The sequence below is a fragment of the Balaenoptera physalus genome (assembly GCF_965194825.1).
Source record: "Balaenoptera physalus genome assembly, contig: HAP1_SCAFFOLD_2161, whole genome shotgun sequence".
Lineage (NCBI taxonomy): Eukaryota > Metazoa > Chordata > Mammalia > Artiodactyla > Balaenopteridae > Balaenoptera > Balaenoptera physalus.
The window spans coordinates 243-72,331 of record NW_028124645.1 but is presented as its reverse complement, the minus strand read 5'-3'; the positions used below and the strand labels follow the sequence as shown (position 1 = coordinate 72,331).

At 43.1% G+C, this 72,089-nt stretch overlaps 1 long non-coding RNA gene across 1 annotated transcript; it reads right to left on the bottom strand.

Moving 5' to 3' along the window:
* Positions 1-37,124: 37,124 nt before the first annotated feature.
* LOC309654173 lies at positions 37,125-60,011 on the bottom strand. Its single transcript, XR_014259960.1, has 3 exons — positions 59,642-60,011; positions 47,822-47,994; positions 37,125-37,638 (listed from the first exon to the last, which is right to left on the bottom strand). It is a non-coding gene; the product is annotated as an uncharacterized lncRNA (long non-coding RNA).
* Between the last annotated feature and the right edge of the window lie 12,078 nt (positions 60,012-72,089).

Here is a 72,089-nt window from a genome sequence, read left to right as displayed (position 1 = left end):
CTTCAGCAGGCAGCAGCTCTGGCACTGTACCTATGGACACCACACCTCCTTCCCAGGCTGTCATTTTCCAGTCTGCCCCTGTCTCCAGGCAGAACCAATAGGCATTTCACAGGGCTGTTCCTAGTTCTGGGAACACACCTCCCAGTAGTAGCAATGCCTCAGCCCATGCCTCGACGCATTTACCTGCAACGTGGTCAACAGATAGACCAACACTTCAAGCTTCCTTAGACCCAGGTCTCCCGTCTCAGGCCACATTGGGGGCCAACGATGGGCAGAGGCCTAACGATAATTTTCTGTTGGGAAACCCAGCAGCCTCAGCACAAGATAAAGTCCTAGTCGCCCCTGCAGCCTAGCCACCGCAAGTCAGCATCATGCCGGCAGCTTCGCCAGCTTCCCTATTCGCCACCACCAGCAACACGCAGCCGGCCTTTGGCGACAAGCCAGGCATTCTCCCCAGGGCTGTGTCCATTGCTACTGGCTTCGGACTTGCCACCAGGATGCCTAGTACTGGGGACAGTAGCTCGCTCTCTGCCGACACCACACCGGGACCACTGTTCATGGGACCTGCAGCCCCTACGGCCGGTGGGAGCCTTGGGGTCGGTGTGTCAGCCCCAGGCCTCACTCACTCACAGGCATCCAGACCACTTAACTTCGGGGCAGGACTAAGTGGGGCACCCAGCACCGCTTCTGTTCCTACTTTGGGCCAGACAACCTGCCATCTACCTGAACACGGCAAGGCTGCTGCACTAGGAGGGGCGGGCACCATCCCAGCATTTGGGAACATACCTGATTCCACCTTAAATCCAAACACATGAGGCCCACCTGGGCGGAGTACAGGTGGTACGGTGATGGCAGGGGACAACACCATCCCCACGATGGGAGGCCCTAGGGTTCCCACTTTCCGTCACTGCACACAGGGCCCATCTGGACGGAGAAAATCTACATGTAAAAGTTCCATCACCAAGGAGAAGAAATCTGTGTCAAGGGACATGTCACTTTCCACCTTCTAACAGAGCACACCACATCTGTTGCAGTTGCAAGTGTGGTCATCACCCGTGGGTTTCAACACACTTCTAGTTCTACCTTATTGCCAAGCACAAGGGGCCCACCTGCCCACAATCTAGGTGGTGGTCGTCTAGGAGGGAACAACATCATGCCCATGATTGGAGGACCTGCTATTCCCGCTTACAACTGGGACCCACCTGGCCAACACACAGGTGGTGCGGATGGAGGGCACAACATCTCACCGGTGCTGGGAGGCCCTGTGTCAATAACTGCCATCAGACTTGGAACCCATCTGTGCAGAGAACCGGGGGGGGGGCATGGGGGACAGCACCACACCTGCTGTGACTGGATACACTTCTGGTGCCACATTCATACAAAGCACCTGAGGCCCCCCCTGGTCAAAACCCAGGTGGTACCATGGGGGATAGCAGCATCCATACTTAGAGAGGAAGCTCCACTCTCAGGAAGAACACTGGGGTCCCCGAGTCAGGACACCCCTCTGACTTAGACGAGCCAGCATTGTGTTTGCAGGCCCCTGGTCAGGGCAGCTGTGCCTGTGCTCATAGGAGTCTGGCAGCCTCATAACCTGCCCAGGGCTTCATAGGAGCCACCAGCGAATTCCTTTCTTCTATGAAGAAACTCAACAAATGAAGAGCAGATCTTATTCTGCAAACTGTGTGTCACCATGAATGGACTTTGCCTCACTGGAAAGTGGCTCAGCCCCTTGAAGTGAAACTTCACCTCCTCTCTTCCTACAGCAAGCCGGAGGACCACACCTCAGGGGTGTGCTAGTGTGTGTGTGTGTGTGTTTGTGTGTGCGTGTGCGTGTGCGTGTGTGCTGGAGGGTGAGGAGCATATGAGCCCACTTCAGAACTACACCAGACTTGAGAAGCTCCAGTTAGGAGAATGGAAGACAGCTGGCTGTATCATCCACTGTGCCATCCCTGGCTTGACTGTTAACTTGGCGGACCCAAGTTTTCCCTAGACTTGGAGCTGGCAGGATGCCCACTGCTGTTTTCAGATGCTTCCTCTCGCCCTATGCATTTGCCTCAATGGGCCTTTCTCTTTCCCAGCTTTATGTACATATATATATGTCAATAAAACCTTGTTCGTATTAATCTGCTTCTGTTTATGTGTCTTTACTCACTGACTCAGCTGTAGAGGAAGAACTGACACATGTGAGTGGTGATGTGGGAGCCAGACTTAAGACACCAAAATTCTGTGTCCCAGTGACTGGGATGTGGAATTAGGCACACATTATGGCTGCACGTGCTGACTCCTGAAATCTGTTTTCAGTGTAACGAGTGACAATCAGGAGGAACTAAGGTCCAGAGGAGGGAGAGTTGGGGTGACTCACCCTGACTGATTAAGTGTGCTGATGTGTCCAATCCCTGCCGACCCGTGGAGCAGTGCATTGAGTGGGCCGCACGTATCTCAGAAGAATGTTTTTCTCAGACTGATGAAGAGAAGCGACAGGACTTGCCTGTGGTGATGCCAGTTTTTGACAGAAATACCTGCAGCATCCCCAAATCCCAAATCTCTTTCATTGTTCATCACAGACATGTTTGCTGCTTGGGACGCCTTTGTAGACCTGCCTGAGTTAACCCAGCATCTTGACAATAATTTTAAATACTGGAAGGGACGGGACGAAATGAAGCTGCGGAGCCTCCGCCCGCCTCCGGAACAGTGGGCGACACTGCCTGGGGCCCTGACGCGGTGTCCCTCCAGTCACTTGGGATTCCCGAGGGCGGTCAGAGTTCCTTGGTCCTTTCGTCCCCCGGTCTGCAGAGCCTGTCAGAGCACACAGGGACGTCGGCAACCTTCTGTAGCCACCATCTGATGCCACTGCCATAAAGTGAGACTTAGTCCACTCAAGGTACCTGGGCCTGCTGCGGGGGCTCTTCAGAAAGTCACGTGAGAACCACGGTTTGCATTCGCGTCCGTTAAAACATGAGCTCGGGACTGCCCCCGCAAAGGACGGAGATGGATTTCCTGCCAGTGACAGAGAGTGTCTTGTTACAATTTCTCTCAGTTATGTTCAGCACTTAAGAACAGCTAAAGGCAATCGGATCTTTTTTCAAATCATAGAAGGTGCAATCACTCACTTTGGAACACTACTGAAAGTGAATTCTCTTTTAAAATTGAACAGAAAATGCAGACAAAGAAATTTTGAAGTTGATTATTAATATCAATTATTACAATGTTTTATTTATTTTATTAGAAGTTCAATATTTTCTATGAATTTAAAAATACTTCAAAGCCAAAGCCAACTTTAAATACCATGACCAAATTGACATGATTCATATTCATTAGATATGTATTACTTCGTGTACAGACTTATTTTCATAATGCAAATTTAAAATATAAAATGACACATTTTTACTGCAAAAAACAAAAACCACACTGGAGGCTAGATAATCCCTGATGTGTGATAAGGAACCACACTTTATGACTGAACTTTTTGAAAATGCTGAAATGTCTTTTGGGGCATCTTTTTATTCAATTGAGACTTAGGCCAGTCATCTTCATACATTCCCACTACACCCAGAGAGGATGGATTTGGCATCCGGGTTCATGTGTCTGGAGAAACAAAGGAAGAGTTCATACCTGCTCTGTAATTACTGAAAATTTAAGTTGACCTCAAATGTACCATGCTGCTTAAAACAGCAGAAAAGATCCTCTTTAATAACTGGCTTGGCTCTGAGCTAACCCACTAAAATATCAAATCACGAGAGTTATAATTGTGCCCAGTTCTGGCTGACCCTAGAGTTCTGCTGGGCCTCCACTAGGTTTAATAATGGCAAAATTCCTGAGTCTGTGCAGCCTATCTTCCAGTTGGAGGGGAGAACAGAAACCCATGTACATTCTCTGGTAGGTTCGCCAGGAATAAATGCTATGGAGATTAAGCAGTATATGGTGAGGTGAGATTGTGGGCAGAGAGGAGCAAGGCTTTCAACTTCAACGGTAGACAGGATAAGTTTTACTGGGAAGGTGGAATTTGAACAGTCTAGAGGGAGGCAGATGAGTCAGACATCTGAGGGAAAAGCATTCCAGATCATGGGAATAACCTCTGCAAGGCCCAGAGGAAGGATGCCAGTGTCCTCAGGGAAGAATCAGTAAATAATGTGGCTGGAATAGAGTCAGCAAGTAGGAGGGAGGGAAGGAGGAAAGGAGGACAGAGAAGATGTGTGTGGAATTCCCTGCATCACCATTTACTGATTGAGTGATCACAAACAGTTAATTCAACCTTCAAGTGTTCCAGTGAACTCAGTGCTTTTCCTATGGCCTACTGACCTCTCAAGAGTTTTGGAAGGATAAAATAATGTAGGGAAGTGACTTATAAGCCATTGTTACTGTTCTATACATAAGGATAGATGGGTAGACAGGTAGATATAGATAGATAGATACATAGATAGATAGATACATAGAGAGATGATAGATAGATAGACAGATAGATGATAGAGAGATAGAGATATATAGACAGACAGATAGATAGACAGATACATAGAGAGACAGATAGAGACAGAGAGATAGAGAGAGACAGAGAGATAGGCAGATAGATAGACAGAGAAGAGAGAGAGACATAGATAGATAGAAAGAGACATAGATAGATAGATAGAGATAGACAGAGAGATAGAGATAGAGAGATAGATAGACACACAGATAGATAGACAGATAGACAGAGAGATAGATAGATAGATGGATAGATAGACAGATAGAGAGATAGATGGATAGATAGACAGATAGAGAGATAGATAGATAGATAGATAGCTAGATAGACAGATAGATACATAATAGGTAAGGACTGAATTTCTGTAAAATCATAATTTTAAATAATAGTTTCATTGAGATATAATTTACTTTCCATATTATTTAAAGTGTACAATTTAATGTGTTATGCATCTACCACCACAATCAATTGTAAAACTTTCATCCACCCCCCCCCCCCAAAAATAATCTACTATAAGTCACTCACTCTCCCACTTCTCCGAACCCTAGGCAGCCACTAATATACTTTGTCTCTACAGATTTGCCTAGTCTGGACATTGCATACAAATGGAAACATACAATTACTTAGCATGTTTTCAAGGTTCATCTATGTTGTAGCATGTATCAGTACTTGATTTCTTTTTATGGCTGAATAATATTCCATGGTGTGGTTATTACTGTGTTTCATTGATCATTCACAGTAAATGGCCATTTGGGTTATTTCCTCTTTGGGGCTCTTATGAATAATGCTGCTGTGGTTGGATTTACGTGCAAGTTTTGTATGCAGGTCTACATTTGTTTTTTAAATTAACAGACTATTTTGGAGCTGTTTCTGGCTTACAGAAAAATTAAGCAGAAAGGACAGAGTTCTCATACTTCCTTACCTCTCAACCCAGTTTCCCCTATTATTAACATCTTACATTAGCATAATATATTTGTTATAGTTAATGAACCAATATCGACACATTATTACTAACTAATGTCCATGCTTTACTTTACACTTCACTCTTTGTTTTGTACATTATATGATTTTTGACAAATGTGCAATAACCTGTATCCACCATTACAGAACCATACACAGGAGTTTCTCTGCCTTTACAATTCCGGGCTTCACCCATCCTTTTCTCCCTCCCCACAACCTCTGGCAACCACTGATCTTTTGATTGTCTCCACACTTTTGCCTTTTCCTAAATTTCATATAGCTCCAATCATATAATATGCATGTAGCCTTTGCAGATTGGCTTTTTTTCACTTAGCAATATGCATTTAAGCTTCTTCCATGCCTTTTCATGGCTTCATAGCCTTTTCTTTTTATTGCTGAATGCTATTCCTTTGTACGGATACACAACAGCTTGTTTATCCATTCACCTATTGAAAAACATCTTGGTTGATTTCAAGTTTTGGCAATTATGAAAGAAACTGTTATAAACATCCATGTGCAGTTTTTATGTGGACATAACTTTTCAGTTCCTATGGGTAAATACCAAAGAGCATGATTACTAGATCACTGTATGGTAAAAGTATGTTTAGTTCTGTAAGAAACTGCCAAGTATCCTGCTAGCAACAAATGAGAATTCGAGTTGTTCTGCATCGTCAACAACTTTGGTATTTCAGTATTTGGATTTTAGCCATTTGAATAGGTGTGTAGTGGTATCTCATTATTGTTCTAATTTAAAATTCCCTGATGACATGGAATGTGTAGCATCTTTTCATATGCTTATTTGCCATGTGTCTATTTTCTTTGTTTAATCATAGTTGTTTTGGTTTTTTTTAACCAATGCCTGGTAACTCTTGTCCTCCTTTGTCTATTTATATTGTCTTCTTTCTTTCTTTCTTTCTTTCTTGTTCTGTTTTTTTTTTTTTTTTTGAGCTTTGGATCATTTAGTCTTTTTCCTGGTATATCAAATTATTTTTTATATTAAAATTGGGCTTAACTTATTTTAGGAAACTATAAAGATACCTCCACATTCTGGATGTCGTTATCGTTCTCTTGAAAAGATTTCCTTTTGCCCATGGCAGACAGTTACTCTAGGGACTGGAAACCTTAGTCCATTCTCAGTTTGAGCTCATTCAAAGCTGTTTTTCAGTCTGTGTGAAGGTTGCTCTATTTCTGTCTTGTCCTTCCTCTACGGGTGTTGCCCTTTGGGATTACCATATGAGCGTTTGGATTCTCCCTATTCCCAACTACCCATGTATTTGTTAGGCTTTAAATGTAATGGTTTCCGCAGCCCTGTGAGACTAAAGATACACTTAGCTTGTCATTCCATTAGTTGTTGCCTTTAGCTTGAGCTCTTGCCGTTTGGCTTCTGTGGTTAGAGTCTTTTGAACTCCTTGGCTTTTCAGCTCCTAGTCTGTAAGATTTGAATCAGCAAATGCCCCAAGGAGAAAAGCTGCACCAAATGTCAAGCTTGCGTCTGTGTTTCCCTTCTCTCCAGAACTTGGCCCACATGTCTTGGTGTCTCTCTAACATTCAGATGCCAGCGAACAGATGTTTTCTTACTTTATCCAGCTTTTCTAAAATGTCTTTGGACTTCACCTGATCTTATGTTATTATTCAACTATCATCTCAATTACCCCTAGGAAGAAAATCTACAATTTCATGTTTTATTTTCTTATTTTCTATATTACCTCCGTTTCTGTAGAGACCTTTGACCTGACTGTTCAGTCTAGTTCCTGTGTTACCAGTAAGATGGAGATAAGGTGGAGGCTAAGAATATTGGGGGGAAACCACTGATGAATGATAGGTCTCGTTCGTTTTGTTTTTCCTCTCCTTATTTACTCCGGCAGCCTACATTTGCCTTTCTTCATTTGACCCAGTTGCCCAAATAAGGAACCCACTCTGGCAAAGACCTGACTTTACTCTCATAAATGTCTGCATGTTAGGATTAGCGAGATGATGAACACCATGCCAAAGCTCTTGGTGCGAGACTTTTGCAGACTTTTGTTATCCCTTTAGTTTGCCTCTTGCCATCACTGCTCAGATTGTTGAGGTTTTCTAAGATTCTGTAGGTCAAACCTCTCTACCTGCATACCAGATGAGCCCTTCTCTCTTTCCTGAGCTCACCTGCGGGAGGTTAGCCCTCGGTTTTTCTTTTTCCCCATCCAATCATAATTGTTCATGAATTCCAAAAAGCCCTCAAAGTACCTGTCATCCCTTTCTCTCCTCTCTTTTTTATCAACACTGTTAAATGTTAAGCATATATTTGCATACCTCTTTCTTACTTACAATGGAATACTGGAAGGCGCGATCATGCAGTGTGAGCCCCACCAAACTAGGACTCATACAACACTCTCCCCCAGGCCTAAACTTGTGACATCCACTGGTTTTCTTATAATATCTTATATGTATCTAAATTTGTAATGATTTAGTTAATTCCTGAGTTATGTGACAATAAGAAATCAGTCAAATTAGCACTACAGAAGCACAGCTTAGACCTAGGGACCAGAACCAAGGACCACAAAAACCTGTTAACCAATAAGTTTCACTTGTACTTTGTGTTTAACAAGTGGGTGAATGGGAAGTGAGGGAAAAGGAGTTTAACTTCATGTCACAGAAACTTGCACTAAAATGAAGAGGAAAATGACCCAGTTCCTGGTTCAAGTCACTATAATCTGCTTCAATAAATAATAACAGCACATAAGAAAAACAAACACTATATGATAGGAACAATGGATAATTAATTACCAGATCAGGGAGGACAGATGACACTTGCTATGGGATTTCATTAAAGAAGGATTCCAAAAAGCACTGGCTTCTTCTGAGAAGACTTCTTAGAACAGGCAGCATTTAAACTGAGTCTTGAACAAGTATATAGAGGGTAGGGAACAGGCCTTCCGGGCAGGGCACAGGCACAGTGTCAGCAATGGCACAAAGGGCTTATGGAATAGGGAACAAAACTGGCTGAACACAGGAGTGCTACGTGTTGGGGAATATGGGGGAAAGGCTGACTGAGGTTGGTTAAATGAAACATCATTAGACGGAAGAGAAAGTAGGTGGAAAGACAGATGGAAGACTGTGGAAAGCCTCTGAAGATGGAGGTCAGCATAATAATATTAAGAAATCAGTGGTACTTTGACACTGTATGAATGTCTAGGTTTAAAAAATCAAGAAAACACAATAAAAGAATAAACTACTGATATAATGATATGTAACCAAAGGCCAGATACCAAAGAATACACACTGTGTGATGCCCTGTATGTCATATATGGTGAAAGAGGTCAGCTTGGGTGTTGCCCTGGGGGAGTATGGAACAGAAAGAAGTAACAGAGAACCTTGTAGGGTGTTACAAATATTTTATAATACCTTGACCTGGTGTTGGATACATGGGTGCCTAGAGATGTAAAAATTCAGTTATTAGCAATGCAACTGGTGTTTATGGTTTGTATGCATACATTAAAAAAAACTCTAGTAGGTTAATTAGGCTGTCAGCTGTATGAAGTAAATTTTGGTCAAGGAATAGCCAAGGTAGTAATACAGTAATAAGTTATACATGTGCTCACTGTGCTCTAGAACGTCACGACTGGAATACAAGAAATATGTGTAACAAAAAAGACAAATGTTCAATATTGATGGTTGGATGAGCTGAATAAATTAGATCACTCTACTTTCAATTTAAGAACTTGGCCAGTGTTTGGATACCTTTGAACAAAGAAAAATAGGAAATACAATTGTTATTGAGCATATGCTATGTATCAATCCCTGACTTATATTTTGACACACATAAACGTGGGAAATATTGCACCTTGTATCTGAGACAATGAACATGAGCGACGTGGCTGGTTTTGACACTAGAGGCTGAGAAAACAATCAGCTCAGAATCGTAAGAAGTTTGAAGTCGGAGGAAAAGAATCAAGAGGAAATACTGGTAAGTGCCAGGAGCTTCTGGAAACTACATAAGAGATGAAGACCGCAGAATTGTTGAGCTTTCTAAGAGGCCCAATGACTCAGGTAAAAACAGAAGGCTTAAAACTGAAACCTGGGGATATATGTATACATACAGCTGATACACTTTGTTATACAGCAGAAACTAACACAACACTGTAAAGCAATTATACTCCAATAAAGATGTAAAAAACAAAACAAAACTAAACAAAACCCTGCAAAGTAACAACTGTTAGGACAAACAGTAAAGAATTATAAGAAAAATAATCACATGCCTGTCCCCACACAGAAATATCTTAAGCTCCATCTCAGCATTTCTCGATTGGCCTTTCACAAAATACAGTCCCATCAGCTGAATATAGGTTTCTCAAGTAACTGTGAGTAAGACTGAATTAAAAAAATGAAATCACTTCCTTCCTCCAAAACTTTTCAGAGTACGTAATGTAACAAAGTGAAACCTGAATTTCATGCCGGGATGTAGAGTACGGCTCTTCCCATATGCTTCTGTCTTGTAACTACATCAACATCATCTAAAACCAGTGTTGTGCAGGACAGACATTGTGAAACGCTGCTCTCATCATGTAAGATATCAGGTCCTTCTCAAAATCCATTCTTCCTTCTGCCCTTTCTCATGTTGTCCCTGCCACCTGATGGGTCTCTCCTAAGCTCCACCTGCCAAAACCCTCCCCATTTTTAGGATCCAAGAGATAATAAAGGCTTACATTACTAAAAAGCAGAGAAAGAAATCCCTTCCCAGGGATCTACATTTCCTTCCTAGGGAAAAGAAAAACTGTAAAGTATACCACAGTGACCTTAAGTCTATGAATGTAACTATGTTGTGTTACTTTGAGTTCTGTAAAAGTCAATGTGCTACAGTATATATGGATATGAATATTTGATCTCTTGCATGCAGATCTTGCTGATAACTTTCATCGTGAGCGAGGTTAATGATTCAGGAGCCACTGTATTTGGCTCAGCCCTTAGAACCAGGGAATGTTAAAATTGGAAAGGTCCCTAGATATTAGCAAATCTATCCACCTCATATTCTAAGTAAGGAAACTGAGACGTTCACAGATTGGATATTTATACTAACAAAGGATAAGGATATAAGATATTGGCAGATATATCTTTTAGATTAAGAATTTAGAGATTTTTGTAGAATACTAAGACATTATGTCCACTGATACTGAGACAATGTGGTTTTGTTTTTGTTTTTGTTTTTTTTATTAATTAATTAATTTATTTTTGGCTGCGTAGGGTCTTCGTTTCTGTGCGAGGGCTTTCTCTAGTTGTGGCAAGCGGGGACCACTCTTCATCGTGGTGCGCGGGCCTCTCACTATAGTGGCCTCTCTCGCTGCGGAGCACAGGGTCCAGACGCGCAGGCTCAGCAGTTGTGGCTCACGGGCCCAGTTGCTCCCCGGCATGTGGGATCTTCCCACACCAGGGCTTGAACCCGTGTCCCCTGCATTAGCAGGCAGATTCTCAACCACTGCGCCACCAGGGAAGCCCAGAGACAACGTGTTTCTTAGTCATCATTTTCTATTGCCGTGACGAAGCGAGGTGGTAGTCAGTAGTTGTACAAAGGGAAAAAGATAACTTTACAAACTCCCAATTTATATACACAGGGAAATTCATCATTCATGTTATTTAAGCTAACTGGATGCAGTTTATCAGCTACATTGAGGAATGGTGAAGTGTCTATACAATTAACATGTTAGTTTCTGTCACGAGCTGCCGGTTGTTCAAGTGAGTTAATGGTCAGCACTCAACTAGGCACTTAGAGTCCATTATAAATCTGGACTAAACGTTTATCTGTGGCATCTTTATTCTTCTTTGGTGCCCTTAGGCAGAATTAGCTCTCTTATGTTTTGATAAATTCAAGTATTAAACAGGGCTAAGGTTTCACAAGTTCTTTGGCCTAAACATGGGGGTAAGGAGGACCAATGAGCTGGAGTACTTCTAGATTGGAGAATGGTCAGATTGAGGAAGAAGAGTCTTATACCAGAGGTGAAAGAAGACTGATTAGAATTACCTATTTTTAAACATTCCGACCCTTTTCAATGTTCTAAAGTGATCATGAAGTACATGGGTATGCTAGGAAGTAAGGGAGTCAACCAAGAATATTCTGTAAGAGTTTGTGGATGGCAATAAAGAGGCAAGGAAGATAGAGAACAGACTAGAAAAGGCTTCGGTTGGCCATAATGAAGTCAGAAGGAGAAGGAGAAGAAGAATGACAGATGCAATGGGAAAGAGAAAGCAAGAATAGAGAAGCAAAAGGGAAAGTAGAAAAATGAGACAAATTTGGAGAAGGAAATGAGGAAGAAAACTGGGTGAAAGAGGGAAGCACTGATGGTAGACCACATGACACTCAAAACTTAACACGATGGGGCTTCCCTGGTGGCGCAGTGGTTGAGAATCTGCCTGCCAATGCAGGGGACACGGGTTCGAGCCCTGGTCCGGGAAGATCCCGCATGCCACGGAGCAAATGGGCCCGTGAGCCACAATTACTGAGCCTGCGCGTCTGGACCCTGTGCTCCGCAGAGAGAGAGGCCGCGATAGTGAGAGGCCCGCGCACCGCGATGAAGAGTGGCCCCCGCTTGCCACAACTAGAGAAAGCCCTCGCAGAGAAACGAAGATCCAACACAGCCATAAATAAATAAATAAATAAATAAATAAAATTAAAAAAAAAAAAACTTAACACGATGCACATTTAAGATGTGCCACCAATGGCCATGGTCATTACCCTCAAATAGTTTACAATATGTGTTTCAAAGACATTTATAAATTGAAAATGCCATTAAAATAAGTGCCAGGGTAAAAGTATTCATGGAATTGTATGGGAGAATAAAAAGTCTCCCGTCAAAGAGCCTTCTGAGACATAGGAAAAAAAAAGAAAAACCTAAAAAGCATAAGACTCTTCCTATTTTCATTTCCAATGATACATCCCAATCTTGATGATCAATCAGCGATTTAAATGTCAACTATAAACCCAGTATTTTATTAGCTGCTATGCGGTATACTGGAGCAATAGAAGAGAGAGGACCTCAAACCCTCTGTTCCCTCAAACTGAAAGGCAGGCTTCCTGACCCCTCCAGACCACTACTGGACACAGGGAACACACACTAATGTTTCAGGACCCCAACCAACAGTCACCTGCTTTGTGATTACTTCCGTGACACACCCCCACTAACACCACTGACTCTGCTGCTCCTACGGGACATTACATATATTTCCTATTTTAACACATACCACAGTGCATTATAATTATGATTGCAGATACATGTTCTAACAATTTAAAGAGAATGATGACTTTTTTGCTCTTTACATCTTGCTATTTCCCTTCTCATAATATTTCTTGAAGAGAAACCATAAAAATATAAACAAACACAAAAAACAGAAATTATACAAAATGTGTGCTTTGCGGCTTAACACAAACTTAAGTAAAATTCGTTCTGACAGCATCCAGCATGACAAACTTCCATGGTACAAATGAGAATGGACCAAGGTTTGAGCAGGTACAGGAGACAATCCAGGCATGAACACCACCAACAAAAGGTAGACAGGAAGTAACATGGCGTGTAGGAAATCACGAGACCAGTCTGATGGGAAGAGACTTAAACAAGACTGAAACTCACTTTCTAAACCTCCATCTCCAATTGGACAATTCGCAAGACACAGGTGCACCAAAGTGGCCTATTTATTCAATCCCTTTAATGGGGAGAACAGTTTAAAATTTTACCCGTTTAGTTTGCCCCAAAAGCAACTATCAAATGTTGGCAGGACACAATGAAGGCTTACCTTTGTTAACATAGTTAAGTCTCTCTCTCTCAGAACTAGCCCATTTAGCTCCAGGTTCCTTATTGCACCCGACGCACTTACACAGCATTCGTGAGCTTTACACAACTGGAAGGTCACATCTTTATTTCTTATTGCAGGAACACAACTTCTGGAAACTTTATTTCTGTCACAACCGAAAGCAAAATTATTGTAAAATGAGTGATTTAAACCGTACATTTTATCATCATTAAAAAGCATCTAAAAAGAAAAAAAAGCATCTGCTCTGTGCTAAGGATTAGAAACGACTCCTGCCCTTAAAGCCTCGTTAAGGAGGGACATGTATAAACTCAAAATTTCAATCACATGAGATAAAGAACCAAAATTAAGCAACCAATAAAAGCCAAGACATTGTGGAAGTCATCAACCACAGAAAGATTGCAACACATTTTGAGAAGGCAAACAATGAAATGGAGGAGCCATGAATAAAATAATTAAGAAAAGACTACCCTAAGTAGGGTCTGCACAAAGCCAGTCAGCTTTTGCTGAGCTCTGGTTATAGTAAAGGGCAGAGGAAAGAAGAGGGGCTGAAAACAAGGAGACAAACATCATTTGAGGAACAAAAGTTCATTTAATGAGCTCCAGGGAACACCCAGCCTGCTGCCATACTAACTCATGAATTACAATGGATTGTTGGTAAGTAAGACAAGAAAACAGGGAACAAACAAAACAAACAAAAATCAAGACATCCTTTCTTACAGAACTCTTCTCAAATGAGATCAAGGAACTATGGTTCAATGCCACAGCTGTAAATCATTTCTGCTCCTGGAGAGGTTAGAAAGGGCTTATAATACTTAGCCCTTTTTTTCAGACAGAATTTAGGTCTGAGCAAAACCTTTTGTGTCCTCAAACCTCAAAGTTTATTGGGGATGGAAGTCCAAATTAGCTGTCACATATCATAAAAAGAATCTCATGGGCAGAGGGTCAAACTAATTTTGGAATATATGAATTATGCCCAGTGTTATTTTCAATAGATTTTAAACTAAAATATATAAATACATTTTTATTGATCTATATGACTCTGGGTTCTGAAACTTCTACATGTCACATGCGTGATACATAACACACAATGTCAGCCCCAGGAGAGAGAAAACACTCCAATGAAGCAAGCCAAAGAAACAAGTTTCAAACAAGGTAAAGTCATGTGTAGACCAGGATTTTTCAATTCTTTCCTGTCATGCTGAAGCTTCCAGCTCCTGAATAACAACACATGTTTCCCTTGCCCTAGACACCCAAGAGTATGTCTCCTCTCTTGGGCGTAAGAATCGCTAGAGTTACATATGTGTAGTAAACAGTGGACCCAGCTGGCATACTCACAATGACCAAATTGTGTTGATCGTACTTTAAACCAATACATCACTCCACGATGAAGTTGCAATAAACGATATATTTGCTTGCCAGACATGAATGAGATGCCTTACTGGATATACTCCAGGAAGGCCAGAGAAACTGGAATAATTTACTGGTGAATTTCTTTCCGGATAGCCCATGATTTGTCTAGAATATAAGCTTTACATATCTGGATCCTTCACACTAGACCAAAGGGAAAATCTGGGCTGCAAGCCTCAATTAGAAATGTGGGGCGCTGCTATGCTGACAGCTGGTGCTCCCTGACCTGTATCTTCTGAGACTAGAACCCCGTGTGGTGGATGACCAATTCATGCGTTGAACAAAAGAAGACCTCCTACAGGGCAGTGTACGTGTTCATCACACGTATGGCACTTAGGGCTAAGTACCATAAGGGCCACAAGAAAAAAAAACAAAAGTAACACATGAAGCATATATGATAAGGAGGCGCCACAGTCCAGAGCACGAGCTCTGGAATCACACAGCCTTGCTTCGAATCCTAGCTAAGCCACTACCATCTGTATAACCTGAAGAACAGTCGAAGGTTTAAATGTTGTTTTACCAAATTTCGAAAAGGAAGTGAAGAAAGAACCTATCTGCCAGGAAGGGACATCGTGGGCTGCAGCACCCAGGCGGGTCAGGGCTCTGCATCCCCTGCTCAGAAACCTTCGCCACCTGGCTCATGGTGATGCTGGCAGCTGAGCAGCCCTGGAGAAGGTGATCCCGTCATCAGGCCTCGCAGAGAAGCTGGGGAGGTCCCTGGAGGAGGCGGGCCACAGCCTGGCAAGCTCTGGGTGCCTCCTGCACTCAGCTCTGAACAGGCTCTGGTCCCTGGGCCCCTTGGGGGGGGAAGGGCTGGCCGATACATACGCAGGGCTGAGGGGCCTGCAGAGCCGGTGCCCAGGCAGGGTGAGCTCTGGAGGAGAAGGCTTCCACAGTCCCCAACAGTCTCCGCATGGTGGTCCATCCGGTGCCAAACACCTGCCACCCACAGCGAGAAGTCCCAGCCACTAGAAAGTCCAGAAGGGGTCGGGCTCTGGGGCCCCGCCCTTTGCCTTTGGGCCGGGGTTTCTCCAGGGGCTGGGCTTGCATGCGCCCCCCGCCCTGCCCCGCCCGCCCTTTCTCTGTGACGAGTACAATGGACATGTCACAAGCGCCAGGCTGAGCCATCCAGTGTCCAGTGCGTGCTAGACCTTGAGAGGAGGTGAAGCTAAGGAGAAGCTCTCCCAGTTTCACTCTGTTCTCGGATCGCTTGGCGCACAACCGGTCCTACATGGGCAATTTACTATGCAAATTTCGTACCTGGCTCCGCCACGGCCGCCGGCCCCGCCGCCCGCCCCGCCGTGGGGCCCCGGTGGGCTGTCACCCGCTGGTTTTGCCCTCCTGGGAGGCTGCCACATCTGACCGGGACCACCCTGCTGCTCCAGCGCCTGCCTTCTGCCCTGAGCAGGGAGTCAACGTCAGGAAGCCGGTACCATCCAGTCACCTCCCACTGAGGAGACGGGGGCTGGGGAAAACAGGGGCACAATGGAAAATGACAGCCCCGGAAGGAGGTGAGAAGAGGGAGGTGAAGGCCCCATCCCATGCCGTGCTGTCCTCTGCCCCAACCGCATGCTGCTCCCTGCTGCTGGAGAGGCCAACAAAAAAAGTGCTGGGTGAAGACCACCGGCCCAAATCACCAGGTTCACTGACGTCTGGGAAGGAGCTGCAGCCTGAAGAGTCTTCACGCATCCCAACAAGTAGCTCCTCTTCCCTGCTATCTACCAGCAGTAGGCCCTGGAAGCGGAAGATTCCCCTGCCGCTTTTTCTGCCGCTGCCAGGGCTGAGGTCGCCCCCGTCGGGGAACGAGGCACTGACGTGGGATCGAGGTGAGCTGCCCCCTCCTCCTAAGCTTCCGTGCTTAGCTGCTGCCAAACACCCAGGCACCTTGGAGAAGAACATTCAGTGTCGCTGGAAAAAGATCCCCAAGAACGTAAGGAAGGTCCAGCCACCGTCGCATGAAAAAGAACCCCCAACACCCATCTGTGTAGCTCCTACCCCTCCTTTAAACTCACCTACCCCTCTTCCAGCCCCTACCAGCGATCCCCCTATTGTAACTGGGCAGCCCAGGACTTCTGTGGCAATCCCTTCCACCAGCATGGTCACGGCATCTGGAAGTGTGACCCTGCAGCCTAGCGTCTACATGGACACTGCTGCCCCTTCCGGAGCTGTCAGTTTCCATTCGGCTCCTGTTTTCCCCAGCCCCCCATTTACAGCTCCGGCCAGCATCGGTGCTTCAGCAGGCAGCACCTCTGACACTGTACCTATGGACACCACACCTCCTTCCCAGGCTGTCATTTTCCATTCGGTTCCTGCTTTCCCCAGCCCCCCAGTTACGACTTCGACCGTCACCAATGCTTCAGCAGGCAGCAGCTCTGACACTGTACCTATGGACACCACACCTCCTTCCCAGGCTGTCATTTTCCATTCGGCTCCTGTTTTCCCCAGCCCCCCAGTTACGGCTTCGGCCGTCACCGGTGCTTCAGCAGGCAGCAGCTCTGACACTGTACCTATGGACACCACACCTCCTTCCCAGGCTGTCATTTTCCATTCGGCTCCTGTTTTCCCCAGCCCCCCAGTTACGACTTCGGCCGTCACCGGTGCTTCAGCAGGCAGCAGCTCTGACACTGTACCTATGGACACCACACCTCCTTCCCAGACTGTCATTTTACATTCGGCTCCTGTTTTCCCCAGCCCCCCAGTTACGACTTCGGCCGTCACCGTAGGGAGAAAAAGAAAAAGAAGCATAAAACCACCACACTGAGCAAATTACTAAAGCTTTTGTACTTTTAACAGGATTTTCCATCTGGTAGATTTATTGTCATATCCCCTTCAAAACAGACAAGATGCTCACCATATATTAAAGATTATAGGTTGCCACTGAAAGAAAAATTTTACACAGTCACTTCGGCCGTCACCAGCCTTCGGCCTGTCTCCAGGCAGAACCAACAGGCATTTCACAGGGCTGTTCCTAGTTCTGGGAACACACCTCCCAGTAGTAGCAATGCCTCAGCCCATGCCTCGACGCATTTACCTGCAACGTGGTCAACAGATAAGACCAACACTTCAAGCTTCCTTGGACCCAGGTCTCCCGTCTCAGGCCACACTGGGGGCCAACGATGGGCAGAGGCCTAACGATAATTTTCTATTGGGAAACCCAGCAGCCTCAGCACAAGATAAAGTCCTAGTCGCCCCTGCAGCCTAGCCACCGCGAGTCAGCATCATGCCGGCAGCTTCGCCAGCTTCCCTATTCGCCACAACCGGCAACACGCAGCCGGCCTTTGGCGACAAGCCAGGCATTCTCCCCAGGGCTGTGTCCATTGCTACTGGCTTCGGACTTGCCACCAGGATGCCCAGTACTGGGGACAGTAGCTCGCTCTCTGCCGACAGCACACCGGGACCACTGTTCATGGGACCTGCAGCCCCTACGGCCGGTGGGAGCCTTGGGGTCGGTGTGTCAGCCCCAGGCCTCACTCACTCACAGGCATCCAGACCACTTAACTTCGGGGCAGGACTAAGTGGGGCACCCAGCACCGCTTCTGTTCCTACTTTGGGCCAGACAACCTGCCATCTACCTGACCACGGCAAGGCTGCTGCACTAGGAGGGGCAGGCACCATCCCAGCATTTGGGAACATACCTGATTCCACCTTAAATCCAAACACCCGGGGCCCACCTGGGCGGAGTACAGGTGGTACGGTGATGGCAGGGGACAACACCATCCCCACGATGGGAGGCCCTAGGGTTCCCACTTTCCGTCACTGCACACAGGGCCCATCTGGATGGAGAAAATCTACATGTAAAAGTTCCATCACCAAGGAGAAGAAATCTGTCAAGGGACATGTCACTTTCCACCTTCTAACAGAGCACACCACATCTGTTGCAGTTGCAAGTGTGGTCATCACCCGTGGGTTTCAACACACTTCTAGTTCTACCTTATTGCCAAGCGCAAGAGGCCCACCTGCCCACAATCCAGGTGGTGGTCGTCTAGGAGGGAACAACATCATGCCCATGATTGGAGGACCTGCTATTCCCGCTTACAACTGGGACCCACCTGGCCAACACACAGGTGGTGCGGATGGAGGGCACAACATCTCACCGGTGCTGGGTGAGCACCACACCTGCTGTGACTGGATACACTTCTGGTGCCACATTCATACAAAGCACCTGAGGCCCCCCCTGGTCAAAACCCAGGTGGTACCACGGGGGATAGCAGCATCCATACTTAGAGAGGAAGCTCCACCCTCAGGAAGAACACTGGGGTCCCCGAGTCAGGACACCCCTCTGACTTAGACGAGCCAGCATTGTGTTTGCAGGCCCCTGGTCAGGGCAGCTGTGCCTGTGCTCATAGGAGTCTGGCAGCCTCATAACCTGCCCAGGGCTTCATAGGAGCCACCAGCGAATTCCTTTCTTCTATGAAGAAACTCAACAAATGAAGAGCAGATCTTATTCTGCAAACTGTGTGTCACCATGAATGGACTTTGCCTCACTGGAAAGTGGCTCAGCCCCTTGAAGTGAAACTTCACCTCCTCTCTTCCTACAGCAAGCCGGAGGACCACACCTCAGGGGTGTGCTAGTGTGTGTGTGTGTGTGTGTTTGTGTGTGCGTGTGCGTGTGTGTGTGTGTGTGTGTGTGTGCTGGAGGGTGAGGAGCATATGAGCCCACTTCAGAACTACACCAGACTTGAGAAGCTCCAGTTAGGAGAATGGAAGACAGCTGGCTGTATCATCCACTGTGCCATCCCTGGCTTGACTGTTAACTTGGCGGACCCAAGTTTTCCCTAGACTTGGAACTGGCAGGATGCCCACTGCTGTTTTCAGATGCTTCCTCTCCCCCTATGCATTTGCCTCAATGGGCCTTTCTCTTTCCCAGCTTTATGTACATATATATATGTCAATAAAACCTTGTTCGTATTAATCTGCTTCTGTTTATGTGTCTTTACTCACTGACTCAGCTGTAGAGGAAGAACTGACACATGTGAGTGGTGATGTGGGAGCCAGACTTAAGACACCAAAATTCTGTGTCCCAGTGACTGGGATGTGGAATTAGGCACACATTATGGCTGCACGTGCTGACTCCTGAAATCTGTTTTCAGTGTAACGAGTGACAATCAGGAGGAACTAAGGTCCAGAGGAGGGAGAGTTGGGGTGACTCACCCTGACTGATTAAGTGTGCTGATGTGTCCAATCCCTGCCGACCCGTGGAGCAGTGCATTGAGTGGGCCGCACGTATCTCAGAAGAATGTTTTTCTCAGACTGATGAAGAGAAGCAACAGGACTTGCCTGTGGTGATGCCAGTTTTTGACAGAAATACCTGCAGCATCCCCAAATCCCAAATCTCTTTCATTGTTCATCACAGACATGTTTGCTGCTTGGGACGCCTTTGTAGACCTGCCTGAGTTAACCCAGCATCTTGACAATAATTTTAAATACTGGAAGGGACGGGACGAAATGAAGCTGCGGAGCCTCCGCCCGCCTCCGGAACAGTGGGCGACACTGCCTGGGGCCCTGACGCGGTGTCCCTCCAGTCACTTGGGATTCCCGAGGGCGGTCAGAGTTCCTTGGTCCTTTCGTCCCCCGGTCTGCAGAGCCTGTCAGAGCACACAGGGACGTCGGCAACCTTCTGTAGCCACCATCTGATGCCACTGCCATAAAGTGAGACTTAGTCCACTCAAGGTACCTGGGCCTGCTGCGGGGGCTCTTCAGAAAGTCACGTGAGAACCACGGTTTGCATTCGCGTCCGTTAAAACATGAGCTCGGGACTGCCCCCGCAAAGGACGGAGATGGATTTCCTGCCAGTGACAGAGAGTGTCTTGTTACAATTTCTCTCAGTTATGTTCAGCACTTAAGAACAGCTAATGGCAATCGGATCTTTTTTCAAATCATAGAAGGTGCAATCACTCACTTGGGAACACTACTGAAAGTGACTTCTCTTTTAAAATTGAACAGAAAATGCAGACAAAGAAATTTTGAAGTTGATTATTAATATCAATTATTACAATGTTTTATTTATTTTATTAGAAGTTCAATATTTTCTATGAATTTAAAAATACTTCAAAGCCAAAGCCAACTTTAAATACCATGACCAAATTGACATGATTCATATTCATTAGATATGTATTAATTACTTCGTGTACAGACTTATTTTCATAATGCAAATTTAAAATATAAAATGACACATTTTTACTGCAAAAAACAAAAACCACACTGGAGGCTAGATACTCCCTGATGTGTGATAAGGAACCACACTTTATGACTGAACTTTTTGAAAATGCTGAAATGTCTTTTGGGGCATCTTTTTATTCAATTGAGACTTAGGCCAGTCATCTTCATACATTCCCACTACACCCAGAGAGGATGGATTTGGCATCCGGGTTCATGTGTCTGGAGAAACAAAGGAAAAGTTCATACCTGCTCTGTAATTACTGAAAATTTAAGTTGACCTCAAATGTACCATGCTGCTTAAAACAGCAGAAAAGATCCTCTTTAATAACTGGCTTGGCTCTGAGCTAACCCACTAAAATATCAAATCACGAGAGTTATAATTGTGCCCAGTTCTGGCTGACCCTAGAGTTCTGCTGGGCCTCCACTAGGTTTAATAATGGCAAAATTCCTGAGTCTGTGCAGCCTATCTTCCAGTTGGAGGGGAGAACAGAAACCCATGTACATTCTCTGGTAGGTTCGACAGGAATAAATGCTATGGAGATTAAGCAGTATATGGTGAGGTGAGATTGTGGGCAGAGAGGAGCAAGGCTTTCAACTTCAACGGTAGACAGGATAAGTTTTACTGGGAAGGTGGAATTTGAACAGTCTAGAGGGAGGCAGATGAGTCAGACATCTGAGGGAAAAGCATTCCAGATCATGGGAATAACCTCTGCAAGGCCCAGAGGAAGGATGCCAGTGTCCTCAGGGAAGAATCAGTAAATAATGTGGCTGGAATAGAGTCAGCAAGTAGGAGGGAGGGAAGGAGGAAAGGAGGACAGAGAAGATGTGTGTGGAATTCCCTGCATCACCATTTACTGATTGAGTGATCACAAACAGTTAATTCAACCTTCAAGTGTTCCAGTGAACTCAGTGCTTTTCCTATGGCCTACTGACCTCTCAAGAGTTTTGGAAGGATAAAATAATGTAGGGAAGTGACTTATAAGCCATTGTTACTGTTCTATACATAAGGATAGATGGGTAGACAGGTAGATATAGATAGATAGATACATAGATAGATAGATACATAGAGAGATGATAGATAGATAGACAGATAGATGATAGAGAGATAGAGATATATAGACAGACAGATAGATAGACAGATACATAGAGAGACAGATAGAGACAGAGAGATAGAGAGAGACAGAGAGATAGGCAGATAGATAGACAGAGAAGAGAGAGAGACATAGACAGATAGATAGAAAGAGACATAGATAGATAGATAGAGATAGACAGAGAGATAGAGATAGATAGATAGACACACAGATAGATAGATAGACAGACAGATAGACAGAGAGATAGATAGATAGATAGATAGATGGATAGATAGACAGATAGAGAGATAGATGGATAGATAGACAGATAGAGAGATAGATAGATTGATAGATAGCTAGATAGATACATAATAGTTAAGGACTGAATTTCTGTAAAATCATAATTTTAAATAATAGTTTCATTGACATATAATTTACTTTCCATATTATTTAAAGTGTACAATTTAATGTGTTATGCATCTACCACCACAATCAATTGTAAAACTTTCATCCATCCCCCCCCCCCAAAATAATCTACTATAAGTCACTCACTCCCCCACTTCTCCGAACCCTAGGCAGCCACTAATATACTTTGTCTCTACAGATTTGCCTAGTCTGGACATTGCATACAAATGGAATCATACAATTACTTAGCATGTTTTCAAGGTTCATCTATGTTGTAGCATGTATCAGTACTTGATTTCTTTTTATGGCTGAATAATATTCCATGGTGTGGATATTACTGTGTTTCATTGATCATTCACAGTAAATGGCCATTTGGGTTATTTCCTCTTTGGGGCTTTTATGAATAATGCTGCTGTGGTTGGATTTACGTGCAAGTTTTGTATGCAGGTCTACATTTGTTTTTTAAATTAACAGACTATTTTGGAGCTGTTTCTGGCTTACAGAAAAATTAAGCAGAAAGGACAGAGTTCTCATACTTCCTTACCTCTCAACCCAGTTTCCCCTATTATTAACATCTTACATTAGCATAATATATTTGTTATAGTTAATGAACCAATATTGATACATTATTACTAACTAATGTCCATGCTTTACTTTACACTTCACTCTTTGTTTTGTACATTATATGATTTTTGACAAATGTGCAATAACCTGTATCCACCATTACAGAACCATACACAGGAGTTTCTCTGCCTTTACAATTCCGGGCTTCACCCATCCTTTTCTCCCTCCCCACAACCTCTGGCAACCACTGATCTTTTGATTGTCTCCACACTTTTGCCTTTTCCTAAATTTCATATAGCTCCAATCATATAATATGCATGTAGCCTTTGCAGATTGGCTTTTTTTCACTTAGCAATATGCATTTAAGCTTCTTCCATGCCTTTTCATGGCTTCATAGCCTTTTCTTTTTATTGCTGAATGCTATTCCTTTGTACGGATACACAATAGCTTGTTTATCCATTCACCTATTGAAAAACATCTTGGTTGATTTCAAGTTTTGGCAATTATGAAAGAAACTGTTATAAACATCCACGTGCAGGATTTTATGTGGACATAACTTTTCAGTTCCTATGGGTAAATACCAAAGAGCATGATTACTAGATCACTGTATGGTAAAAGTATGTTTAGTTCTGTAAGAAACTGCCAAGTATCCTGCTAGCAACAAATGAGAATTCGAGTTGTTCTGCATCGTCAACAACTTTGGTATTTCAGTATTTGGATTTTAGCCATTTGAATAGGTGTGTAGTGGTATCTCATTATTGTTCTAATTTAAAATTCCCTGATGACATGGAATGTGTAGCATCTTTTCATATGCTTATTTGCCATGTGTCTATTTTCTTTGTTTAATCATAGTTGTTTTGGTTTTTTTTTAACCAATGCCTGGTAACTCTTGTCCTCCTTTGTCTATTTATATTGTCTTCTTTCTTTCTTTCTTGTTCTGTTTTTTTTTTTTTTTTTGAGCTTTGGATCATTTAGTCTTTTTCTTGGTATATCAAATTATTTTTTTATATTAAAATTGGGCTTAACTTATTTTAGGAAACTATAAAGATACCTCCACATTCTGGATGTCGTTATCGTTCTCTTGAAAAGATTTCCTTTTGCCCATGGCAGACAGTTACTCTAGGGACTGGAAACCTTAGTCCATTCTCAGTTTGAGCTCATTCAAAGCTGTTTTTCAGTCTGTGTGAAGGTTGCTCTATTTCTGTCTTGTCCTTCCTCTACGGGTGTTGCCCTTTGGGATTACCATATGAGCGTTTGGATTCTCCCTATTCCCAACTACCCATGTATTTGTTAGGCTTTAAATGTAATGGTTTCCGCAGCCCTGTGAGACTAAAGATACACTTAGCTTGTCATTCCATTAGTTGTTGCCTTTAGCTTGAGCTCTTGCCGTTTGGCTTCTGTGGTTAGAGTCTTTTGAACTCCTTGGCTTTTCAGCTCCTAGTCTGTAAGATTTGAATCAGCAAATGCCCCAAGGAGAAAAGCTGCACCAAATGTCAAGCTTGCGTCTGTGTTTCCCTTCTCTCCAGAACTTGGCCCACATGTCTTGGTGTCTCTCTAACATTCAGATGCCAGCGAACAGATGTTTTCTTACTTTATCCAGCTTTTCTAAAATGTCTTTAGACTTCACCTGATCTTATGTTATTATTCAACTATCATCTCAATTACCCCTAGGAAGAAAATCTACAATTTCATGTTTTATTTTCTTATTTTCTATATTACCTCCGTTTCTGTAGAGACCTTTGACCTGACTGTTCAGTCTAGTTCCTGTGTTACCAGTAAGATGGAGATAAGGTGGAGGCTAAGAATATTGGGGGGAAACCACTGATGAATGATAGGTCTCGTTCGTTTTGTTTTTCCCCTCCTTATTTACTCCGGCAGCCTACATTTGCCTTTCTTCATTTGACCCAGTTGCCCAAATAAGGAACCCACTCTGGCAAAGACCTGACTTTACTCTCATAAATGTCTGCATGTTAGGATTAGCGAGATGATGAACACCATGCCAAAGCTCTTGGTGCGAGACTTTTGCAGACTTTTGTTATCCCTTTAGTTTGCCTCTTGCCATCACTGCTCAGATTGTTGAGGTTTTCTAAGATTCTGTAGGTCAAACCTCTCTACCTGCATACCAGATGAGCCCTTCTCTCTTTCCTGAGCTCACCTGCGGGAGGTTAGCCCTCGGTTTTTCTTTTTCCCCATCCAATCATAATTGTTCATGAATTCCAAAAAGCCCTCAAAGTACCTGTCATCCCTTTCTCTCCTCTCTTTTTTATCAACACTGTTAAATGTTAAGCATATATTTGCATACCTCTTTCTTACTTACAATGGAATACTGGAAGGCGCGATCATGCAGTGTGAGCCCCACCAAACTAGGACTCATACAACACTCTCCCCCAGGCCTAAACTTGTGACATCCACTGGTTTTCTTATAATATCTTATATGTATCTAAATTTGTAATGATTTAGTTAATTCCTGAGTTATGTGACAATAAGAAATCAGTCAAATTAGCACTACAGAAGCACAGCTTAGACCTAGGGACCAGAACCAAGGACCACAAAAACCTGTTAACCAATAAGTTTCACTTGTACTTTGTGTTTAACAAGTGGGTGAATGGGAAGTGAGGGAAAAGGAGTTTAACTTCATGTCACAGAAACTTGCACTAAAATGAAGAGGAAAATGACCCAGTTCCTGGTTCAAGTCACTATAATCTGCTTCAATAAATAATAACAGCACATAAGAAAAACAAACACTATATGATAGGAACAATGGATAATTAATTACCAGATCAGGGAGGACAGATGACACTTGCTATGGGATTTCATTAAAGAAGGATTCCAAAAAGCACTGGCTTCTTCTGAGAAGACTTCTTAGAACAGGCAGCATTTAAACTGAGTCTTGAACAAGTATATAGAGGGTAGGGAACAGGCCTTCCGGGCAGGGCACAGGCACAGTGTCAGCAATGGCACAAAGGGCTTATGGAATAGGGAACAAAACTGGCTGAACACAGGAGTGCTACGTGTTGGGGAATATGGGGGAAAGGCTGACTGAGGTTGGTTAAATGAAACATCATTAGACGGAAGAGAAAGTAGGTGGAAAGACAGATGGAAGACTGTGGAAAGCCTCTGAAGATGGAGGTCAGCATAATAATATTAAGAAATCAGTGGTACTTTGACACTGTATGAATGTCTAGGTTTAAAAAATCAAGAAAACACAATAAAAGAATAAACTACTGATATAATGATATGTAACCAAAGGCCAGATACCAAAGAATACACACTGTGTGATGCCCTGTATGTCATATATGGTGAAAGAGGTCAGCTTGGGTGTTGCCCTGGGGGAGTATGGAACAGAAAGAAGTAACAGAGAACCTTGTAGGGTGTTACAAATATTTTATAATACCTTGACCTGGTGTTGGATACATGGGTGCCTAGAGATGTAAAAATTCAGTTATTAGCAATGCAACTGGTGTTTATGGTTTGTATGCATACATTAAAAAAAACTCTAGTAGGTTAATTAGGCTGTCAGCTGTATGAAGTAAATTTTGGTCAAGGAATAGCCAAGGTAGTAATACAGTAATAAGTTATACATGTGCTCACTGTGCTCTAGAACGTCACGACTGGAATACAAGAAATATGTGTAACAAAAAAGACAAATGTTCAATATTGATGGTTGGATGAGCTGAATAAATTAGATCACTCTACTTTCAATTTAAGAACTTGGCCAGTGTTTGGATACCTTTGAACAAAGAAAAATAGGAAATACAATTGTTATTGAGCATATGCTATGTATCAATCCCTGACTTATATTTTGACACACATAAACGTGGGAAATATTGCACCTTGTATCTGAGACAATGAACATGAGCGACGTGGCTGGTTTTGACACTAGAGGCTGAGAAAACAATCAGCTCAGAATCGTAAGAAGTTTGAAGTCGGAGGAAAAGAATCAAGAGGAAATACTGGTAAGTGCCAGGAGCTTCTGGAAACTACATAAGAGATGAAGACCGCAGAATTGTTGAGCTTTCTAAGAGGCCCAATGACTCAGGTAAAAACAGAAGGCTTAAAACTGAAACCTGGGGATATATGTATACATACAGCTGATACACTTTGTTATACAGCAGAAACTAACACAACACTGTAAAGCAATTATACTCCAATAAAGATGTAAAAAACAAAACAAAACTAAACAAAACCCTGCAAAGTAACAACTGTTAGGACAAACAGTAAAGAATTATAAGAAAAATAATCACATGCCTGTCCCCACACAGAAATATCTTAAGCTCCATCTCAGCATTTCTCGATTGGCCTTTCACAAAATACAGTCCCATCAGCTGAATATAGGTTTCTCAAGTAACTGTGAGTAAGACTGAATTAAAAAAATGAAATCACTTCCTTCCTCCAAAACTTTTCAGAGTACGTAATGTAACAAAGTGAAACCTGAATTTCATGCCGGGATGTAGAGTACGGCTCTTCCCATATGCTTCTGTCTTGTAACTACATCAACATCATCTAAAACCAGTGTTGTGCAGGACAGACATTGTGAAACGCTGCTCTCATCATGTAAGATATCAGGTCCTTCTCAAAATCCATTCTTCCTTCTGCCCTTTCTCATGTTGTCCCTGCCACCTGATGGGTCTCTCCTAAGCTCCACCTGCCAAAACCCTCCCCATTTTTAGGATCCAAGAGATAATAAAGGCTTACATTACTAAAAAGCAGAGAAAGAAATCCCTTCCCAGGGATCTACATTTCCTTCCTAGGGAAAAGAAAAACTGTAAAGTATACCACAGTGACCTTAAGTCTATGAATGTAACTATGTTGTGTTACTTTGAGTTCTGTAAAAGTCAATGTGCTACAGTATATATGGATATGAATATTTGATCTCTTGCATGCAGATCTTGCTGATAACTTTCATCGTGAGCGAGGTTAATGATTCAGGAGCCACTGTATTTGGCTCAGCCCTTAGAACCAGGGAATGTTAAAATTGGAAAGGTCCCTAGATATTAGCAAATCTATCCACCTCATATTCTAAGTAAGGAAACTGAGACGTTCACAGATTGGATATTTATACTAACAAAGGATAAGGATATAAGATATTGGCAGATATATCTTTTAGATTAAGAATTTAGAGATTTTTGTAGAATACTAAGACATTATGTCCACTGATACTGAGACAATGTGGTTTTGTTTTTGTTTTTGTTTTTTTTATTAATTAATTAATTTATTTTTGGCTGCGTAGGGTCTTCGTTTCTGTGCGAGGGCTTTCTCTAGTTGTGGCAAGCGGGGACCACTCTTCATCGTGGTGCGCGGGCCTCTCACTATAGTGGCCTCTCTCGCTGCGGAGCACAGGGTCCAGACGCGCAGGCTCAGCAGTTGTGGCTCACGGGCCCAGTTGCTCCCCGGCATGTGGGATCTTCCCACACCAGGGCTTGAACCCGTGTCCCCTGCATTAGCAGGCAGATTCTCAACCACTGCGCCACCAGGGAAGCCCAGAGACAATGTGTTTCTTAGTCATCATTTTCTATTGCCGTGACGAAGCGAAGTGGTAGTCAGTAGTTGTACAAAGGGAAAAAGATAACTTTACAAACTCCCAATTTATATACACAGGGAAATTCATCATTCATGTTATTTAAGCTAACTGGATGCAGTTTATCAGCTACATTGAGGAATGGTGAAGTGTCTATACAATTAACATGTTAGTTTCTGTCACGAGCTCCCTGTTGTTCAAGTGAGTTAATGGTCAGCACTCAACTAGGCACTTAGAGTCCATTATAAATCTGGACTAAACGTTTATCTGTGGCATCTTTATTCTTCTTTGGTGCCCTTAGGCAGAATTAGCTCTCTTATGTTTTGATAAATTCAAGTATTAAACAGGGCTAAGGTTTCACAAGTTCTTTGGCCTAAACATGGGGGTAAGGAGGACCAATGAGCTGGAGTACTTCTAGATTGGAGAATGGTCAGATTGAGGAAGAAGAGTCTTATACCAGAGGTGAAAGAAGACTGATTAGAATTACCTATTTTTAAACATTCCGACCCTTTTCAATGTTCTAAAGTGATCATGAAGTACATGGGTATGCTAGGAAGTAAGGGAGTCAACCAAGAATATTCTGTAAGAGTTTGTGGATGGCAATAAAGAGGCAAGGAAGATAGAGAACAGACTAGAAAAGGCTTCGGTTGGCCATAATGAAGTCAGAAGGAGAAGGAGAAGAAGAATGACAGATGCAATGGGAAAGAGAAAGCAAGAATAGAGAAGCAAAAGGGAAAGTAGAAAAATGAGACAAATTTGGAGAAGGAAATGAGGAAGAAAACTGGGTGAAAGAGGGAAGCACTGATGGTAGACCACATGACACTCAAAACTTAACACGATGGGGCTTCCCTGGTGGCGCAGTGGTTGAGAATCTGCCTGCCAATGCAGGGGACACGGGTTCGAGCCCTGGTCCGGGAAGATCCCGCATGCCACGGAGCAAATGGGCCCGTGAGCCACAATTACTGAGCCTGCGCGTCTGGACCCTGTGCTCCGCAGAGAGAGAGGCCGCGATAGTGAGAGGCCCGCGCACCGCGATGAAGAGTGGCCCCCGCTTGCCACAACTAGAGAAAGCCCTCGCAGAGAAACGAAGATCCAACACAGCCATAAATAAATAAATAAATAAATAAATAAATAAAATTAAAAAAAAAAAAACTTAACACGATGCACATTTAAGATGTGCCACCAATGGCCATGGTCATTACCCTCAAATAGTTTACAATATGTGTTTCAAAGACATTTATAAATTGAAAATGCCATTAAAATAAGTGCCAGGGTAAAAGTATTCATGGAATTGTATGGGAGAATAAAAAGTCTCCCGTCAAAGAGCCTTCTGAGACATAGGAAAAAAAAAGAAAAACCTAAAAAGCATAAGACTCTTCCTATTTTCATTTCCAATGATACATCCCAATCTTGATGATCAATCAGCGATTTAAATGTCAACTATAAACCCAGTATTTTATTAGCTGCTATGCAGTATACTGGAGCAATAGAAGAGAGAGGACCTCAAACCCTCTGTTCCCTCAAACTGAAAGGCAGGCTTCCTGACCCCTCCAGACCACTACTGGACACAGGGAACACACACTAATGTTTCAGGACCCCAACCAACAGTCACCTGCTTTGTGATTACTTCCGTGACACACCCCCACTAACACCACTGACTCTGCTGCTCCTACGGGACATTACATATATTTCCTATTTTAACACATACCACAGTGCATTATAATTATGATTGCAGATACATGTTCTAACAATTTAAAGAGAATGATGACTTTTTTGCTCTTTACATCTTGCTATTTCCCTTCTCATAATATTTCTTGAAGAGAAACCATAAAAATATAAACAAACACAAAAAACAGAAATTATACAAAATGTGTGCTTTGCGGCTTAACACAAACTTAAGTAAAATTCGTTCTGACAGCATCCAGCATGACAAACTTCCATGGTACAAATGAGAATGGACCAAGGTTTGAGCAGGTACAGGAGACAATCCAGGCATGAACACCACCAAGAAAAGGTAGACAGGAAGTAACATGGCGTGTAGGAAATCACGAGACCAGTCTGATGGGAAGAGACTTAAACAAGACTGAAACTCACTTTCTAAACCTCCATCTCCAATTGGACAATTCGCAAGACACAGGTGCACCAAAGTGGCCTATTTATTCAATCCCTTTAATGGGGAGAACAGTTTAAAATTTTACCCGTTTAGTTTGCCCCAAAAGCAACTATCAAATGTTGGCAGGACACAATGAAGGCTTACCTTTGTTAACATAGTTAAGTCTCTCTCTCTCAGAACTAGCCCATTTAGCTCCAGGTTCCTTATTGCACCCGACGCACTTACACAGCATTCGTGAGCTTTACACAACTGGAAGGTCACATCTTTATTTCTTATTGCAGGAACACAACTTCTGGAAACTTTATTTCTGTCACAACCTAAAGCAAAATTATTGTAAAATGAGTGATTTAAACCGTACATTTTATCATCATTAAAAAGCATCTAAAAAGAAAAAAAAGCATCTGCTCTGTGTTAAGGATTAGAAACGACTCCTGCCCTTAAAGCCTCGTTAAGGAGGGACATGTATAAACTCAAAATTTCAATCACATGAGATAAAGAACCAAAATTAAGCAACCAATAAAAGCCAAGACATTGTGGAAGTCATCAACCACAGAAAGATTGCAACACATTTTGAGAAGGCAAACAATGAAATGGAGGAGCCATGAATAAAATAATTAAGAAAAGACTACCCTAAGTAGGGTCTGCACAAAGCCAGTCAGCTTTTGCTGAGCTCTGGTTATAGTAAAGGGCAGAGGAAAGAAGAGGGGCTGAAAACAAGGAGACAAACATCATTTGAGGAACAAAAGTTCATTTAATGAGCTCCAGGGAACACCCAGCCTGCTGCCATACTAACTCATGAATTACAATGGATTGTTGGTAAGTAAGACAAGAAAACAGGGAACAAACAAAACAAACAAAAATCAAGACATCCTTTCTTACAGAACTCTTCTCAAATGAGATCAAGGAACTATGGTTCAATGCCACAGCTGTAAATCATTTCTGCTCCTGGAGAGGTTAGAAAGGGCTTATAATACTTAGCCCTTTTTTTCAGACAGAATTTAGGTCTGAGCAAAACCTTTTGTGTCCTCAAACCTCAAAGTTTATTGGGGATGGAAGTCCAAATTAGCTGTCACATATCATAAAAAGAATCTCATGGGCAGAGGGTCAAACTAATTTTGGAATATATGAATTATGCCCAGTGTTATTTTCAATAGATTTTAAACTAAAATATATAAATACATTTTTATTGATCTATATGACTCTGGGTTCTGAAACTTCTACATGTCACATGCGTGATACATAACACACAATGTCAGCCCCAGGAGAGAGAAAACACTCCAATGAAGCAAGCCAAAGAAACAAGTTTCAAACAAGGTAAAGTCATGTGTAGACCAGGATTTTTCAATTCTTTCCTGTCATGCTGAAGCTTCCAGCTCCTGAATAACAACACATGTTTCCCTTGCCCTAGACACCCAAGAGTATGTCTCCTCTCTTGGGCGTAAGAATCGCTAGAGTTACATATGTGTAGTAAACAGTGGACCCAGCTGGCATACTCACAATGACCAAATTGTGTTGATCGTACTTTAAACCAATACATCACTCCACGATGAAGTTGCAATAAACGATATATTTGCTTGCCAGACATGAATGAGATGCCTTACTGGATATACTCCAGGAAGGCCAGAGAAACTGGAATAATTTACTGGTGAATTTCTTTCCGGATAGCCCATGATTTGTCTAGAATATAAGCTTTACATATCTGGATCCTTCACACTAGACCAAAGGGAAAATCTGGGCTGCAAGCCTCAATTAGAAATGTGGGGCGCTGCTATGCTGACAGCTGGTGCTCCCTGACCTGTATCTTCTGAGACTAGAACCCCGTGTGGTGGATGACCAATTCATGCGTTGAACAAAAGAAGACCTCCTACAGGGCAGTGTACGTGTTCATCACACGTATGGCACTTAGGGCTAAGTACCATAAGGGCCACAAGAAAAAAAAACAAAAGTAACACATGAAGCATATATGATAAGAAGGCGCCACAGTCCAGAGCACGAGCTCTGGAATCACACAGCCTTGCTTCGAATCCTAGCTAAGCCACTACCATCTGTATAACCTGAAGAACAGTCGAAGGTTTAAATGTTGTTTTACCAAATTTCGAAAAGGAAGTGAAGAAAGAACCTATCTGCCAGGAAGGGACATCGTGGGCTGCAGCACCCAGGCGGGTCAGGGCTCTGCATCCCCTGCTCAGAAACCTTCGCCACCTGGCTCATGGTGATGCTGGCAGCTGAGCAGCCCTGGAGAAGGTGATCCCGTCATCAGGCCTCGCAGAGAAGCTGGGGAGGTCCCTGGAGGAGGCGGGCCACAGCCTGGCAAGCTCTGGGTGCCTCCTGCACTCAGCTCTGAACAGGCTCTGGTCCCTGGGCCCCTTGGGGGGGGAAGGGCTGGCCGATACATACGCAGGGCTGAGGGGCCTGCAGAGCCGGTGCCCAGGCAGGGTGAGCTCTGGAGGAGAAGGCTTCCACAGTCCCCAACAGTCTCCGCATGGTGGTCCATCCGGTGCCAAACACCTGCCACCCACAGCGAGAAGTCCCAGCCACTAGAAAGTCCAGAAGGGGTCGGGCTCTGGGGCCCCGCCCTTTGCCTTTGGGCCGGGGTTTCTCCAGGGGCTGGGCTTGCATGCGCCCCCCGCCCTGCCCCGCCCGCCCTTTCTCTGTGACGAGTACAATGGACATGTCACAAGCGCCAGGCTGAGCCATCCAGTGTCCAGTGCGTGCTAGACCTTGAGAGGAGGTGAAGCTAAGGAGAAGCTCTCCCAGTTTCACTCTGTTCTCGGATCGCTTGGCGCACAACCGGTCCTACATGGGCAATTTACTATGCAAATTTCGTACCTGGCTCCGCCACCGCCGCCGGCCCCGCCGCCCGCCCCGCCGTGGGGCCCCGGTGGGCTGTCACCCGCTGGTTTTGCCCTCCTGGGAGGCTGCCACATCTGACCGGGACCACCCTGCTGCTCCAGCGCCTGCCTTCTGCCCTGAGCAGGGAGTCAACGTCAGGAAGCCGGTACCATCCAGTCACCTCCCACTGAGGAGACGGGGGCTGGGGAAAACAGGGGCACAATGGAAAATGACAGCCCCGGAAGGAGGTGAGAAGAGGGAGGTGAAGGCCCCATCCCATGCCGTGCTGTCCTCTGCCCCAACCGCATGCTGCTCCCTGCTGCTGGAGAGGCCAACAAAAAAAGTGCTGGGTGAAGACCACCGGCCCAAATCACCAGGTTCACTGACGTCTGGGAAGGAGCTGCAGCCTGAAGAGTCTTCACGCATCCCAACAAGTAGCTCCTCTTCCCTGCTATCTACCAGCAGTAGGCCCTGGAAGCGGAAGATTCCCCTGCCGCTTTTTCTGCCGCTGCCAGGGCTGAGGTCGCCCCCGTCGGGGAACGAGGCACTGACGTGGGATCGAGGTGAGCTGCCCCCTCCTCCTAAGCTTCCGTGCTTAGCTGCTGCCAAACACCCAGGCACCTTGGAGAAGAACATTCAGTGTCGCTGGAAAAAGATCCCCAAGAACGTAAGGAAGGTCCAGCCACCGTCGCATGAAAAAGAACCCCCAACACCCATCTGTGTAGCTCCTACCCCTCCTTTAAACTCACTTACCCCTCTTCCAGCCCCTACCAGCGATCCCCCTATTGTAACTGGGCAGCCCAGGACTTCTGTGGCAATCCCTTCCACCAGCATGGTCACGGCATCTGGAAGTGTGACCCTGCAGCCTAGCGTCTACATGGACACTGCTGCCCCTTCCGGAGCTGTCAGTTTCCATTCGGCTCCTGTTTTCCCCAGCCCCCCATTTACAGCTCCGGCCAGCATCGGTGCTTCAGCAGGCAGCACCTCTGACACTGTACCTATGGACACCACACCTCCTTCCCAGGCTGTCATTTTCCATTCGGCTCCTGTTTTCCCCAGCCCCCCAGTTACGGCTTCGGCCGTCACCGGTGCTTCAGCAGGCAGCAGCTCTGACACTGTACCTATGGACACCACACCTCCTTCCCAGGCTGTCATTTTCCATTCGGCTCCTGTTTTCCCCAGCCCCCCAGTTACGACTTCGGCCGTCACCGGTGCTTCAGCAGGCAGCAGCTCTGACACTGTACCTATGGACACCACACCTCCTTCCCAGACTGTCATTTTACATTCGGCTCCTGTTTTCCCCAGCCCCCCAGTTACGACTTCGGCCGTCACCGTAGGGAGAAAAAGAAAAAGAAGCATAAAACCACCACACTGAGCAAATTACTAAAGCTTTTGTACTTTTAACAGGATTTTCCATCTGGTAGATTTATTGTCATATCCCCTTCAAAACAGACAAGATGCTCACCATATTTTAAAGATTATAGGTTGCCACTGAAAGAAAAATTTTACACAGTCACTTCGGCCGTCACCAGCCTTCGGCCTGTCTCCAGGCAGAACCAACAGGCATTTCACAGGGCTGTTCCTAGTTCTGGGAACACACCTCCCAGTAGTAGCAATGCCTCAGCCCATGCCTCGACGCATTTACCTGCAACGTGGTCAACAGATAAGACCAACACTTCAAGCTTCCTTGGACCCAGGTCTCCCGTCTCAGGCCACACTGGGGGCCAACGATGGGCAGAGGCCTAACGATAATTTTCTGTTGGGAAACCCAGCAGCCTCAGCACAAGATAAAGTCCTAGTCGCCCCAGCAGCCTAGCCACCGCGAGTCAGCATCATGCCGGCAGCTTCGCCAGCTTCCCTATTCGCCACAACCGGCAACACGCAGCCGGCCTTTGGCGACAAGCCAGGCATTCTCCCCAGGGCTGTGTCCATTGCTACTGGCTTCGGACTTGCCACCAGGATGCCCAGTACTGGGGACAGTAGCTCGCTCTCTGCCGACAGCACACCGGGACCACTGTTCATGGGACCTGCAGCCCCTACGGCCGGTGGGAGCCTTGGGGTCGGTGTGTCAGCCCCAGGCCTCACTCACTCACAGGCATCCAGACCACTTAACTTCGGGGCAGGACTAAGTGGGGCACCCAGCACCGCTTCTGTTCCTACTTTGGGCCAGACAACCTGCCATCTACCTGACCACGGCAAGGCTGCTGCACTAGGAGGGGCAGGCACCATCCCAGCATTTGGGAACATACCTGATTCCACCTTAAATCCAAACACCTGGGGCCCACCTGGGCGGAGTACAGGTGGTACGGTGATGGCAGGGGACAACACCATCCCCACGATGGGAGGCCCTAGGGTTCCCACTTTCCGTCACTGCACACAGGGCCCATCTGGACGGAGAAAATCTACATGTAAAAGTTCCATCACCAAGGAGAAGAAATCTGTCAAGGGACATGTCACTTTCCACCTTCTAACAGAGCACACCACATCTGTTGCAGTTGCAAGTGTGGTCATCACCCGTGGGTTTCAACACACTTCTAGTTCTACCTTATTGCCAAGCGCAAGAGGCCCACCTGCCCACAATCCAGGTGGTGGTCGTCTAGGAGGGAACAACATCATGCCCATGACTGGAGGACCTGCTATTCCCGCTTACAACTGGGACCCACCTGGCCAACACACAGGTGGTGCGGATGGAGGGCACAACATCTCACCGGTGCTGGGTGAGCACCACACCTGCTGTGACTGGATACACTTCTGGTGCCACATTCATACAAAGCACCTGAGGCCCCCCCTGGTCAAAACCCAGGTGGTACCATGGGGGATAGCAGCATCCATACTTAGAGAGGAAGCTCCACCCTCAGGAAGAACACTGGGGTCCCCGAGTCAGGACACCCCTCTGACTTAGACGAGCCAGCATTGTGTTTGCAGGCCCCTGGTCAGGGCAGCTGTGCCTGTGCTCATAGGAGTCTGGCAGCCTCATAACCTGCCCAGGGCTTCATAGGAGCCACCAGCGAATTCCTTTCTTCTATGAAGAAACTCAACAAATGAAGAGCAGATCTTATTCTGCAAACTGTGTGTCACCATGAATGGACTTTGCCTCACTGGAAAGTGGCTCAGCCCCTTGAAGTGAAACTTCACCTCCTCTCTTCCTACAGCAAGCCGGAGGACCACACCTCAGGGGTGTGCTAGTGTGTGTGTGTGTGTGTGTGTGTGTGTGTGTGTGTGTGCTGGAGGGTGAGGAGCATATGAGCCCACTTCAGAACTACACCAGACTTGAGAAGCTCCAGTTAGGAGAATGGAAGACAGCTGGCTGTATCATCCACTGTGCCATCCCTGGCTTGACTGTTAACTTGGCGGACCCAAGTTTTCCCTAGACTTGGAACTGGCAGGATGCCCACTGCTGTTTTCAGATGCTTCCTCTCCCCCTATGCATTTGCCTCAATGGGCCTTTCTCTTTCCCAGCTTTATGTACATATATATATGTCAATAAAACCTTGTTCGTATTAATCTGCTTCTGTTTATGTGTCTTTACTCACTGACTCAGCTGTAGAGGAAGAACTGACACATGTGAGTGGTGATGTGGGAGCCAGACTTAAGACACCAAAATTCTGTGTCCCAGTGACTGGGATGTGGAATTAGGCACACATTATGGCTGCACGTGCTGACTCCTGAAATCTGTTTTCAGTGTAACGAGTGACAATCAGGAGGAACTAAGGTCCAGAGGAGGGAGAGTTGGGGTGACTCACCCTGACTGATTAAGTGTGCTGATGTGTCCAATCCCTGCCGACCCGTGGAGCAGTGCATTGAGTGGGCCGCACGTATCTCAGAAGAATGTTTTTCTCAGACTGATGAAGAGAAGCAACAGGACTTGCCTGTGGTGATGCCAGTTTTTGACAGAAATACCTGCAGCATCCCCAAATCCCAAATCTCTTTCATTGTTCATCACAGACATGTTTGCTGCTTGGGACGCCTTTGTAGACCTGCCTGAGTTAACCCAGCATCTTGACAATAATTTTAAATACTGGAAGGGACGGGACGAAATGAAGCTGCGGAGCCTCCGCCCGCCTCCGGAACAGTGGGCGACACTGCCTGGGGCCCTGACGCGGTGTCCCTCCAGTCACTTGGGATTCCCGAGGGCGGTCAGAGTTCCTTGGTCCTTTCGTCCCCCGGTCTGCAGAGCCTGTCAGAGCACACAGGGACGTCGGCAACCTTCTGTAGCCACCATCTGATGCCACTGCCATAAAGTGAGACTTAGTCCACTCAAGGTACCTGGGCCTGCTGCGGGGGCTCTTCAGAAAGTCACGTGAGAACCACGGTTTGCATTCGCGTCCGTTAAAACATGAGCTCGGGACTGCCCCCGCAAAGGACGGAGATGGATTTCCTGCCAGTGACAGAGAGTGTCTTGTTACAATTTCTCTCAGTTATGTTCAGCACTTAAGAACAGCTAATGGCAATCGGATCTTTTTTCAAATCATAGAAGGTGCAATCACTCACTTGGGAACACTACTGAAAGTGACTTCTCTTTTAAAATTGAACAGAAAATGCAGACAAAGAAATTTTGAAGTTGATTATTAATATCAATTATTACAATGTTTTATTTATTTTATTAGAAGTTCAATATTTTCTATGAATTTAAAAATACTTCAAAGCCAAAGCCAACTTTAAATACCATGACCAAATTGACATGATTCATATTCATTAGATATGTATTAATTACTTCGTGTACAGACTTATTTTCATAATGCAAATTTAAAATATAAAATGACACATTTTTACTGCAAAAAACAAAAACCACACTGGAGGCTAGATAATCCCTGATGTGTGATAAGGAACCACACTTTATGACTGAACTTTTTGAAAATGCTGAAATGTCTTTTGGGGCATCTTTTTATTCAATTGAGACTTAGGCCAGTCATCTTCATACATTCCCACTACACCCAGAGAGGATGGATTTGGCATCCGGGTTCATGTGTCTGGAGAAACAAAGGAAAAGTTCATACCTGCTCTGTAATTACTGAAAATTTAAGTTGACCTCAAATGTACCATGCTGCTTAAAACAGCAGAAAAGATCCTCTTTAATAACTGGCTTGGCTCTGAGCTAACCCACTAAAATATCAAATCACGAGAGTTATAATTGTGCCCAGTTCTGGCTGACCCTAGAGTTCTGCTGGGCCTCCACTAGGTTTAATAATGGCAAAATTCCTGAGTCTGTGCAGCCTATCTTCCAGTTGGAGGGGAGAACAGAAACCCATGTACATTCTCTGGTAGGTTCGACAGGAATAAATGCTATGGAGATTAAGCAGTATATGGTGAGGTGAGATTGTGGGCAGAGAGGAGCAAGGCTTTCAACTTCAACGGTAGACAGGATAAGTTTTACTGGGAAGGTGGAATTTGAACAGTCTAGAGGGAGGCAGATGAGTCAGACATCTGAGGGAAAAGCATTCCAGATCATGGGAATAACCTCTGCAAGGCCCAGAGGAAGGATGCCAGTGTCCTCAGGGAAGAATCAGTAAATAATGTGGCTGGAATAGAGTCAGCAAGTAGGAGGGAGGGAAGGAGGAAAGGAGGACAGAGAAGATGTGTGTGGAATTCCCTGCATCACCATTTACTGATTGAGTGATCACAAACAGTTAATTCAACCTTCAAGTGTTCCAGTGAACTCAGTGCTTTTCCTATGGCCTACTGACCTCTCAAGAGTTTTGGAAGGATAAAATAATGTAGGGAAGTGACTTATAAGCCATTGTTACTGTTCTATACATAAGGATAGATGGGTAGACAGGTAGATATAGATAGATAGATACATAGATAGATAGATACATAGAGAGATGATAGATAGATAGACAGATAGATGATAGAGAGATAGAGATATATAGACAGACAGATAGATAGACAGATACATAGAGAGACAGATAGAGACAGAGAGATAGAGAGAGACAGAGAGATAGGCAGATAGATAGACAGAGAAGAGAGAGAGACATAGACAGATAGATAGAAAGAGACATAGATAGATAGATAGAGATAGACAGAGAGATAGAGATAGATAGATAGACACACAGATAGATAGATAGACAGACAGATAGACAGAGAGATAGATAGATAGATAGATAGATGGATAGATAGACAGATAGAGAGATAGATGGATAGATAGACAGATAGAGAGATAGATAGATTGATAGATAGCTAGATAGATACATAATAGTTAAGGACTGAATTTCTGTAAAATCATAATTTTAAATAATAGTTTCATTGACATATAATTTACTTTCCATATTATTTAAAGTGTACAATTTAATGTGTTATGCATCTACCACCACAATCAATTGTAAAACTTTCATCCATCCCCCCCCCCCAAAATAATCTACTATAAGTCACTCACTCCCCCACTTCTCCGAACCCTAGGCAGCCACTAATATACTTTGTCTCTACAGATTTGCCTAGTCTGGACATTGCATACAAATGGAATCATACAATTACTTAGCATGTTTTCAAGGTTCATCTATGTTGTAGCATGTATCAGTACTTGATTTCTTTTTATGGCTGAATAATATTCCATGGTGTGGATATTACTGTGTTTCATTGATCATTCACAGTAAATGGCCATTTGGGTTATTTCCTCTTTGGGGCTTTTATGAATAATGCTGCTGTGGTTGGATTTACGTGCAAGTTTTGTATGCAGGTCTACATTTGTTTTTTAAATTAACAGACTATTTTGGAGCTGTTTCTGGCTTACAGAAAAATTAAGCAGAAAGGACAGAGTTCTCATACTTCCTTACCTCTCAACCCAGTTTCCCCTATTATTAACATCTTACATTAGCATAATATATTTGTTATAGTTAATGAACCAATATTGATACATTATTACTAACTAATGTCCATGCTTTACTTTACACTTCACTCTTTGTTTTGTACATTATATGATTTTTGACAAATGTGCAATAACCTGTATCCACCATTACAGAACCATACACAGGAGTTTCTCTGCCTTTACAATTCCGGGCTTCACCCATCCTTTTCTCCCTCCCCACAACCTCTGGCAACCACTGATCTTTTGATTGTCTCCACACTTTTGCCTTTTCCTAAATTTCATATAGCTCCAATCATATAATATGCATGTAGCCTTTGCAGATTGGCTTTTTTTCACTTAGCAATATGCATTTAAGCTTCTTCCATGCCTTTTCATGGCTTCATAGCCTTTTCTTTTTATTGCTGAATGCTATTCCTTTGTACGGATACACAATAGCTTGTTTATCCATTCACCTATTGAAAAACATCTTGGTTGATTTCAAGTTTTGGCAATTATGAAAGAAACTGTTATAAACATCCACGTGCAGGATTTTATGTGGACATAACTTTTCAGTTCCTATGGGTAAATACCAAAGAGCATGATTACTAGATCACTGTATGGTAAAAGTATGTTTAGTTCTGTAAGAAACTGCCAAGTATCCTGCTAGCAACAAATGAGAATTCGAGTTGTTCTGCATCGTCAACAACTTTGGTATTTCAGTATTTGGATTTTAGCCATTTGAATAGGTGTGTAGTGGTATCTCATTATTGTTCTAATTTAAAATTCCCTGATGACATGGAATGTGTAGCATCTTTTCATATGCTTATTTGCCATGTGTCTATTTTCTTTGTTTAATCATAGTTGTTTTGGTTTTTTTTTAACCAATGCCTGGTAACTCTTGTCCTCCTTTGTCTATTTATATTGTCTTCTTTCTTTCTTTCTTGTTCTGTTTTTTTTTTTTTTTTTGAGCTTTGGATCATTTAGTCTTTTTCTTGGTATATCAAATTATTTTTTTATATTAAAATTGGGCTTAACTTATTTTAGGAAACTATAAAGATACCTCCACATTCTGGATGTCGTTATCGTTCTCTTGAAAAGATTTCCTTTTGCCCATGGCAGACAGTTACTCTAGGGACTGGAAACCTTAGTCCATTCTCAGTTTGAGCTCATTCAAAGCTGTTTTTCAGTCTGTGTGAAGGTTGCTCTATTTCTGTCTTGTCCTTCCTCTACGGGTGTTGCCCTTTGGGATTACCATATGAGCGTTTGGATTCTCCCTATTCCCAACTACCCATGTATTTGTTAGGCTTTAAATGTAATGGTTTCCGCAGCCCTGTGAGACTAAAGATACACTTAGCTTGTCATTCCATTAGTTGTTGCCTTTAGCTTGAGCTCTTGCCGTTTGGCTTCTGTGGTTAGAGTCTTTTGAACTCCTTGGCTTTTCAGCTCCTAGTCTGTAAGATTTGAATCAGCAAATGCCCCAAGGAGAAAAGCTGCACCAAATGTCAAGCTTGCGTCTGTGTTTCCCTTCTCTCCAGAACTTGGCCCACATGTCTTGGTGTCTCTCTAACATTCAGATGCCAGCGAACAGATGTTTTCTTACTTTATCCAGCTTTTCTAAAATGTCTTTAGACTTCACCTGATCTTATGTTATTATTCAACTATCATCTCAATTACCCCTAGGAAGAAAATCTACAATTTCATGTTTTATTTTCTTATTTTCTATATTACCTCCGTTTCTGTAGAGACCTTTGACCTGACTGTTCAGTCTAGTTCCTGTGTTACCAGTAAGATGGAGATAAGGTGGAGGCTAAGAATATTGGGGGGAAACCACTGATGAATGATAGGTCTCGTTCGTTTTGTTTTTCCCCTCCTTATTTACTCCGGCAGCCTACATTTGCCTTTCTTCATTTGACCCAGTTGCCCAAATAAGGAACCCACTCTGGCAAAGACCTGACTTTACTCTCATAAATGTCTGCATGTTAGGATTAGCGAGATGATGAACACCATGCCAAAGCTCTTGGTGCGAGACTTTTGCAGACTTTTGTTATCCCTTTAGTTTGCCTCTTGCCATCACTGCTCAGATTGTTGAGGTTTTCTAAGATTCTGTAGGTCAAACCTCTCTACCTGCATACCAGATGAGCCCTTCTCTCTTTCCTGAGCTCACCTGCGGGAGGTTAGCCCTCGGTTTTTCTTTTTCCCCATCCAATCATAATTGTTCATGAATTCCAAAAAGCCCTCAAAGTACCTGTCATCCCTTTCTCTCCTCTCTTTTTTATCAACACTGTTAAATGTTAAGCATATATTTGCATACCTCTTTCTTACTTACAATGGAATACTGGAAGGCGCGATCATGCAGTGTGAGCCCCACCAAACTAGGACTCATACAACACTCTCCCCCAGGCCTAAACTTGTGACATCCACTGGTTTTCTTATAATATCTTATATGTATCTAAATTTGTAATGATTTAGTTAATTCCTGAGTTATGTGACAATAAGAAATCAGTCAAATTAGCACTACAGAAGCACAGCTTAGACCTAGGGACCAGAACCAAGGACCACAAAAACCTGTTAACCAATAAGTTTCACTTGTACTTTGTGTTTAACAAGTGGGTGAATGGGAAGTGAGGGAAAAGGAGTTTAACTTCATGTCACAGAAACTTGCACTAAAATGAAGAGGAAAATGACCCAGTTCCTGGTTCAAGTCACTATAATCTGCTTCAATAAATAATAACAGCACATAAGAAAAACAAACACTATATGATAGGAACAATGGATAATTAATTACCAGATCAGGGAGGACAGATGACACTTGCTATGGGATTTCATTAAAGAAGGATTCCAAAAAGCACTGGCTTCTTCTGAGAAGACTTCTTAGAACAGGCAGCATTTAAACTGAGTCTTGAACAAGTATATAGAGGGTAGGGAACAGGCCTTCCGGGCAGGGCACAGGCACAGTGTCAGCAATGGCACAAAGGGCTTATGGAATAGGGAACAAAACTGGCTGAACACAGGAGTGCTACGTGTTGGGGAATATGGGGGAAAGGCTGACTGAGGTTGGTTAAATGAAACATCATTAGACGGAAGAGAAAGTAGGTGGAAAGACAGATGGAAGACTGTGGAAAGCCTCTGAAGATGGAGGTCAGCATAATAATATTAAGAAATCAGTGGTACTTTGACACTGTATGAATGTCTAGGTTTAAAAAATCAAGAAAACACAATAAAAGAATAAACTACTGATATAATGATATGTAACCAAAGGCCAGATACCAAAGAATACACACTGTGTGATGCCCTGTATGTCATATATGGTGAAAGAGGTCAGCTTGGGTGTTGCCCTGGGGGAGTATGGAACAGAAAGAAGTAACAGAGAACCTTGTAGGGTGTTACAAATATTTTATAATACCTTGACCTGGTGTTGGATACATGGGTGCCTAGAGATGTAAAAATTCAGTTATTAGCAATGCAACTGGTGTTTATGGTTTGTATGCATACATTAAAAAAAACTCTAGTAGGTTAATTAGGCTGTCAGCTGTATGAAGTAAATTTTGGTCAAGGAATAGCCAAGGTAGTAATACAGTAATAAGTTATACATGTGCTCACTGTGCTCTAGAACGTCACGACTGGAATACAAGAAATATGTGTAACAAAAAAGACAAATGTTCAATATTGATGGTTGGATGAGCTGAATAAATTAGATCACTCTACTTTCAATTTAAGAACTTGGCCAGTGTTTGGATACCTTTGAACAAAGAAAAATAGGAAATACAATTGTTATTGAGCATATGCTATGTATCAATCCCTGACTTATATTTTGACACACATAAACGTGGGAAATATTGCACCTTGTATCTGAGACAATGAACATGAGCGACGTGGCTGGTTTTGACACTAGAGGCTGAGAAAACAATCAGCTCAGAATCGTAAGAAGTTTGAAGTCGGAGGAAAAGAATCAAGAGGAAATACTGGTAAGTGCCAGGAGCTTCTGGAAACTACATAAGAGATGAAGACCGCAGAATTGTTGAGCTTTCTAAGAGGCCCAATGACTCAGGTAGAAACAGAAGGCTTAAAACTGAAACCTGGGGATATATGTATACATACAGCTGATACACTTTGTTATACAGCAGAAACTAACACAACACTGTAAAGCAATTATACTCCAATAAAGATGTAAAAAACAAAACAAAACTAAACAAAACCCTGCAAAGTAACAACTGTTAGGACAAACAGTAAAGAATTATAAGAAAAATAATCACATGCCTGTCCCCACACAGAAATATCTTAAGCTCCATCTCAGCATTTCTCGATTGGCCTTTCACAAAATACAGTCCCATCAGCTGAATATAGGTTTCTCAAGTAACTGTGAGTAAGACTGAATTAAAAAAATGAAATCACTTCCTTCCTCCAAAACTTTTCAGAGTACGTAATGTAACAAAGTGAAACCTGAATTTCATGCCGGGATGTAGAGTACGGCTCTTCCCATATGCTTCTGTCTTGTAACTACATCAACATCATCTAAAACCAGTGTTGTGCAGGACAGACATTGTGAAACGCTGCTCTCATCATGTAAGATATCAGGTCCTTCTCAAAATCCATTCTTCCTTCTGCCCTTTCTCATGTTGTCCCTGCCACCTGATGGGTCTCTCCTAAGCTCCACCTGCCAAAACCCTCCCCATTTTTAGGATCCAAGAGATAATAAAGGCTTACACTACTAAAAAGCAGAGAAAGAAATCCCTTCCCAGGGATCTACATTTCCTTCCTAGGGAAAAGAAAAACTGTAAAGTATACCACAGTGACCTTAAGTCTATGAATGTAACTATGTTGTGTTACTTTGAGTTCTGTAAAAGTCAATGTGCTACAGTATATACGGATATGAATATTTGATCTCTTGCATGCAGATCTTGCTGATAACTTTCATCGTGAGCGAGGTTAATGATTCAGGAGCCACTGTATTTGGCTCAGCCCTTAGAACCAGGGAATGTTAAAATTGGAAAGGTCCCTAGATATTAGCAAATCTATCCACCTCATATTCTAAGTAAGGAAACTGAGACGTTCACAGATTGGATATTTATACTAACAAAGGATAAGGATATAAGATATTGGCAGATATATCTTTTAGATTAAGAATTTAGAGATTTTTGTAGAATACTAAGACATTATGTCCACTGATACTGAGACAATGTGGTTTTGTTTTTGTTTTTGTTTTTTTTATTAATTAATTAATTTATTTTTGGCTGCGTAGGGTCTTCGTTTCTGTGCGAGGGCTTTCTCTAGTTGTGGCAAGCGGGGACCACTCTTCATCGTGGTGCGCGGGCCTCTCACTATAGTGGCCTCTCTCGCTGCGGAGCACAGGGTCCAGACGCGCAGGCTCAGCAGTTGTGGCTCACGGGCCCAGTTGCTCCCCGGCATGTGGGATCTTCCCACACCAGGGCTTGAACCCGTGTCCCCTGCATTAGCAGGCAGATTCTCAACCACTGCGCCACCAGGGAAGCCCAGAGACAACGTGTTTCTTAGTCATCATTTTCTATTGCCGTGACGAAGCGAGGTGGTAGTCAGTAGTTGTACAAAGGGAAAAAGATAACTTTACAAACTCCCAATTTATATACACAGGGAAATTCATCATTCATGTTATTTAAGCTAACTGGATGCAGTTTATCAGCTACATTGAGGAATGGTGAAGTGTCTATACAATTAACATGTTAGTTTCTGTCACGAGCTCCCTGTTGTTCAAGTGAGTTAATGGTCAGCACTCAACTAGGCACTTAGAGTCCATTATAAATCTGGACTAAACGTTTATCTGTGGCATCTTTATTCTTCTTTGGTGCCCTTAGGCAGAATTAGCTCTCTTATGTTTTGATAAATTCAAGTATTAAACAGGGCTAAGGTTTCACAAGTTCTTTGGCCTAAACATGGGGGTAAGGAGGACCAATGAGCTGGAGTACTTCTAGATTGGAGAATGGTCAGATTGAGGAAGAAGAGTCTTATACCAGAGGTGAAAGAAGACTGATTAGAATTACCTATTTTTAAACATTCCGACCCTTTTCAATGTTCTAAAGTGATCATGAAGTACATGGGTATGCTAGGAAGTAAGGGAGTCAACCAAGAATATTCTGTAAGAGTTTGTGGATGGCAATAAAGAGGCAAGGAAGATAGAGAACAGACTAGAAAAGGCTTCGGTTGGCCATAATGAAGTCAGAAGGAGAAGGAGAAGAAGAATGACAGATGCAATGGGAAAGAGAAAGCAAGAATAGAGAAGCAAAAGGGAAAGTAGAAAAATGAGACAAATTTGGAGAAGGAAATGAGGAAGAAAACTGGGTGAAAGAGGGAAGCACTGATGGTAGACCACATGACACTCAAAACTTAACACGATGGGGCTTCCCTGGTGGCGCAGTGGTTGAGAATCTGCCTGCCAATGCAGGGGACACGGGTTCGAGCCCTGGTCCGGGAAGATCCCGCATGCCACGGAGCAAATGGGCCCGTGAGCCACAATTACTGAGCCTGCGCGTCTGGACCCTGTGCTCCGCAGAGAGAGAGGCCGCGATAGTGAGAGGCCCGCGCACCGCGATGAAGAGTGGCCCCCGCTTGCCACAACTAGAGAAAGCCCTCGCAGAGAAACGAAGATCCAACACAGCCATAAATAAATAAATAAATAAATAAATAAAATTAAAAAAAAAAAAACTTAACACGATGCACATTTAAGATGTGCCACCAATGGCCATGGTCATTACCCTCAAATAGTTTACAATATGTGTTTCAAAGACATTTATAAATTGAAAATGCCATTAAAATAAGTGCCAGGGTAAAAGTATTCATGGAATTGTATGGGAGAATAAAAAGTCTCCCGTCAAAGAGCCTTCTGAGACATAGGAAAAAAAAAGAAAAACCTAAAAAGCATAAGACTCTTCCTATTTTCATTTCCAATGATACATCCCAATCTTGATGATCAATCAGCGATTTAAATGTCAACTATAAACCCAGTATTTTATTAGCTGCTATGCAGTATACTGGAGCAATAGAAGAGAGAGGACCTCAAACCCTCTGTTCCCTCAAACTGAAAGGCAGGCTTCCTGACCCCTCCAGACCACTACTGGACACAGGGAACACACACTAATGTTTCAGGACCCCAACCAACAGTCACCTGCTTTGTGATTACTTCCGTGACACACCCCCACTAACACCACTGACTCTGCTGCTCCTACGGGACATTACATATATTTCCTATTTTAACACATACCACAGTGCATTATAATTATGATTGCAGATACATGTTCTAACAATTTAAAGAGAATGATGACTTTTTTGCTCTTTACATCTTGCTATTTCCCTTCTCATAATATTTCTTGAAGAGAAACCATAAAAATATAAACAAACACAAAAAACAGAAATTATACAAAATGTGTGCTTTGCGGCTTAACACAAACTTAAGTAAAATTCGTTCTGACAGCATCCAGCATGACAAACTTCCATGGTACAAATGAGAATGGACCAAGGTTTGAGCAGGTACAGGAGACAATCCAGGCATGAACACCACCAAGAAAAGGTAGACAGGAAGTAACATGGCGTGTAGGAAATCACGAGACCAGTCTGATGGGAAGAGACTTAAACAAGACTGAAACTCACTTTCTAAACCTCCATCTCCAATTGGACAATTCGCAAGACACAGGTGCACCAAAGTGGCCTATTTATTCAATCCCTTTAATGGGGAGAACAGTTTAAAATTTTACCCGTTTAGTTTGCCCCAAAAGCAACTATCAAATGTTGGCAGGACACAATGAAGGCTTACCTTTGTTAACATAGTTAAGTCTCTCTCTCTCAGAACTAGCCCATTTAGCTCCAGGTTCCTTATTGCACCCGACGCACTTACACAGCATTCGTGAGCTTTACACAACTGGAAGGTCACATCTTTATTTCTTATTGCAGGAACACAACTTCTGGAAACTTTATTTCTGTCACAACCTAAAGCAAAATTATTGTAAAATGAGTGATTTAAACCGTACATTTTATCATCATTAAAAAGCATCTAAAAAGGAAAAAAAGCATCTGCTCTGTGCTAAGGATTAGAAACGACTCCTGCCCTTAAAGCCTCGTTAAGGAGGGACATGTATAAACTCAAAATTTCAATCACATGAGATAAAGAACCATAACCTTTATGCACAGAGGTTCCTATGGCGGCAAAAAGTTATATCTAAGTGATGGCTTCATGATAACCCTGAAGTACAATCGAGAAAGCTGAGGCTCTGCAGAGGTGGAGGAGGAGGTGCAGTAACTGCAGAGGGAACACCTCTGCAAAGACACTGAAGCCTGACACCTGCTGGGCACTGTAAATACTGCAGGTGGGGATGACTAAACGCCGGGGCGGGGGGGGGGTCCAAGTGTGAGAAGGGACAGAAAATAGAGATGTTGGTCGAAGCAAGCCTGGGAGAGAGCATGGCTTGTATCCCACAGGTGATGAGCCCTGGGGCTACCACAGGCTGAGTAAGGGTGCCTCCGCTGATTAGAAAAAGGCGCCCCGCTGCTGAAGGACTGATTAGGTAAAGGGAGTGATCACAAAAAGCTCCCCTTCCTCAGGGCCAAAGAGCCCCAGGAGGCTTGGCCAAGCACAGTTCAGACTACACGCCTCTGGGCAGAGCACACGCTGGGCGGCTAGTACGCACTAACTCTGTGTGGGCAAGTCATTAGCAGCATTATTTTAGGCGTATCTTTTCATGTTAGAAGATCACTCAACCCGAGTAGGCAGATGAACTTAGAGGAACTGAGTCCAGGGGCCGCGAAACCACCCAGGAGCTTCTGCCATAGTCCGGGAAAAATGTAATGTGGATGAAGAAGCAAATTTACGAGGAGGCCAAAATCTACAAGCTAGACCCACTGGATGAAAAACACAAAGAAAGTTCAGTGAAGGAACTCTGAAGAGAATGGGCTCTGCAATAAATTTTTCTTACAATCAAGGTAAAATATTAGGCAACATTAAGTACAGTGGCCTTTAAGGTCCCTTCCAGCTCGAATTTCTTTTGATTTCTAACTTATTACTCTGGTTAAGTAAAGTCCCTTCAGAGGGACAGAACAGTTCCTACACCTGAATGGGATGCAAAGAATAATCTGACTTCTCTTCACCAGGGGATGAGTTGAACTGTCCTTGCAGAAGAGATAACACACGGTGTGAACCCCAGATCCTAGAAAAGGGCCAGGCACACAATAAGTATTCAGCTTTTTGAAAACAAATGAGCAATCATTTCCTCTCCTAGATCTTCACACCCTTCCTCTGCTGGCTACTTTCTTTCAGCTTATAAGCATCCTCAATATACCCACTGAAAAAGCTCTCACACCTATGACTCTTTGGACCTTCTTGTGGGTAACCTAAGTCTCTCCCATGCCTTCAAACACCTGTCCTCCCAAAAAGCCCAGATCTGTACCTTGGGCCCAGACCTGTCTACCAGGCCCCCCAAAAGCACTGAAGATGAAGTAAGATCCTTTCCCCAGCCCCAATCCCTTCCTACTGTGCTGTGTATCTCACAAAAAGATGCAGCTATAAACTGTCACCCACGCTTGCTGCCCTCCCTTTTCTAACTGGTCACCAGGCCCCACCCATTCCCTCTCGGATCTCCGAAATCCAGTCCAACCTTTTACAACTTAAGTGGGACCCTTAGATTACAATTCAGCCTGCACCCCATCAAGTGCTTTCCACATGGAGGTCCGAGTGAGTCTCTAAACCAGAAGTCCATCTCACTGTTGTTCAGCGTTTCCCACAGCCTTCAGGATAAACATTAAAACTTCTGACAGGACAAAGAAGGCCCTTTTCTGTTTGGCCCCAGTAGGTTTCCAGTATCAACGCTCATTTCTTTCCCAAAACCTGAGTTCCACTCGTGTACCTTACTTTTGCCATATTTTCTTATATTTCTCAAACTTTGACACACACTGCTCCCTCCTGCCACCCTAGGAGCTTCCACTGCTCCCTCCTGCCACCCCAGGAGCTTCTATATATCCTTAGAAAGGATGGCACCTCCTCCAAGAAGCCTGAACTCTCCCTTCCAAGATTCTGTGCTCTGCAAAGGGGAAGGGGGGGGAGGGATAAATTAGGAGTTTGGGATTAACATATACACACGACTATATATAAAATAGGTAATCAACAAGGACCTAATGCATAGCACAGGGAACTCTACTCCATATCCTGCAATAACCTGCACGGGAAAAGAATCTGAAAAAGAATGGATATATGTATAACTGAATAACTGTGCTGTACACCTAAAACTAACACAATATTGTAAATCAAGTATACTCTAATATAAAATAAAATTTAAATTAAGAAAAAAAAAGATTCTGTGCTCTGCAGCACCAGAACTCACTTCTTCCAGAGCACTGACTACTGTGTCTGTGTTTACTTGCCGCCCAGTAGAAGGGGAGATGACCTACGGCATAATAAGCATCGTCTCCAGCAGCCCTTGGTTCTGACAACTCATTCAAGTGCCAGGATACTTTACACACATAACCTGCTTAATTAATTCTAAGAACCCACAGAAAGAGTGGTTTTTAATGTCATTTTACAAGTGTGGGGATTGCAGTTCAAAAGTAACCTGGGCTTCCCTGGTAGCGCAGTGGTTGAGAGTCTGCCTGCTAATACAGGGGACATGGGTTCGAGCCCTGGTCTGGGGAGATCCAACATGCCGTGGAGCAACTAAGCCCGTGCACCACAGCTACTGAGACCGTGCACCTAGAGCCCATGCTCCGCAACAAGAGAAGCCACCGCAATGAGAAGCCCGCACACCACAACAAAGAGTAGCCCTCACTTGCTGCAAATAGAGAAAGCCCACGTGCAGCAACAAAGACCCAACGCAGCCAAAAGCATAAATTAATAAATAAAAATCAAAATTTTAAAAAACACAAAAACACCATCACAGAAATATCCAGAAAAATATTTCACCAAATAACTGGGCATGGTGGCCCAGACAAATTGACATGTAAAATTAACCACCTAAGCCATAGTTTTGCCATCTTTTACTGAGAAATCTGACTTATCTGAACTATTTTGATACCTAGAAGATACCTTCTAGAGGTAACACCCTCAGTTTTTGACATGGTAGGCAGCAGAGGGAAAGAGCCCATTTGCCCAGTCAGATGACACCTAAAAGGATAAAATGCTGTCTTCTCTCTCCAACCCATAAGGATGAATGCCAAAAACACATCACTTATATCTGCTTTAGCTAACATATGATAGGTCTGGAACAGACCTATGCTCCCAGCAAGTCTCATGAAATGCTGTTTCATTCAGGGGAGACTTTACTTGCTAAGATTAGAAGCAAAAGAGGGTGGTGGATGAAAAACTGCCCAAGGATATAAGTTCACGCAAGGGAGCAGGAGAGAGAATGGGTATCCGAAGATGTGCGCTCTGAGCCAACACTAATTCCACAGCATCAGGTTGTAATTCAGGGAGCCAAACTGCTGGGGTTCCCCCCCCCCCTTTTTTTTTTCCTCCAAAGAGGGACAAATCAAGCATACTGACAAAGGAAGAGCATTAGTCACCACAGATAAACTCCTTTTTAGAGGTGATACCGCAAGTGATTTGGCTCAGTGTAGACTATGATTTGGCTCCACAAACCATAAGCTAGAGCACTTCATGCCAGGTCCCTCCTCAAATATCCATGATAGGTAGAAATTCGGCATCAGTACTTTTTGAAATCTTCCCAGGTGATTGTAATATGCAACCAGGGCTGAGAATCTGGAGATGTAGAGAGAATTTAAATTGAACTTTAGTTAAACAGTAAAACAAGCTCTGACTCTACTGGCTGGAGCTAGACAAGGGATATGGATTTAGTGGGATGAGAAGATAAAGAACACCAGGGAGTAAATCAAATGCTTTACACCTGTGCTTAGCTAATTGTTACTCAGATAATTCAGACAATCTTACAGCACCTGAACCCTGAAATTCCTTAGCTCTGTTTTAAAAAAAGTAACTCTTCAAGTACCTGAACTCTGAGAATCACGTAAATCATAAAGAAAAAGAAGAAATCTTACTTTTTGAATTAGTTGATTTCATATATACTGTTTCACTTTCATGATATTAACTAGATATCTTTCTTTCCATTTTATGTTTGAGGAAAGTAAGGCTTTAAAAATCTCAGTAACTTTCTCAAGGTCACTTGTTAAGGGTGTGGTAGGCAGCATAATGGCTCCTAAAAATGCCCTCACCCTAATCCCTAGAACCTATTAATATGTTACGTTACATGGTAAAGAGGACTTTGCAGATATGACTGAAGTTATAGACCTTGAGATAGAAAGATTATCCTGGATTACCTCATGGAACAAATCTAATTGCATGAGTCCGTAAAAGCAGAAAATCATTCCCAACTGTAGAAAGAGAAAGAGAGAGATGTCCTAATAGAAGCAGAATCAGAGAGATGCAACATTTTGGGTTTTGTAGGTGGAGAAAGGGGACTCTGAGTCAAGGACTACAAGTGACCGCTGGAAGCTGATAAAATCCAGGGAACAGAAACACCCCTAAGAGCCTCCAGAAAAGAATGTAGCTCTGCCAACACTTTTTTTTTTTTTAACCATCTTTATTGGAGTATAATTGCTTTACAATGGTGTGTTACTTTCTGCTTCATAACAAAGTGAATCAGCTATACATATTCATATATCCCCATATCTCCTCCCTCTTGCGTCTCCCTACCACCCTCCCTTCCCTAACCCACCCCTCTAGGTGGACACAAAGCACAGAGCTGATCTCCCTGTGCTTTGTGGCTGCTTCCCACTAGCTATCTATTTTACATTTGGTAGTGTATATATGTCCAAGCCACTCTCTCACTTCATCCCAGATTACCCTTCCCCCTCCCTGTGTCCTCAAGTCCATTCTTTATGGCTGAGTCTTTATTCCTGTCCTGCCCCTAGGTTCTTCATAACCATTTTTTCTTTTTTTTTTTAGATTCCATAGATATGTGTTAGCATACGGTATTTGTTTTTCTCTTTCTGACTTACTTCACTCTGTATGACAGTCTCTAGGTCAATCCACCTCACTACAAATAACTCAATTTCATTTCCGGCTGACTAATATCCCATTGTATATATGTGCCACATCTTTATCCATTCATCTGTCGATCCTGCCAACACTTTTACTTGACTCAATTGAGACCAATGTCAGACTTGTAAGGTAATAAATTTACGTTGTTTTGAGTCACTCAATTTGTGGTAATTCGTATGAAAGCAATAAAAAACAAATACAGAGGTCCTACAAGAGCCAGGCTACATATTTATAGTTAAGTATTTCTAAAATGAATTTAACCTTGTGATTGACAGCAGCAGCAGCTTCCAAGGGATCCCACCACACACCTGAGGCAAAAGCAGCCTAATAAAGAAGCAGTGACAGCAGCAGGTCACTGCCCCACACTTGGGGTAGAGGGGGATTTGATCAACTGTAGCAGCAGCATAGCCTGAATGGGAATGCATCCTCCTGGGGCACTAGTCCCATCAACATTAGTCTAATCTGCTAGCATCTGCTGTGCCAACAGGCCCAACATATACAAACCCTCCAACTCAGCAGCATTAAGTGAGCCAGGCTCAGTGTTTCCTGAAACTCATATCCAATGGCACTGGAAAGCCCAGATATCACCTACTGTTATGAAGACATAAAAAAACAATAACAGAAGACTGGGAACTTCAGAAAGAAAAGGGGAACAATGGAATGGGTGAAAACAAATGGGGTAAATATAAGAGACTATCATTAGCTTCATGAGTTTCTTAAATCCTATATGATGGTCAAAGCAAAAATTATGACACCATCTGATGTGGTTCTCAATGTATATAAAGGAAATACTACAGAAAATCATACTTTAAAACTGGGGACTATTAAGAGACCTAAATGGAAGTAAAATTTTGAAACTTCACTTGAAGTAATAAAACACTGATTCCAGTAGGCTATGATAAGTTACATATGTATACTGTAATGCCAAAAGCAACCACTAAGAAAACTATACAAACAGTATACACAAATGATTATAAGTAAATTAGATTAAAATGGACTTATTAAAAAATGTTTAAGTAACCCACAAGAAGGCAAAATAAGAGAAACATAGGATTCAGAAACTAAGGTAAAAGACAAAACAAAAAATAAAATGGTAGACCTAATCTTTAACATAGCAATAATTACATTAACTGCAAATGATCTAAGTAACCAAGTCAAAGACAGAGATTGGAAGAGTAGATGAAAAAAATCACAAGCATGATCCAACTATATACTGTCTATAAGAAGCTTACTTTAAACATCATGATATAGGTAGTTCAAAGTAAAAGGATGAAAAAGATATATCATATGAACATTAATCAGAAAAAGCAGGAATGGTTATATTAATATCAGATAAAGTAGATTTCAGAGCAAAGGAAATTATTAGGGGCAAAGAGGGTCATTACATAAAGATAACAGGAATAATCCACCTAGATGACCTAGTGATACTAAATGTGTGTGCACCAAACAAAAGAACTTCAAAACACATGAAGCAAACACCGAAAAAGGTAAAAGGAGAAAATTTTAAATCTACAATTATTATTTGAGACTTCAACACAGCAATTTATAGAACTACCAGAGAGAAAAATCAGCAAGGATATGGAAGAACTGAAAACATCATCAATCAACAGGATATAACTGACATTTAAAGAACACACTCAATAAAAGCAGAATACATATTCAAGTGTCCATGGAACATTCACTCATATACCATATACTGGGTGATAAAAAAACATTAGCAGATTTAAAAGAATTAAAATCATAGAGAGTCTGTTCTCTAGCCATAATGGAATCAGACTAGAAGTCAATAACAGAAAGACAACAGGAAAATCTTCAATCACATGAAAACTAAACATCACAATTCCAAATAACTCATGGGTAAAAAGTCAAGGAAAAAACTTTAAATGCATAGAATAAAAGAAAATGGAGGCATAACAGACCAAAGTTTGTGGAATGAAGTGAAAGCAATGCTGAAAGGGAAGTTTATAGCACTAAATTGGGAAAGTAAATATTACAAAGCAATAATCTAATTTTCTATATTAAAATAGTAAAAACGGAAGAGGAAAAAACACTAAACAAGCAGAAAGAAGGAAATAATAAAGATGAAACAAAAATCCATGAAACTGAAAACAGGAAAATAGGGGGGGAAAATCAATGAAACAAAAGGCTGGTTCTTTGAAATAAACAATCTTATCAATAAAGATGTAGCAAGACTGATCAAGATAAAAACAGAGATGGCACAAATCACAGATATCAGAAATGCAACTGGGGATACCATGACATATCCTGCAGGTTAATAAGGGACAAGTTATTATGAACAAGTCTACACTATAAATTCAAAAATGTAGATGAAATGGACCCATGCTTCTACACCCAAAACTACCGAAACTCAGCCAAGATGAAATAGATAATCTCAATTTTCCTGTAACCATTAGAAACACTGATTTTTCATTTAAAAACGCCCAGAAGAAATATTCAGGCTTAGATGTTTCACTTTTACCCAAGACTTAAAGAATTAACACCAATTTTACATGACTTGATAAGAAATAGAAGTAGAGGGAACAGTTCCTAATTAATTTTATGAAGCCAGTATTACCTTGATACCAAAACCAGACAGGGATAGTATAGAAAGAAGAAAACTACAGACCAATATTTTTTATGAAATTGCCTGTAAAAATCCTCAGCCAAATATTAGCAAATTAAATCCAGAAATATATAAAAAGAATAATATACCATAACCAAATGGTATTTATTCCAGTTATGCAAAGTTGGTTAAATATTTGAAAATCAAATAATGTAATCCACCATATCCAATAGATTAAGGGGGAAAAGTCATGTAATCCTATCCATTAATGCAGAGAAAGCATTTGACAAAATCCAACCCCATTCATGATTTTAAAAAAAGAAGAAAGAAAACTCCAAGCAAACTAGGAATAGAAAAGGAACATACTGAAACTCATAAAGATGATCTACAACCTATACCGACATGATATTTAACTGTGAAAGACTGAATGCTTTCTCTGTAAGATCAGAAACAAGGCACCGATATCTGCCCTCACCACTTTTATTAAATATATTACTGGAGGTTCTAGTAAGAAAATAAAGCAAAAATAAAGAAATACATAAATTCAAAAGTTAAGTTTTTAAAAAGTTTATTTAAAAGATAAAAGGACTATTCCTACTATGTTGAATAGGAAGGAATATATCCTACTGAATGTTGAATAGTAATATATCCTATTATATTGAATAAGGAAAAGTAAAACTGTCTGCATCTGAAGATGAGATGACAATCTAAATGGAGAAAATACCAAGGAATCCACAAAGAGCTTGAGAAATAATATTAGTTTGTAAATGTTTTAGAGTACAAGATCAACACAATTTTATCAAATTATGTATTAATAACAAATGTGTAGAAGCTTAAATAAAAATATGTGATGCCATTTACAACTGACCTAAATAAATATTTAAATATAAGCCCAATAAGACATTTATAGGACCTCTATACTGAAAATGACAAAATGCTGATGAAGAAAATTTTTAAAGTCCCAAACAAATAGGGAGACATACCTTGTTCATGGATTAGAAAACACAACATAATAAAGATGTCAATTCTCCCCAAGTTAAGAGGCTTAACACAATTACTCTTAAAATGCCCTCAAGGTTTTTGTGGCTATAGACAGGCTTATTCTAAGATTTATATGGTAAGAAGAGGCTGAAGAATAGCTAAAACAATTTGTAAAGGAAGATTAAAATGGGAGGAATTAATCTACCCAATTTCAAGATTTTGCAGTAATGATGGAGGCTAGATACATAGATCAATGGAATGGAACAGAGAACCCAGAAAGAGACTGACATAAATACATTTAACTTGTTTTTGACAGCAGTGCAAAAGCTATCAAGGAAGAATAGACTTTTCAAAAAATGGTACTGAAACAGTTGGACATCCCTCGACAAAAACAAATAAAAAATGAACCTTAACCTAAACCTTACACACCTTACACAAAAATTAAATCAAAGTGGATCATAATCTTAAATGTAAAAGCAGGACATTTTTAGAAAAAAAAAAATAGGAGAAAATCTTTGGCATCTAGAACTAGGTGAATAATTCTTAGACTTGACACCGAAAGTATGATCAATAAAAGCAAAAACTGATAAATTGGATCTCATCAAAATGAGTTTAAAATGCTTCATAGAAGATCCTTTTAAGTGGATGAAAACTCAAATTACACAGTGGGAAAACATATTTGAAAATCCCATATGAGACAAATGACTTGTATCTATAATATACAAAGAACTCTCCAAACAACTTACAAAAATCCAACTAGAAAATAGGCAGAAGACAGGAACAGACATTTCATGGAAGAGAATATACACATGGCAAAGAAGCACATGAAAAGATGTTCAACGTCGTTAGCCATTAGGGAAATGCAAATTAAGACCATAATGACATATCAGAGAATAACTAAAATTAAAGTATAGTGACAACATCAAATGCTGGCGAGTACGTAGAAAAATTATATCACATCACTGGTGGGAATATAAAATGGTTTAGCCACTCTGAGAAACAGCTTGACAGTCTCTTTTAATCCGAAAAGTAGATTCACCCTACAATGCAGTAATTGTCCTCTTGAGCATTTATCCAAAAGAAACAAAAACTTAATGAAGTTCCCACAGAAACTTACACATAAATGTTCATAGCAGTTTTATTTATAATAGCCAAAAACTGGCAACTACCCAAATGTCTTTCAATGGGTGAATGTTGAAACAAATTGTGATAAAATCTTATGATAGAATACTACCGAGCAACAAAAAGGAACAAATTATTAATATATGCAAAAATTGAAATGAACTTCAAGGGAATGATGCCGAGCGAAAAATTTTAAAAAGCCAGTCTCCGAAGATGAAGTAATTCATGATTATGTTTACATATTATTCTTAAAATAACAAAACTGTGGAGATGGAGAACAGATTAGAAGTTGCCAAGGGTTAGAGATGGGAGTAGAAGGTACAGCGGGGGAACTTTGTGAGGTTTTTGTGGTCCCAGTACAAATAATACAGCAATCTTGGTTTTAATCCCTAAAGATTTTTAAAAGCAATTCCTAATAAGAGGTGTCCAGATATTTAGCAATGGCAGCAGATTAGAGGTATAGCTCCCCAACATGACAACTTCGAAAGACATCTATACTATCAACACTAATTTAATGCATATGTTAATTTTAAAAAGGCCAGTCACAATACTTAAGTGGTACATATCTTAACGATATTATTCTGGGTATCCAGCTACACCAGATGGACTAGCAGGATTTTCTGTACATTCAATCTTATTTAAGACAGTAAATCTTATAATAAGACAGTTAAAAAAAGAAAAAGAAAAATAACAAACCTCAACTACAGTTGGATATTCTCATAGGAAGATGAGGTGAAAATATGTAGCAGCGGTTCAAACGCTTAAGCAGTGGCACCTAAATCTGGCTGCACATTAGAATCATCTGAAGCACTTTTCAAAAACCCTCACACCGACGGTTGGTCATCCTAGACCAATAAAATCATTTTAAATCTCCTCAGACGATGCCAATGTCTAGCCAGAACTGAGAACCAGCGGACTAAGCAGAAGGGGATGTTTCTACAAAGATCTCTTAACAATAAGTCCTTTCACCCAATCAGATTTACCTCCCCGCAAAGGGGTAAAGAAGGCTAGATGTTGTCCATACTTGCTTAGCTTTAATTAGCACTTGTGACTTGCCCAAAACCTACATCCTGTTTCCCCTAAATTTCAGGTTATTCCCTAAGCTTTTCAAACCCAGGGCTAAGGGGTTTGCCAGGATGAGATTTTAAGTGCTCACACAGGGGAAGTCCCTGGCAAACCAGGACAGCGGTCACTCTACACTGAAATGTAAAGCATCCTAAATAACCCTGCCACTGCTCCCAGATATTAGTCTGTGCCAACCAGTGGAGAAAAGGCATTCTCCATTACTACCGCGGTAAATGCTCCTGTACTTGCCTTGGCCAGTCCCTATCTTTTGCAGGCGCCACTCCCCTTCACCTGCTGGTGGACGCTTTGGTCAGCTGACAATGCAGATATTTTCAAACTTTAAGGTGAATAAAAATCATCTGGAGGGCCTGTTATAACAGAGATCACTGAGCCCCACCAGAGTTGCTGATTCCATAGGGCTGGGACCGGGCCCTAAAACTTGAATATCTAACACATTATCAGGGGACGCTGGTAAAGCTGGTCAGGTAAAGTCTGGTAAAGCCGGTCAGGAAAAAGAAACCCGACGTGTCAGATCATGAAGTACGGAAGGGCAAGCCCGCCGGCAGTCCAGGCCCGGGGGGACCGGGGTCCCCAGCCCTACAGAGCCAACGGCAGCCCGGCTCGGGCGCCCCTCGGAAGCACGGGGTCCCCGCGGCCGAGTCTGCGCCCCCGGCCGGCCCCGGCTCCCCTCTGCCCACTCTGCGCGCGGGGGCTGGAACGGCCGCGGAGAACCACGGCGGGGCGGGAAGGGGGGCTCCAAAGAGGGTCTGGCGACTCGAGTCGCTCCGTTTCTCGGTGGGCTCAGCGCACGCCGTGGGGGAAGAGGGGCGGGGGTCCGGGAAGAGGGGACGGGCGGCACTCACGTAGACCGGCAGCGGCCACGGGTAGACGGCGGGCTCGGCCCCCACGGGCGACTCCAGCCTCAGCTTCTCCCCCATGTCTTCGCGCGCGGCCCCCGCACCAGGCTAGTCTGGCGGTTAGGGGAGGGGCGGGGCGCCGCCGGCGGGGGCGGGACAGGCGGGCGGGCCGGCGGGAGGCTGAGGGGAGGGGGCCTGGCCTGGGCCTCAGCTGGCGCCGCCGCCGCCGCCGCCGCCGCCGCCGCCGCCGCCGCCGCCGCCGCCGCCGCCGCCGCGCTCCCGTCCGGCCCCCGGCTCCCTCTTTGTGGTCACCGGCCCGGGGCCTCCAGCGCTGCTGCCAACTCCGGCCGGTGTGAGGCGAGCACAACGAGCTGGGGCCGAGCTGAACCACTCACTCGTGGCGAGCGCCGCCCGCCCCGTGGACACGCCCCCTCTCACGCACGCACGCACGCAAGTCTTCGGCTGCCCCCGGCCACTCCCACCGGCCCGAAGTGGGGACCCGGGGAGACCCCTTGGGGCCTGGGGTGGCGGGTTCGACTCCCGCCCTTGACGTACCGTGGCACCCCCCCCCCCCACCAATAATAAGACTATAATTCCTCATTAAGTATGACAGCCAGAATCCTGGCTTCTGTTCAAAAAAATGCCGTGTATTTAGCCTATGCTAGGCACCAGACCCTGGATGCTCAGTACTGGCAAACAAGGAAATGCCCTGCCCTCATGGCGCTGCCATTTTAATTGGAATAGTAGTGACAATGGTCAAGGGAGAAAATAAAGTGTCATCATCGCCACGGGGATGGTTAATCTCATGTGCGCACTGCGTGGGGCCCCGGCAGCCACAAACATTATTCCAGATGTGGCCAGGAAGGTATTTTTCAGAAGAGATGAACACTGAAATTGGTCCGCTTTGAGTAAAGGAGATTGTCAATGCCGCGGCGTGGGTGGGCCTCGTCCATCAGTTGAAGGACTGGAGAGAAAAATGAGGTTCCGTAGAAAGAGGGAACTGTTCCTCCAATGGCCTTGGGACATCAGCTCTTGCCTGTGTCTCCAGCCCAGAGTCCTGCCCTGACTTGCCTGCCTCACGGTCACATGAGTCAACTCCTTAAAACAAAACTATATATGTAAAAATACTGAATGTATACAAGCCTATTAATTTGTATATGTGTGTATACATATTATATATATGTATACACATATGTTTATATGTGCGTGCGTTTGTAGTATATGTGTAAGTACTATATACAGTATACATACAAGCCTATATATTTGTGTGTATATATTGTATACATGAATGTCTGTGTATATATATAGAATACATATTATAAATGTGAACATGCTGTATATATACACACACCCATATATTAATATATGGGTGTGTGTATATATACAGTATATGTACACTGTATGTATGTATGTATACAGTGTATATTTATATATAGGTGTGTATATATGTTGTATACCTGTATGTGTATATGTTTCTAGGTATTATATGTATATCTGTATATACTATTATATACACACTTGCGTATGTATTTATATGTGTATGTACATGCGCATATTTACATATAGGTGTGTATGTGTGTGTATACATTGTATATATGTATGTGTCTATATCTTATATATATATGATATATGTATGTATATATACGATGAATTTATATATCCAGTACATATATATTTTTATGCTATGTGCTTTTATATGTAGGTGTATATGTGTGTCCATATGTATATACGTGTATGTATTGCATATATTATATGTGTATGTATGTATACTGTCTATATACACACCTAAATATCTTTGTATGTGTGTATATATGTATGATATATATGTACCTAGGTGTGTCTATTGCATGTGTTATACGTATATGTACATACTGTATATATACAAACTATGCATTTTATTTGTGTGTATGTATAGTGTATATGTCTGTGTGTATTGTATCTATTATGTGTATATGTGTGTATACATACTGTATATATACAAACTATGCATTTTATATGTGTGTATATATGTATGTGTGCATTGTATATACTATATGTGTATATGTGTGTATGCATACGGCATATATACACAGCTGTCTATTTTTGTATGCGTGTACATATGTACGTGTGTGTGTATATACACACACACACCCTATGGATTCTGTTTGTCTGGAGAACCCTCACTGATACGGACACTTATGACAATTGAGTAGCTGCTCTTTGCCAGCCAGGGAGCCAAAGGCTTGTCCTTTCGGTGTCTGCCTTAAGTGTCACAAGTCCCGGGAGGGAAGGTGATGCGGCTCCTACCAGTTGAGGTGCCTCAGGATCAGAGAGGTGCACAGGGCGGGGGGCTGGAGCCTGGTGGAGCCCAGGTGGAGTTCTAGCAGCAGTACAGCCTAGCAGTCCCACTTCCCCGGCTGCTTCTCACAAAGACGCCGAGGGAGCGACGGGATCTGAAGGAGGGGATGAGGAAGCTTCCGTGGGTCCGCAAGCCCAGACCAAGGCTGACTCGTCAAGGGTGTTAGAGGTCAGGACTGTGGTTACCCTGGGGGTGGGCTTACACAGAGCCATTCACATTCTGAAAAAGTATCCATTCTGCTCTTGTTTGTATGTTTACCCCCCTCCCCCAAATCTTTTAAAAACAGATTCTCTTGATTGCTGGGAACACACACGGGGAAGTTGTGTGTGAGGGGGTGTGATCCAGGGGACAGGGAGGAGAAGCCCCTCACTCGTAGGGCAGGAGTGGCTCAGCTTTGTGAGCTGAGGATGGCCCACGAGGTCCCAGAGAGAAGGGTCCCCGCTCCGTCCCTGCTCTGTGCACCCCATTCCCAGCCTGAGAAGCCCAGAGCCACCCCCCCCACCCCCCCAACACACACACACCAGGGAGGAGAGCCAGTCACCCTGGCTCCCAGGCTCCGGCTCCAAGGCTTCCGGCACTAGGAGCTATTTTCAGCTTTCATGCCCTAGGACACAGCCAGAGCTGTAGTCTCCGGAAACTCTCTATCTCTCGCCCGCCCTGCCTCCCTCCCTCCTCTGCTTCTTCCCCCTCCCGCTCCATCTGTCCTCCCCTCCACCCTGCATTTCTACACAGGATGGCTCACAGACAGCTGCTCCCCGCGCCCACCTGCCACCATTCAATGGATGTCAAAGCAAGCCCTGGGGACTTCCTTGGAGGTCCAGTGATTAAGACTCCGAGCTTCCACTGCTGGGGGCGCGAGTTCGATCCCTGGTCAGGGAAATAAGATCCCACATGCCGCACGGCACGGCCAAAAAAAAAAAAAAAAAAAAATGAATAAAAAATAAAGTTATAGTGATGAGACAGCCCTAGTGATGCAAGGATGGGACGTATAGCTCTATGGTATAGAATAAAGGTCCAGAAACAGATATATGAGAACTTGCTATGACAGAAAGTGGGGAAATTAAGGAGTTTTCAATAAATGGCATTAGGACAATTGCATATCCATGTGGGAAAAAGTAAATTAGAAAAAAAAAAGCAAGCCCTGGTCAGGTGTGACCTTGGGCCCAGGGCCATTGGCACACGTTGTCATGTGGGACGTTCTTCCTTCGACTCCTCCCTCCCTCCTGTGTCACGGTCACTTCCTCCAGAACCTTCCTGGACTCCCCTACACAAGCCCGGGGTGTGCCCTCACCCGCCCTGGATCACCAGAATTCCAATCCCGGCCCACCCTTCCCCGCCAGGTAAAGAACTGTGCATGGTCAATAAGACCGTAGAGGTCATTGGCCATTGCTACTGCAGCTGGAATTGTTACTGTGCTTAGATAGGGTGACCAACACCCGCCCCCAGTTTGCCCAGGACCCTTCAGGTTTGAGCGCTGGAACTGTGGGGAAACCCTCAGTCGCGGGGAACCCCAGAAGGCTGGTCAGCCTATTTAGGACGGATCTTTCACTTGATCTCCCAACCCCCGAGAGCTAGAAAGGGCATCTCCCCCCTCCTTCCATTGTAACCTTCATTCATTCATCCACTCATCCCTTTATTCAGCTCCTTTATTCAGCAAGTATTTAGGAAGCATCTACTACACAGCAGACACTCTTCTAGGTGCTGGGGACATAACCGCATCCCTGTCCTCAAAGAGCTCACGTTCTAGCGAGGGCAGCAAACAGTAAACTGAGAAGGTGTGATTTATTACATGGGGATGAGAGAGGGGTCTCGGAGACCACTGCAGGGCAGGGGAGGTGGGAGAGGAAAGGGGCAGTTCTAAATGCAGGCGCTGACGGGATTGGGGCAGACCTTGCCCTGGGCCAGGCTGGTTGCTTCAACACAGCTGTCCTCGCCCAGGGCCATCCTGCTCCCGCCTCACCCAGTTCTTCCGTGATGTGTGGGGAAAATCTGTGGTTGTCACAAGTGGGGGGGAGGGGCCCCTGGAATCAAATGGGTGCGGCCAGGGATGCTGCTAAACCCCACACAGTGCCCAGGAGGGGCCCTCAGCAGAGGGTGACCCGCCCCGAATAACCCCAGTGCCGCGGGGGAGGCCCTGCACTAATATGATTCAGACCCGCTGGTGCCCCCACCCAGCTTCCTGCACAGGCAGGGACTCTAACCGGGTCACCTCTGTATCCCGAGGTGACCTAGAGTGGGGCAGCCAGGAGGGCTGAAATGAGTATCGGGGGTGAAATGACAAATCTCTGTGCCTACTCTCCCCGCCGCACCCCAGGGGCGATGGCCTCTATCTCCTCCCTGTGCAGGTAGCTTTTCCCTGAGCCATTTCTTCTTGTCAAGGTCCCTGTCGCAGGTTGGGTTCCCCGAAGATGACGTTGAGAGCAAGGATTGGAGTGCAGGTGGTTGATGTGAGACGTGCAGGAACAGATACAGCTGCCATAGGGTCCCGCAATTCCACTCCTGGGCATAGATCCGGAGAAAACTCTAATTCAAAACTATACATACACCCCTGGAATTTCCCTGGTGGTCCAGTGGTTAAGACTCTGTGCTTCCAGTGCCGGGGGCATGGGTTCCATCTCTGGTCAGGGAACTAAGATCTCACATGCCGTGTGACAATAAAAGAAGAAAGAAAGAAAAAAGAAAGAGAGAAACAGAGAAACAGAGAGAGACAAAGAAAGAAAGAGAGAAAGAGAGAGAAAGAAAGAAAGGAAGAAAGAAAGAAAGAAGAAAGAAAGAAAAGATACATGCACCCCAATGTTCATTGCAGCACTATTTACAATAGCCAAGACATGGAAGTTGCCTAAATGTCCACTGATGGATGAATGGATAAAGAAGATGTGGTACATATATACAGTGGAATATTATTCAGCCATAAAAAGAATGAAATAATGCTATTTGCAGCAACGTGGATGGACCTATAAAACATAACTCTTGTCTATAAGGAGTTTACAGTTTAGGGGGGTTGAGGGCACTCAATGACTCAACGGGGATGAATCTGATGCAGGTGGCTACAAGGTCACCCTTGGATAAACTCTGCTTTAGGAAAGACCAGCCTACTCTTATTCTGGTAATCTCTTCAATGCGGTGTCCAATAAACCTGAATATCAAGCTCAAATGCCACTTGAGAAATGTTTCCGGGGGTGCTAACAGCCAACAAGTTAATATGATTCCTACACACTTGACACAACTCACCAGAGGTCTTGAATTCAGTGAGCATATTGACCTCCTTTAAGAAAGATCACCATTGAAACTTCGAATGCTAAGTTCTAAGAGAATGAAGTAAGTAATAAGTGATATTCAGCTTCAGAGGTGGAAGAGAAAAGAGGTCTCACCTTGAGTAGAACATGTTGTTGGATTCTCCAAAGTGGCAAACAATAAGGAGAACACTAACCAACTAAGACTCTGAATAAGTTGAGAATTAAGATGAAAGCCTAAGATGGAGGTCAAAAGGTCCCCTAGATTGAAGGATACACTTAGGCTGAAAGGGAAACGATTGGAAAAGATGTAGAAAATGCTAAATATTTCACAAAAAATTTATTAGAACTAATAAAACAACTTAGCAAAGTTTGTTTGCAGAATATGAAATCAACATATACGCATCACTTGCATTTCTGCACATTAGCAATGAACAATCCGAAAAAGAAATTAGGAGAACAATTCCATTTACAATAGCATCAAAAAGAATAAAATACTTAGGAATAAGCTTAACCAAAGACATGAAAGACTTGTACACTGAAAACTACAGTGTTACTGAAAGAAATTAAGGAAGACATAAATAAATGGAAAGACATCTCATGTTCATGAACTATTGTTAAAATGTCCATATTACACAAAGCTATCTACAGATTTAATACAATGCCTATCAAAATCCCCTATTTTTGCAGAAATAGAAGAAACGACTCCAAAATTGATATGGAACCACAAAGGACCCTCAATAACCAAAGCAAACTTGAAGACCTCACATTTTCTTTTGAAATGAAGTTTTCTTGTTACTGTGGGTTAAAAATCCAAAGTCCTAAATGTCCATAAATTATCCTCCTAAATTTACATTTTAGTTCATTCTTAGTGACAGGGCTTTCAGTGCCTGAGTGGCATTGAGGGCTCCTTCAATATCTCTAGCTTGGACTTCTGTCACTGACATGGTGTGGGTATCTCAGAGCCTTGGCTCTTTTACCAGTTGATCAAGTCCCGCATGAGCCATGCTCAGAAGGGCCCCACGCTTGCTTGCTTTCATGCTCTGCTATTGCTGTCTTGAAATTCTTAATGATTTTATCTTTGAACTTACGTTTTGTAAGTAAAATTTATGGGACAATAAAATATACGCATGAGCAGAGGAGACATGTGCAATATGTGTGTCTGCCACCATTCCTGCTGCCCCATTCCCATCTAGTTTTCACCCTGCTTATGGCGTGCTTTCCATGACATGCTTATTTCGTACCCATTTGGAGTCTTACTGAGTTCCACCAGAATTCTGTGCTACTGGTCACATCCAAGACTAAGTGAAGGTGTTAACAGCTCCGGGAGGCCACGCTTTCCATCTGAATCGGAACTTACTTCTAACACAGAAAGAAAGCAGTTGTTTTTTAAGAAACAAGAATGTCCAAGGAATCTTATCATATCCTTTCTTACTCGTGTTACTTCCCAATATTAGCCAAACGCTTCGGCTGAAAAAGATGAAAAAGAGAAGAGAGAACAACCCATAGAACCCATTTAGGGCTCACCCTAATCCAGTATGATGTCATCTTATCTCGATTCTATCTGAAAAAAGAATTTACTTGGGCACATTCACAGGTTCCAGGTGAACATGAACTTGGGAAGGACACTATGCACCCCAGTGCAAATACTTTCAACAACACTTTTTCTTTGCAGTTTGAACAAGAGGCACTATATTTTCATTTTGCACTGGAGCCCACACATTATGTCACTTTTTACTGTTAGAGCCAATGTTGGAAAAAGGGGCTTCATGAGACAGTCAGGTGAGTCTGTCAACTGAATTCTAGAATTATCCAGACTTACACACTTTGTTGCAGCAAGTTGGTTCCAGGCAAACCCATGTGAAAGGGGCATGTCCACAGTGGAGCAGAGAACTTTTGTCTCTCTATCACCAGACTCACTCCCAAGAGGAAGGAAAGAAGAGCTTAGCAAAGCATGGCCAGTTATTCTTCCTAACTTTGCCAGTCAAGTAGGTCACCTTACCCAACCAGTGTCAGTGAATATAAGAGCAGGGAGGTTAAAAGTTATACTAATCAAATTCCCTTCACATGGAGGTACCATTAGGAATGAGAAGGGAGATTGTCACTAATGCTTCCCTGTTTTTTTCAATCTCTTAACCCACTCAACTATGCCTTTAAACCTGTAATTAACGGAATATCACTCTCCCTTCAGGAAAAAGAATAGACCTTTATCAGGACAGTCCTGCTCACACTTTTATGGGGCTACTCATTTGAGTGGCCTCCGGGAACTGCTGGTGGACGACTTAGAGTTTCATCCCAGAAGTCTCTGATATGGGCGAGAAATTGCATTAATTTAAATTAACTCCAGGGCTACTCATATCCAATGATCAGAAACAACTTTTTGTTCGACCAGCCATCCACAGCACAGCTAACCACAGAAAGCTGATGAGGTTAAATGACACACTAAGGTTAAATACATAAAAGCATCCAGTAATACAATTCAGAAATCATCAATCATCAATCAAAGGTGAAAGTACACCTTTGCCGGTATCAAATTCTTCACAGAGAAATTAAAAGGGCACACATTAAACGCTCTTATGAATTAAGGTCCCAAAGTATTAAAGCCCAATTTTGAAATCAAGTGTCCTTGTTACTGTGGGTTAAAAATCCAAAGTCCTAAATGTCCATAAACAATCCTCCCAAATGTACATTTGGTTCATTCTCAGTGACAGGGCTTTAATTGCCTGAATGGGACTGAGGGCTCCTTCAGTATCTGTAGCTTGGACTTCTGTCACTGACACGGGTGTGGGTCTCTTAGGGCCTTGGCTGTTTTATCAGTTTATCAAGTCCCTCGTGAACCATGCTTTTAAAGAGTCTAAAGAGTTCCTAAGATACAATTTGATTTTACAGCACTATCCCCCAAATTTAAAAACAATCTCAAAAGCAAGCCAATCCCCCACTCCTAGAAGAGTGAAACTAGGCACATTTTTGTTCCCAGAATCCAGTACAGAATTCGACCAAAGAACATAGCAGAAACTCAATGGCATCTGAGAGAAAGATAAAGTCTCTTTCGTTTCAGCCTCACTAGGATGTCCATTAGTCTATGCCATTTATTTGAAATTTCTGACCTGCCAACTTCGAACCAGGAGGAATCGTTTAGCCTCACGTTGATTTGTCACTATGAATTTGCCATGTGCAGTGCACAGCCCTGAGCATCTGTCACACGTGGACTCTTGAGTTATCCCTCCTCCTTGATGACTTTGTGGTTCACACTGCAGTACTGAACTGATTATGGCTTCTGTCGAGTGACATTACACCTCCAGTTCTGATGTGTAGATTTGACAATCCTATGCCGCCACGGCCATTTTCACTGCCTCCTGCTATGGAACTGCATAGACCAAAGGCGGCTGCCTTTAAGAGAACACTTCTTTCTCCAACATAATTGACAAATCCAGTGTCAGCTTGGGTCCACATGTAAAGGGAGTCACTTGAGCCTACGGTAGACCATATGTGTCAATGCCGACAAGTTCTACAAAACATGTTTTCCTTACAATTGAGTCTTTGTCTCAGTCAAGCCTGCTTGGGAAAAACTCTACCTGAAGAGTAAGGCAAGGTGGACGGCTGCCTGAGACTTTCCTGCCCTGTAAAATCCTGCACACTCTCCAGTCAAGTGCCAGGTAAAGGTCTCTGTATACTAAAGATCCTCCAGGTGCCTTATTCATTCCGCTCCAGGTATTGCTCAGTCACCTGCAACTCCCTAACGCCCCTTTTCTTTATGTCAGACTTTTACTTAAGTGGCTCTAAAGAAACAGCCCCTCTCCCACGCCATAAGCTGCAGCCATCAGCCAAAATCAAAGTATCTTACGGCTGGTATAGTGGGTTGGATGGTGGCCCCATCCAACAAGTATATATCCATGTCCTAATCCTTGACTGTTACCTCGTTTGAAAAAAAGGTTTTGCAAATGTCATTAAGGATCTTGAGATGGGATTTCCATCCTGTATTATCTGGATGGGTCCTAAATAGAATGACAATTGTCCTTATTATACAAGAAGGGCAGAGGGACATTTGAGACATACAAAAGAGAAGATACAGACACAGAAAGGGGGTGATGTGAAGACAGAGACAAAAACTGAGTGATGTGGCCTCAAGCCAAGGAAGCTGGCAACCACCAGAAACTGAAAGAGGCAGGGATAGAATCTCCCCTAGAGCATCTGTAGGGAGAGCAGCCTTGCTGACGCCTTGATATCACACTTCTGGCCTCTACAACTGTGAGATAGTAAACTTCTATTGTGTTAAGCCTCCAACTTTATTAGTCTCCCAGCAAGCACGGAGGACACTTATACAGCATGCATTAAACCTTTTCTAGGCTTCAGCAGTTTACTGCACAAACCTAAATATTTTCAAACAGTCAAAGGTCTCAACTTCCCACCATACATTAAAGACCAAGGCACTAGACTACCTTCCTTGGCAGTACCAAAATATTTTCCACATGGACATTTTCCTCTCCAAAATGCCTGCTCCTTTCTTTTTATTTCTCAGTGTTCCCAGGTAATGCACCAAATGTTAGGGTCTTTTCATTACCTTCCAGCAAGTACAATGCCTTAATTCCATTTGGTTTGGAATAAATTAGGAAATAAGATAAAAGAGAAAAGATGGAGGGCCGAATATTCCTGTTACTGTTGATAACCCTGGCTTGAGAATCCAGTTTGAACGCAATGATCACATAACGGAATCCCAGAATTGGGCAGATTTACTAACTCGTTATACACAGAATGAGAGAAACAGAAGACACTCACTCACACTCTCAAGGGAGAGGACAGAATTAGTCAAGGCAAGCATGCTCACTTAATTCTTTTCAAGCTTTCTATATAAGTCACTTGATCACCCTGGGGCAGAGTCAGTAAAGAAGCAGGGCTGAAATGACCCTAAGAGCTCTCTTGACGGGACTGAACCATCAGGAGCAGGAAAGGAACATTCCCTCACTCCCCATCACCACCACCCCCAGCAGTAAAAAATGATCATCCACATTGACAATGTAAAAGAAATCAGAAACTACGCTAACTCTGATTCACTCTTAGTATACCAACAGCTAATCAGGAGCCTTGTGCAAAAGCATCTTGACTAGTCGCTAATAAAACTCTTTAGAAGCAGACCCCTCCACATGCCTCAAAGGGAAGATGCAGACCTCTATGCTTCAGGATTTTCTCACCAAAACCCCACACAATTTCTTTACTATTCCAGCCAAGTATGGCCTAGCCCTACCCTCATACCTGTTTTTCTTGGTTTAGCAATAAAGAAACATAGATGGAAATAAAGAAGAGCTATCAGGTAGAAAGATATAAAATAGTGGGGAAAATATGATAAGTAGAGTCAAGTACCACCACCGCTTACTAGAAGTGAACTTTCAGCACCAACATTAATATTTTTTCCTGTTATATCTGTAAAGTGATAATAAGTAATATGTACATAACAATTTTTAATTTATTCCAATCTCATTTTTATAACTAACTACTTCACAACAAGTAACATGCTAAGGCAGCATCAATAGATGTAAAAAGGTAGTCCCTGGCCCAAAGGAATGTTGCCTAGGAGAACACAGAGATATGTAAAAACTACAGTCACAATACAGTGTAGCGAGTGCAACAATCAGGCATGCAGAAGTGCAAGGGTAGCAAAAAGGAGCGTGTGATCACAACACTAAAAAGAAGAGTGCACAAAAGACATAATATGTAAATTGAGTTTTGAAAAATGAAGTGGGTGTCCCAGGTGCCCCATAGGGAGAAAGGAATTCTCGGAGGAGGGAAAAGCATAAATGAAGACAGTGAATTGTTCACATAATCCAGAAGCGAAGTAGGCAATGGCAGGAGAAACGATTGGCCACAGGCGTCATGAATACTTGCATGTCTGCGTTTTAGCAAGTCCATTCTAAAGGAAACTTTGAGGATCAACTCGGGGGTAGGGGGCCGCGGGGGGACAGAACTAGTCATGCCTGCAAGAAACAATGTACAGTTGTGCAGAACACTGGAACCAGTTTCTACCAACCCACCAAAAAAAAGACTTCAAAGGCAACGTGGTTATCACAGGAAGGGCTTGTTTTTGTGTTTGTTTTTAGTTCATTAGGTCTCACTTAAAATTCTGATTCCACAATGCACTTGCGTTGGGATCTTGAACAACACTCATAACCTCTGCAAGTTTCAGTATAGTAAGTTTATGTGATTACCTTCATCTGTAATATCCCTGTGTTGCAATCTTAATTAATTAAGATTAATTCATCTTAATCTTAATCTCAAGTTCAGGTCAAACACTAGTTCCTCTGTGACTTCTCCTCTGAACTGATTCAAAAGCCTTCTCTCCTGTCCTCATTTGGCTTCTCTTCTCTTATGGAATCTCATAAGAACTTCTACGACCTCTTTGGTTTTTTGTTGTTGTCGTTGTCTGTTTGTTTTTTAATTGAAGTATAGTTGATTTACAATGTCGTGTCAGTTTCAGGTGTACAGCACAGTGATTCCGTTTTCAGATTCTTTTCCCTTAGAAGTTATTACAAAATATTGAGTAGAGTTCCCTGTGCCATAGAGGAGATCCTCATTGTATCTATTCTATGCCTTCTTTGAATGACCGTAGCACTTGTTGTCTGTATCATTTTTATGTCTGTTGTGGCTTTGTGACTGAACATGAAAATTTTCTATTTGTTCATGTCCTGGCCCTTCCTTTAAAATGTGTTCATTTATCTATTTCATATTTATTGACTACATCTTAGATACCGTGTTAGCTGCTTGTTCTAGATGTTAGTAAAATATAGACCTTCCTGCTCAAAGGGTCACAGTATTTGTGGGAAAACAAAAAAATTAACAACCTATGTCTCAAATAGCTTTGTACTTCCCAAAGAGAACACACCTCGTAGGT